Source organism: Lynx canadensis, chromosome B4, assembly GCF_007474595.2.
Source record: "Lynx canadensis isolate LIC74 chromosome B4, mLynCan4.pri.v2, whole genome shotgun sequence".
Taxonomy (NCBI): Eukaryota; Metazoa; Chordata; class Mammalia; order Carnivora; family Felidae; genus Lynx; species Lynx canadensis.
The window spans coordinates 80,758,995-80,831,083 of NC_044309.1; the positions used below are offsets into that span (position 1 = coordinate 80,758,995).

At 36.5% G+C, this 72,089-nt stretch overlaps 3 protein-coding genes and 1 pseudogene across 3 annotated transcripts; 2 read left to right on the plus strand and 2 right to left on the minus strand.

Annotated features, from left to right (window-relative positions):
* Nucleotides 1-7,355: 7,355 nt before the first annotated feature.
* On the minus strand, nt 7,356-8,299 carry LOC115519385 (annotated as a pseudogene).
* A 21,770-nt stretch (nt 8,300-30,069) lies between these two features.
* On the plus strand, nt 30,070-30,813 carry LOC115518714 (olfactory receptor 9K2-like). The gene has a single exon (XM_030322266.1). It carries the CDS (start codon nt 30,070-30,072, stop codon nt 30,811-30,813), a length of 744 nt encoding a protein of 247 aa, XP_030178126.1.
* A 10,482-nt stretch (nt 30,814-41,295) lies between these two features.
* On the minus strand, nt 41,296-42,279 carry LOC115518715 (olfactory receptor 9K2-like). The gene has a single exon (XM_030322267.1). The coding sequence runs from the start codon at nt 42,256-42,258 to the stop codon at nt 41,296-41,298; it is 963 nt and encodes a 320-aa protein (XP_030178127.1). The 5' UTR covers nt 42,259-42,279.
* A 20,725-nt stretch (nt 42,280-63,004) lies between these two features.
* LOC115519487 (olfactory receptor 9K2-like) lies at nt 63,005-64,000 on the plus strand. The gene has a single exon (XM_030323484.1). It carries the CDS (start codon nt 63,062-63,064, stop codon nt 63,998-64,000), a length of 939 nt encoding a protein of 312 aa, XP_030179344.1. The 5' UTR covers nt 63,005-63,061.
* The last annotated feature ends 8,089 nt before the right edge of the window (nt 64,001-72,089 follow it).

Here is a 72,089-nt window from a genome sequence, read left to right on the forward strand (position 1 = left end):
CATGAGCAGGGGAGGGGGAGAGAGAGAGAGAGATACAGAATCTGAAGCAGGCTCCAGGCTCTGAGCTGTTTGTTAACACAGAGCCCGATGCGGGGCTCGAATTCACAAACTGCAAGACTATGACCTGAGCTGAAGTCGGACTCTCACCGGACTGAGCCACCCAGGCGCCCCATGATAAGTGTACTCTTAATCCCTTTCACCTATTTCACCCACCCTCTTGTCTAAATCTTTATGTACATAAGGCACGTCTTCAAACTCATCTGATGACTTCCCATTAAATGTATAATTATACCTGACAGTCTGTCAATAACTAGTAAAATTTTCTTAATATAAATGATAGTGTTGATGGTAGTGAATCCTCACTCCACCCCTGCTATGCTAACAATTATAGTAAAAGATTTGAGCCTACTTTTATCACTGAGATTTTTTATATAATAAACATTTTCTATGTTCAGTAGTTTTCTGCTTTTGGCCAAAATTAAAACTTCAATCCACCCCCCCCCCCGCCAAAGAGAGAGAAAGAGAGAGAGAGAAAGAGAGAGAGCGAGCAACATCTCTGAGTCATTGCTCTAAAATGTAACTCCTTCAACCTAAAATACAAGATCTGACCAATTCTTTCTTCAACCACTGTATTGAGAAGCAGTTGGTATAAAATAAACTGTATTCCATCAGAGTATACAATTCTGAGTTTTGGCAGTTTTATACATCAGTGAAACCCTCACCAGACTAAGATCCCTAACTTTTATTTTAAAGTTTATAAACCTTTACTTAAGTAATATCTACACAGAACATGGGGTTTGAACTGATGACCCTGAGATCAAGAATCACCTGCTCTTCCTATTGGACCAGCCAGGAACCCCAAGATACAGAAGTTTTCTATCACCTCAGAAAGATTTGTCATGCCCCTATTTAAGTCATGCCTCCTTCCAATCCCATTCCCAGATAACCAGTGATCTGATTTATTTTTTTTTATTTTTTTATTTTTTGCACATCCATCTATTTATCTACCTATTTAACCTGCATGTGATATGCACTCTTTCCTGGAAGGCTTCTTTAAGTGAGTGAAATGAATTTGAATTTATTCCTTTTGTCCTGTGTAGAAGTAATTCACTCTTTTTATTGGTCAGTAGCATTCCATCTTTAGTTGCATGTATACACCAAATTTTGTTTATGCACTCTTTTTTTTTTTTTTTTTAACGTTTATTTATTTTTGAGACAGAGAGAGACAGAGCATGAATGGGGGAGGGGCAGAGAGAGAGGGAGACACAGAATCCGAAACAGGCACCAGGCTCTGAGCGGTCAGCCCAGAGCCCGACGTGGGGCTCGAACTCCCGGACCGCACGGACCGCGAGATCATGACCTGAGCCGAAGTCAGACGCTCAACCGACTGAGCCACCCAGGCGCCCCGTTTATGCACTCTTAAATTGATGGGCAATTGATTAGATATTGTGAATAAAATCAATATGAACATTCACATGACATGTATTTGAACAGGGCCTACTCTGTCTCCCCCGTCTCCCAGCCCAGCATGATAGGAAGCACACAGGCAAGTGCAGACTCCTCTTCCCCTAGATCCCAGTCAAGGGCTACTCTATCACCTTGAGAGTGGCAGTCTGAAAACATTTCTTACCCCTTCCAGCTCCATGCTGCAGAAGCTCCACTCAAGGCAATAGTAGCTAAAAGGTCTAGAGATCTCTACCTCTACCCAGCATCTATTCATAAGATAGGTCTACCCCAAGCATGATAGGCCAAGAATTATAGGACTCAACTTCAACTGAGTCAGTTCAAAGGATAGAGGTTTTTTGCCAAGAGAGATAAGCTTAGAAGACCATAGGTTACTGACCTCAGCGAAAACCTGCTCATAAACCAGGGTGTCACTGTGACAGAACTGGTCATGCTCCTGTTCCAGTTCCAGAACAGTTGAACACAGGTTTTACCTGGAATGAAAGGCAGGCAGTATTAACAGAGGCTCCAAACTCTCCTCAAGTGAACTGACTTTATTTTGAGCAAAGTGTGGGAAAATTCTAGCTCAAGTGACTCTCAAACACAATGCACATTTGGTGATAAGACATTAAGAGGAGGCTGGTAGCTCCATGAGACCAAAAATCTAAGTGTAGACCAACTAGATGTATATTAGAGAGAACCAGGGAAGGAGACAGCTAAGAAGGCCCTTCTGGGATTGGAGCAAACCTCAAAGACTGGCTTTAAAGACCATCCTTGCAGAGGGGGCAAAAAAATTGGATCAGACAATGGAGAAATAGATGTCCCACAATGTTTTCAAAACAACAGAACAAGAAAATTTGTGGAGTCTCTGTGCTCAGTGGGAAACCTACAGTGGCACATCACTCAACAAAATATTCACGGGAGGACACAGCAGAAGCTAGCCTCAATAAAACCACTGTCATCCAAGAGTATGCACAAGCCTAAGCTTGTGCCTCTGGGAAGGCACACAAAGGGTTTCTCAGAGCAAATAGATTTGAATAATACAGTCAAAAAAACCAAAACAGAAAAAAATGACAAAAATACAAAAATTATTTCAAAAACACATTCTGGAGTTTAAAGGTACAATGACTGAAAGATGTTGTATAGTGGGACTCATGCAGCATGTACCGTTTCAGATTGGCTTCTTTCAGTTGATACCATGCATTTACAGCCACATTTACATGTCCTTTCACAGCTTGAAAGAGTTAGCTCGTTTCTTGTCTTTTTTTTTTAACCTTATTTTATTTTATTTTTGAGAGAGAGAGAGAGGGCACGAGTGGGGGAGGAGCAGAGGGAGAGAGAGTGAATAAGCAGGCTTCCCACCCATCATGGAGCCTGAGGCAGTTTGTTCCCAGGACCCTGAGATCATGACCTGAGGCAAATCAAGAGTTGTATGCTTAAGGGAATGGGACAACCAGGGGTCCCTTAGCTCATTTCTTTTTACCTCTGAATATTATTCTATTGTCTAGATATATCACAGTTTAGTATTCACTACCTGCCAAAGGACATTTTCATTATTTCCATGTTTTTGCAATTATGAATAAAGCCACTAGACACATTCATGTGCAGGATCTTGTGTGGACATGAGAGTTTTCAACTTGTTTGAGTAAATATCATGGAGGACAATTGCTGGATTGTATAGTAAGAGTATGTATAGTAAGAGTAAGAGTATGTTTAGTTTTGTATGAAATTGAAAAACTTTATTCCAAATTAGCTGTACCATTTTGCATTCACCATAGCAATGACTGAGGATTACTGTTCCTCCGCATCCTTGCCAGCGTCTGGTGGCATCAGTAGTTTTTATTTTGGCCATTGTAATAGAGTGTAGTGGTAGTAGTTTACTGTTCTTTCTTTTTGTTTCTTTTTAATTAAGACTTCAATTTTTTAGAAAAGTTTAAGGTAGAGAGATTTACCTGATGTCTCCTGCCCCCACACATGCATACCTTCTACCATTGCCAACATTCCCCACCAGATTGGTATGTTTATGACAATTGATGAACCTATAATGACACCTATTATCCTCAAAAATCCAGTTTGCTTAAGGGTTCACCCTTGGTATCATATGGGTTTGGACGAATATAAATGACACGTATCCATAATGATGGAACCATACAATCTTTTGTCCTAAAAAATCTTTTCTGCTCTGGTGTTCATCCCTTCCCCAACCCACAGCCCTAGCAACCACTTATCTTCTTTCTCACTCTATAGTTTTGCCTTTTTCAGAATGCCATATTTGGACCACACGTAGGTATTCTTTTCAGAGTGGCTTCTTTCACCAGTAATAAGTATTTAAGATTCCTCCTGGTCTTTTCGCAGCTTGATAGTTCATTGTTTTTTTTGCACTAAATAATATTTTGTTCCCTGAATATACCATAGTTTATTTATCTAGTCACTTAGGAAGGAAATCTTGGTTGCTTGCATATTTTGACACTTATGAATAAACCTGCTGTAAACTCCCATGTGCTGGTTTTGGTACAGACCTAAATTTTCAGCTTGTTTGGATAAATACCAAGCAACATACTTGCTAGATCATAGATCAGTAAGAGTGTGTTTAGTTTTGTGAGAGACTGCCAAACTGTCTACCAAAGTGGCTGTAGTATTTTGCATTACCCACTAGTGATGCTTAAGTGTTCCTGTCGCTCCACATGCAATGATTTGATGTTGTCAATATTCTGCATTTTGGTTATTCTGATAGGTGCATAGTGGTATCCCATTGTTGTTTTACATGACATTCCCTCATTGTATATGGTATAGAACACGTTTTCATATGTTTATCTGCCACCTGCATATCTTCCTTGAGGGGTGTCTGTTAAGGTCAGTGTCTAGTTTTTAATAGGGTTGTTTGTTTTCTTATACTTGAGTATTAAGTGCTCCTTGCATTTTTGCATAACGTTTATTAAATATATCTTTTCTACATATTTTCCCTGAGACTATGTCTTTTCTTCTTAATTGCTAAACGTGTGTTTCACAGAGCAGAAGTTTTTAATTTTAGTGAATTTCAACTTATCAATTATGCTTTTCATGGACTGTGCCCTGGTCTTATATCTAAAAAGACATCACCAAACACAAAGTCATCTAGATTTCTCCCATGTTATCTTCTAAGGGTTTTGTAATTTTGTAATTTTGTGTTTTACACTTAAGTTTATGACTTCTTTGAGTTAATTTTTGTGAATGTTGTAATGTCTATGTCTATGCTCACAGTTTTGCATGTGGGTGTCCAGGTATTTCAGCACTCTATTGAACATCCTGTCTTTTCTTCATTGTATTACCTTTGCTTTCCTCCTTTTTTGAAGATCAGCTGATTCTATCGATGAGGATCTATTTTTAGTTTCTCTATTGGATTCAATTGATCTATTTGTTTATTCTTTCACCAATAATACCACACTGTCTGGATTAGTGTAGCTGTATTGTTTTGCAGAATTGAAATTGTTTAATATCAGTCCTCCCATGCTGCTCTTCTCTTTCAATATTGTGTTGGTTATTGTGGCTTTTTACCTTTTCATATAACTTCATGTTAATATCTGAAGTTTGTCAATAACAAAAAAAGTACTTGCTAGAGTTTTGATTGAGATTGGATTGAATGTATAGAGCAAGTTGGGAAGAAATGACATATTGACAATACTGTCTTCCTCTCCATGAACAATCAATGGTTCTCCATTTATATAGGTCTTCTTTGATTTCTTCCATTATAATTTTATATCTTTCATTCTAGAGATCTTATGCATATTTTGTGAGATTTATACCTAAGTATATTATTAGGAAAAGTGATAATATAAATAGTATTGTGTTTTAATTTTAAATTCTACTTTCTCATTGCTGGTATATGGAAAGCAATTAACTTTTGTATAGTAACCATATATCCTGCAACACTCTTATATTTCCTATTAGTTTTAGGAGGTTGTTTGGGCAATTCTTTCAGGTTTTCTACATAGACAACAATCACCTGTGAACAAAGATCGATTTATTCTTCCTTTTGTTGTGTATAATGCTTTATAGTATTTTGCTAGGGCTGCCATAACAAAATACCACACACGGGATGCCCTAAACACCAATTTTTTTTCTCCCAGTGGTGAAGATTGGAAGCCCAGAATCAAGGTGCCCTAAGTAAATATTCTTAAGCTTCTGTCCTTGACTTGCAGATGTCTGTCCTTTTGCTCCCTCTTCACATGGTTGTCTCTGAGTGCATATGCACCTCTAATGTCTCTTTGTGTCTCCTAATATTTCCTTATAAACACACCAGCCAGACTGTATTAGAACCCGGCTGTAATAGCCTTATTTAGATTATTTCTCTGAAGGCTCTATCTCCTAATATAGTCACATACTGAGATATTGGGGGTCAGGGCTTCAACATATGAATTTGGAGAGACATCATTCAGCCCTTTTAAGTCCTTTTTGTCTATTACATTATCTAAGACACCCAAAAAGGGTGCTGAAGAGATATGGTGAGCGGGGACATCTTTGCCTGATTCCTATCTTATTGAGAAAACTTTTATTTCATCAGCATTAAATATAATCTCAGCTGTAGGTTTTTATAGATGTTCTTTTTCAAGTTAAGGAAATGCCCTTCTATTCCTAGTTTTCTAAGAGTTCCTTTACTTTTTATCTATTGGTAACATCACCAAAAACATCATACAAGACCAACAATGGTGAGATACACTTCCTTGGTGTACTCCCCTCATACTAAGCAGGTAGTAGGTCTCTAACCCACAATTTTTCAAATCACCTTTTTTTTTCCCGATTACATTACTATATTTCAAGCCCACATCAATGACATGAACTGATATAGCAGTATACTGACTCCAATCTTATTCCCTTTAAACAGATCTTCAATACAGACTGAAGACTTTCCCTGATTGCCAGGACACACTCTCAGGCACCCCACTTTGTAATCTGTATGTTTATCTTTGGCATAAAAATCTGTGGATTTGGATTGCTTGTGAGTTCAAGGATATGATTCTCACACTGAATTGTAAGTTTCCTAAGGAATACTGTTATTTATACCTGAGCATACCACAAGACATATTACACTGTCAATGTATTAATCAAATATATAAATATTCAAAGCAAAGATGAGTAAGTTTTGGATAACACACTATGTTAATGCCAACTTGCTCTATACCTTTATTAAATATTCTTCACAATAATTAACATAGGAAAACAATGTACAAAAACCCCAATTGAGGCAATGATTGCTCAAAAATGTTTCCAGGTCACTATCTACCACTTTCTTTCTTTATATTAGGATTTAGCAACTAGTAGTGTCTCAGAACACTCTACAATGCCTGATCGTTTGATATAAAATTTTCCAAATTAATCTTTATAGCAAAGATTACTTATTATTTGTTTATTATTATTATTTCTTCTTGATATAATGCATATCAGATATTTGATTCAAAATGAATATTCAGTAACTATATAATGTGCTAAAACAAGGTAGTTATATAATTGGAAAACATTATTTTTTAAAATAAGTTGGACATCCTTGTCAATATTAGTGATTATGTTATGAAGGAAGGAGAAATTCCAAAACAAACTGCTCACAAAACATTGTTTATACACTATATTAAATATAAAATTTGTGCTCAGCAGCAAGTCATTAAATAAATACAAACCAATTCTGTGAACAGAATGTTACTTGAGATAGTGGGAAGGCTCATTGTGAAAAATGCCTCTCTAACATCCAGGACATCTCCGATATCTGAGACGTTCAAGATGAACAATGTTCCAGGTACCTCACTGAAAAACAGTTCCAATAATGTATTTATGATGTTTAATTGAATAACTTTCATTAATGGGTATAAGGAGTATGACAGAAATAGCCACAAAATCAATGGAGGAAAAAATCAATAACCAAAGAATAGGATTTTTCTTCTCTAGAAGTTTTTTAGAGCTTCTTTGACATCTTTGTTTCTCAGGGAGTAAATCAAAGGATTCAACATGGGAGTGACTAGGGTGTAACATAACGAGGCTACTTTACTCAGCTCAGGAAATCTGTCAGGAGTGAGATACATAAAAAACACAGCACTGTACAGCACACTCACGACTCCCAGGTGTGAGCTGCAAGTGGAGAACGCTTTCTTACGTCCCTCAGAGGAGCGTATCTTGAGAACTGTGGACACAATATACAAGTAAGAAATAATAATAACTATGATGGTAGGCAAGATGATGATGCTGGATGAGGAAAAGGAAATGATTCTAGAGATGAAGAGGTCAGAACAAGATATCCTCTGAAGTGGGCGAGTGTCACAGTAAAAGTGGTCAATGGCCCGAGAACCACAAAAGGACAGAGTAAATGTCATACTGGTCTGAAGAACTGAGCTGATGCAGCCACATAAATAGGAACCAGCCACCAACTGCGTGCAGAGACATGCTGACATCTGGACAGAGTAGAGGAGTGGGTTGCAGATGGCAATGAAGCGGTCATAGGCCATGGCTGCCAGGAGAAATCCCTCTGCCACGATGAAGAGGGCAAAGAGAAAGAGCTGGGTCACACAGCCTGCAAAAGAGATGGACTTGCTCTCAGACCAGAAGTTGATCATGGCCTTGGGTGCAATAACAGACGAATAGAAGAGATCAACGAAGGACAGGTTGCCCAGGAAGAAATACATCGGTGTGTTCAGCCGGGGATTGGTCATAATAATGGTCATCATCCCAACATTCCCTAGGAGGATCATGGCATACACAAGCAGAAAGATCAGGAAGAGGAGAATGTGGAGCTCTGGGTGGACTCTGAACCCTACAAGAATGAAGTTAGTTACTTCAGAGTCATTGTTCCTCTGTCACCCATGGCAGAAACCTGCTGAGAGGCCCAAGGAAAAACAAATGAACTCTGGTGCTTGAACATAGTTACAAATAACCAGTGCAGAATTAGGATTACAAAACTATTGTATAATCATTATTCTTGTTAACTTTATAAAATTACTGTGACTTCAATTTAAGCCTTTGCACCTGAGGATGAATCAAAATGTTAGTTTTATGTCCTTCTTTCTGCAATGGTGGATTAGATGTTTTCCCTTGAATCTAATGCAGTTTCCTTCCACCCAAGTGCCTCTCACATTTGCAAGTATCACTTCTGTGTATGTTTCTGACTCACAATTTATGCAATAAGTTCATTGTCATGAAGAGGTTATTGGAAGGGAACACAAATAATTTAATAGTTGACATTTGGGAAGGAATTACAGTGTCTGCATTTGGAGATATGAGCAGATTCAGTACCCTCACTTAGGAAATCTTAACTCCGAGGCCTTAACTTATATTACGTGTAAACACATCTAAAGAATCTGACTGACCTTAAATGAAAATTACTTAAGAGGTGCAAATACTTTTTGTAGGTAATGGAACCTTTGAATTCTGATGTAAGGATTTTACTCACTAAGATCAAAGTTGTGCACAAATAAATGCAAATGTTATCGGACTGATGTGCTGAGATGTCTCTCCCAGATGGGCGTCCATAGCCCTTTCATAAAGATAATTTCCCTGCATTACCTCAGCTCGCAGTCCAGAATTTTTTTAGGAAGAGGCCTCCTGATAGTCTAGATGGAAGTGTTACTTTAGAGAAAAATACTGAACAAAAGATACATATAAAGGGTTGTTGACCTCATTCTGATTCACCTTGGATACGACTTTCATAGGTGTCATGCCTCATTTACTACACAGCTCAGCTGAGGATTTGAACTGCTTGTAATAAAAATATGTTAACTTTTCTGTCCTCTCAAGGCTCCATGTGCTTGATTCTGCCTAATAATAATAATAACAAAAACAATAAAGTTGTACTTTTGATATGCCAGCCACTTTTCTAAATGCTTTTACAGTAGCTCATTTAATCCATACAACCTAATATGAGGTGAGTCCTATGATATTCCCTAGTTTACAGATGGGGAACTGAGATACAGAGAAATAAAGTCTGTTGATACCATCTACTAGGAATAGAATCAGAATTTGTAGTGTAAAACTTGACTCCAGAATCCATGCACTCTTTTTTAATTTTTTTTTAACATTTATTCATTTTCTGAGAGACAGAGACAGAGCAAGAGCAGGGGAGAGGCAGAGTGGAAGTCACAGAATTCGAAGCAGTTTCCAGGCTCTGAGCTGTCAGCACAGAGCCCGACCAGGGCCAAATTCACAAACCACTGAGATCATGACCTGAGCTGAAGTCGGGCACTTAACTGACTGAACCACCCAGGTGCCCCCAGAATCCGTGCATTCTTAGTCACAGCACAGTTCCACTTTGTTAAATAAGCCCTTCCAGTTCCTTTACCTGACTTATGTCTATTTGTGCTTCAGAATTCAGTTAAATTTTCTTCTTTCCAAATAAATTCTCCAATTTTCAATGTAAGTTAAAACATTTCTTCATAGGGGAGCCTGGGTGGCCTAGTTGGTTTAGCGTCCAACTTCAGCTCATGTTATGATCTCAAAGTCCATGAGTTTGAGCCCCGCCCTGGGCTCTGTGCTGACAGCTCAGAGTTTGGAGCCTGCTTCAGATTCTGTATCTGTCTTTCTCTCTCTCCCCTCCCCTGCTCATGCACTGTCTCTGTCTCTCAAATATAAATAAACATTTAAAAAAATCTTAAAAAAACCACGTCTGCATATATCCTGCTTTCAAGAATGGTAGCTATCATTATATTTTAATATTCATATTAAATATTAATAAGTCCTTCCTTAAGATCACACTGCAACTTGTCCTCCATAATAAATTCAGCACAATGTTCTGTATTTGGCAAATAGCAATTAATATTACTTATATAGATATATATTTCATGATATTTGAATATGCAAAATCAGGAAAACTTGAGGACTTTTAAATACTGAGGTGATTAGCATGGGTTTAGATTTAAGTAAAGGAACGTCCAATGTTGCTTCTCAAATTTACTAACTGGGACCTTGGACTAAGTGACTTCTGTAACTTATTTGTTTCCAGTACAACTTACTTGTGTTCCTTGTCCCTATATCAGTTCTAGCAGTTTTGTGGTGAAATCTTTTGGGTTTTCCACACAGAGTATCATGTTTCTGCGAAAAATGAAAGTTTGACTTCCTCCTTGCCGATTCCTTTGTGTTGTCTGATTGCTGAGACTAGGACTTCTAATACTATGTTGAATAACAGTGGCAAGAGTGGACATCCCTGTCATGTTCCTGACCTTAGGGGGAAAGCTCCCAGTTTCCCCCATTGAGGAGGATGTTAGCGGTGGGTCTTTCTATATGGCTTTTATGATCTTGAGGTATGATATTTCTATTCCTACTTTCTTGAGGGTTTTTAGCAAGAAAGGATGCTCTATCTTGTCAAATGCTTTCTCTGCACCTATTGAGAAGATCAGGTAGTTCCTGTCTTTTCTTTTATTGATGTGATGTATCACCTTGATTGTTTTGTGGATATTGAACTAGCCCTTCATCCCAGGTGTAAATCCCACTTGGTCGTGGTGAATAAATTTTTTAATGTATTGTTGGATCTGCTTGGCTCATATCATGCTGAGGATTTTTGCATCCACGTTCATCAGTGAAATTGGTTTGTATTTCTCCTTTTTAGTAGGGTCTTTGGTTTTGGAATCAAGGTAATGCTGGCTTCATGGAGTTTGGAAGTTTTTTTTTCCATTTCTATTTTTTTGAACAGCTTCAAGAGAATAGGTGTTAACTCTTCTTTAAATGTTTGGCAAAACTCCCCTGGAAAGCTATTCAGCCTTGGACTCTTGTTTTATGGAGATTTTTGATTACTAATTCGATTCCTTTATTGTTTATGGGTCTGTTCAAATTTTCTATTTTTCCCTGTTTCAGTTTGGTAGTTTATATGTTTGTAGGAATTTGTACATTTCTTCCAGATTGCGCATTTTATTGGCACATAATTGCTCATGATATTCTATTATTATTGTTTGAATTTCTGCTGTGTTGGGTGTGAGCTCTTCTCTTTCAATCTTGATTTTATTTGGGTACTTTCCTTTTTCTTTTTGGTCCATCTGGCTAGGGGCTTATCAATTTTGTTAATTCTTTCAAAGAACTAGCTCCTGGTTTCATTGATCTGTTCTACTGTTTGTTTGTTTTATTAATTTTGCTAGCATTGATTTCTGCTCTAATCTTTATTATTTCCAGTCTTTTGCTGGTTTGGAGTTTTATTTGCTGTTCTTTTTCCAGCTCTTTAAAGGGCAAGGTTAGGTTGTGTCTCTGAGACCTTTCTTCTTTCTTTAGGAAGGCCTGGATAACTATATACTTCCATCTTATGACTGGCTTTGCTGTGTCCCAGAGGTTTTGGGCTGTGGTGTTATCATTTTCATTGGCTTCCACGTACTTTTCAATTTCCTCTTTAACTTCTTAGTTAGCCCATTCATTCTTTACTAAGATGTTCTTTAGTCTCCAAGTATTTGTTATCTTTCCAAATTTTTTCTTGTGGTTGATTTCAAGTTTCATAGTGTTATGGTCTGAAAATATGCATGGTATGATCTTTGATCTTTTAGTACTTATTAAGGGCTAAGTTGTGTCCCAGTATGTGATCTATTCTGGAGAATGTTCCATGTGCACTTGAAGAGAATGTGTATTCTTCTGCTTTAGAATGAAATGTTCTGAATATATCTGTTAAGTCCATTTGGTCCAGTGTGTTATTCACAGCCATTGTTTCCTTGTTGATTTTCTGTTTAGATGATCTGTCCATTGCTATAAGTGGGGTGTTGAAGTCCCTTATTATTATGGTATTAAAATCAATGAGTTCCTATATGTTTGTGATTAATTGATTTATGTATCTGGGTGCTTCACATTTGCAACATAATTGTTTACAATTGTTAAGTCTTTTTGGTGGATAGACCCCTTAATTATGGTATAATGCACTTCTTCATCTCTTATTACAGTTTTTCTTTTAAAATCTAGATTGGCTACTCCAGCTTTCTTTTGGAGACCATTAGCATGAAAGATTGTTCTCCATCCCCTTACTTTCAATCTGAATGTGTCTTTAGGTCTAAAATAGGTCTCTTGTAAACAGCATAGAGGTGGATCTTGTTTTCTTATCCATTCTATTACCCTATGTCTTTTGACTGGAGTGTTTAGTTCATTGATGTTTAGAGTGAGTACTGAAAGATATGAATTTATTGCCATTATGTTGCCTGTAGAGCTGGAGTTTCTGGTCCTTTCTAGTCTTTGTTGCTTTTGGCCTTCTTTGTTTTGTTTCACTTTTTTTTTCGCCTCAGAGAGTCCCCCTTAACATTTCTTGCAGAACTGGTTTAGTGGTTAGGAACTCCTTTAGTTTTTGAGGGTTTTTTCCTGGGAAACTCTTTATCTCCTATTTTGAATGACAGCCTTGCTGGATAAAGAATTTTTGGCTGCATATTTTTCTGATTTGGCATGAAATATATCCTGCCACTCATTTCTTGCCTGTCAAGTTACCACGGATAGGTCTGCTGAGAACCTGATCTGTCTTCCCTTGTAGGTTAAGGACTTTTTTCCCTTGCTGCTTTCATGATTCTTTCCTTGTGTGTGTATTTTGTGAATTTGACTATGATATGCCTTGTTGATGGCTGGTTTTTGTTGAATCTAATGGGAATTCTCTATGTTTCCTGGATTTTTATGTCTGTTTCTTTCCCCAGGTTAGGAAAGTTTCTGCTAAGATTTGCTCACTTAACTCTTCTACCCCTTTTTCTCTCTCTTCATCTTCCGGGATCCCTACAGTTCAGATGTTATTCCTTATTAATGACTCACTGAGTTCACTAATTCTTATTTTGTGCTCTTTTGCCTCAGTCTCCCTCTTTTATTCTGCTTCATTATTCTCCATAAGTTTGTCCTCTATATAGCTGATTCGATGCTCTGCTTCATTGATTCTTGCCACCGTGACATCCATTCAGTATTGCATCTCAGTTATAGCATTTTTATTTCATCCTGACTAGATTTAACTTCTTTCATCTCTGAGAAAGAGTTTCAATGTTTTTTCAACCCCAGCTAATTTTCTTATTATCATGATTCTAAATTCTGGTTCAGACATTTTTGCTTGTATCTGTGTTTATTAAGTCTCTGTCATTTCTTCCTTTTCTTTCTTTTGGGGTGAATTTCTTCGTTTCATCATTTGGAGGAAGAAAAAGAATAAGATAAAAAATAAAAATTAAAAACAGAAAAAAGGCAAATAAAGGATGTTAGATCCTAGGTGTGTTTTGTTCTGGTTGTTGAAAAAGAATTGATAGAATAGAGGAAAAAGGGAAAGAAAAGAAAAAGGAAGAAAAGAAAATGGAAAAAAGGGGACAATGTTTGAAGACTTAATTACATGAATACAATAAAATAGAATAAAATGAAATGATGAAAGTAAAATAGAATAAAAAATTCAAAAAAGTTAACAATATAGTAGAAAAAATTTAAAGAAAAATCTTTTTATAAAAACAGAAAATAAAACTAAATTTATTCTCTTTATGTATTCAAGAATAAGAAAAGAAAAGAAATGAATAGATGGACCGATGAACATAATGGAATACCATTGAAATTATATCCAGTTTCACCTAGAAGTCAAACTATGAAACACTTTATAGTCTGTAAACTAAGCAGTTAGAAGAACTTGTGGTGATCCTCTAGAGCAGGATTGGTGCAGTTGGACAGTGCTTGGTGTAACAGCTATTCTCCACTATATGGCTCTGCTTAGCTTACTGGGGTTGATTGTTGGGTTATGTGTACATGTGTATGTGCATGTGTGAGAGAGGTGAAAATGGCATCACCCAGCTACCCAGTCTCTGGTATCAGAATTCTGTGCTCTCACCAACTGGCAATCAAGAACCCCTCCTTTGTCTCTGGCCTCCATCCATTTCTGCTTCTACCCTGTCTGTGACAAGTCATCACTTGCCAGTTGGCAACTCTCTCCCAAGTTTTATCTCAAATGGAGCTGTGTTTCCAAACCCTCCCTCTGTGGGCCCTGGGGCTTTGATTCAGACCCTTAGGGAGAGGGTCTCACCAGGCAATGGCTGGTGCCAGGCCACCCCTGGGAAAGATCATAGGACTGTGCTCCAGCAGATGCCCAGAGACTTAGACTGGGTGCAAGCCCACCTCAGAAAAAGTTTGTGTGATTGTGTAGCAGCAGTGTTTCAGGGATTATGGTAAATCACAACACACATTTGGCACCAGATTCACTGCTTCTTAACGTCCTTGTTCCAACACCAGCAAATGTGGCTGTTCTCAGGGGTCCACTGGGACCTTTGCTTGTGGGGAGGCTTCACAGTATCTATCAAATGTCCTCTCAGCATGGGTTCCACCTCTCCCCGTGTGGCCCTAAGGACATCTTGGACCTCACTATCTGTTCCTGGGGATTTTCCCTTCCCACCAGAGCTCTGCCAAGTATCAAGCTGCAGAGTTTCAGAGTCTGTGTTCCACTGTTCATAGGGGTTTTAATGGTATCCAAACCTTCTCCCTTCTCCTTTCTCCCCTACTTATTCCCTTATGGGCATTTGCACTCTTTTTCTTTCTCTCCAGCTGCTGTCATGGGGAGTGCCTTTCCAGTCCTCTTCTTCTTACCTCCGTCCTCTCTCTGTGAGTAAAAACAGCTCCTTACCCTCTGTGGCTTCTCTCTCCCCCAGTTCACTTCTTTGCACTGTGTACCTGCTGAAGTCTGTCATTCAAGGTATGCACATTGTTGAGTTAATCCTCAGATCAATTTTCTAGATCGGCAAGATGTTTTGGTGTTGATCTAGCTGCATTTCAGGGAGAGAAATGCAAAAAAATTCCATCCTGCTCCACCATCTTGACCCTTCTCCACCCTTCTAACTTTCTAAAAGTCTGGTGAGTTTCTAACTAATCATTTCTTCTCTCAGTTTTCTTTTGCATTCTGATACAAAAACATTACTGGTGAGAAAGACCTTAGTCCCCTGTTAATTCTTGGAGAGGGAATGCACACCCTCTGGTTTCCCTCCTCATGAAAGAACTTCTCTCAGGATCCATCCATTGTATGGCTGTTGACTTAATCAATGAAAAAGTACAGTAAACTTCAAAAAAAAAAAAAGGAAAGAGAGATGGGAAAACTATAATTGTTGTTGGTATTTGTTCATCTTAGCAGTTTGAGTCTGATCTGAACAGTGAAGAAATACAATCCATGTTGCAGAAAGACTTCCTGTTAAACAAAGGTGTGCTATTCATACTTTTGAAGAAAAAGTATGAATTGATTTCACGTATAGTACAGGGTTTACAAGGTAAGAAATGGATTCATTCTTAAGAATATACTTTATATTTAATTTGTTTGTTTTTAATACTTTAGTTTTAGATAACTTTAGTTATATCTTTATTTTTTTTACCTTTTTTTCTCTTGAAACGAGAAAAAATTTTTAATACAAAACATGAATTTAAGAACACCATGAATTTTTGTTGTTTATAGGCCCTCCTGGAGACTCTTTTGGCCATTCTACTGGCTCTTAAAATCAATCTGTCAATATTTCTATTAACATTTTATGTATTTTTTAATGCTTATTTATTTGTTTTGAGGGAGAGGGGGAGAAAGAGAGAGAGAGAGAGAAAGCACAAGCAAGGGATGGGTAGAGAGAGAGGGAAAGAGAGAATGCCAAGCAGGATCTGTGCTGTCAGCACAGAGCCCAATGTGCGGTTTGATCTCATGAACTGGGAGATTATGATCTGAGTCAAAATCAAGAATTGGACACTCAGCTGACTGAGACTCCACAGGCGCCCCTGTTAACATTTAATAATTTAAAGAAAGTGGACGTTGTAGACACTGGACCAAATTCCCTCTAGTATACTTCCATAGTCCCAACGAGTCTTAAAAGTATGTCAAAGTTAGTGAAACCATAGCAGTAACAACAACAGAAATTACATGAGACAAGATGAGACCTTGTATAATTTAATTCATATATAATTTAATTTATTGTGTTGATACTTGTATGTATATATATAGAATTATAAGCTTTTATAATTATAAAATTATAAAAGACATTTCCTTTGTATGTCAGTTTTTTGATTTACCATAAGCCAGTTTTCTTTCACATGTTATGTTAGTGTATTACTAACTTTTTAATTAAAAATTTTTTATTTGGGTATAGTTGACACACAATGTTACATTAGTTTCAGGTGATTGGACAAGTGTATACATTATGCTATGCTCACCACAAGGATAGCTATCAGTACCTGTTACACTGCTATTAAAAGATCATTGACTGTATTCCTTGTACTGTGCTTTTTAGTCCCATGACTTACCCATTCTGTACCTGAAGGCCTGTATCTCTCTCTCCCCTGCACCCATTTAGCCCAACTTTCTGTCCTCTTCCCCTCTGTCAACTATCAGTTTGTTTTCTGTATTTATAAATCTAATTCTAGTTTTTGTTTATTAATTTTTTTAAGTTTATTATTTTTTTTTAATTTTGAGACAGAAAGAGAGGGAAAGAGCAGGCACAAACAGAGGAGGGGCAAAGAGAGAGAGAGAGAATCCAAAGCAGGCTCCCCACCAGCAGCACGTGGAGCCCAACATGGGGCTAAAACCCATGAACCATGATATTATGACCTGAGCCAAAACCAAGAGTTGGATGCTCAACCAACTGAGCCACCAGGCTCTCCTGTTTATTCATTTTTTAAAAAGATTCCTTTAATGAGTGGAATCATATAGTATCTGTTTTATCAGTCTGATTTCACTTAGCATGATATCTTCTAGGGTGTTATGATAGTTATTGCATAGTAAACAACTGCACTGCTTAATTTCGTGACTCTAAATAAGACTTTTACATCTGTTTTTGTTTCAATCCACCCATTCGTACATTAGAATTAAATTTACTTTCTTTTTCTATTCTCTACTGTATTTCATTATAGGCATTTAATGATAATAGCATAAGCCTAAATAAATACAATGCAAGCCTGTTTCAATGCCCATTTCTTCCTTTTTTTCCATTTATACCCATATTTAAATTTCCCTGTGTTCTTCTACCCTTCATATGCACAGATGTTTCTATTTCTGATGAGATTTGTCTATTTCTGAAAAGGCAGAAAAATCTCTGCTCAGATAGAGTTCTCCACGTGCATTTCAATCTACAAACTCCAAATAGAACAACAACAACAGCAAAAAAGGCAAGAGGAAAGAAAGGGAAACAATGAAATATATTTTTTTTTGTATTTCAGAAATACAAGCAAGGCATCCAAATCAGCCAGGAGGAGGTCAAAGCTTCACTCTTCGCAGATGATGTGATACTCTATATGGAAAACCCAAAAGATTCCACCAAAAAACTGCTAGAACTGATTCATGAATTCAGCAAAGTTGCAGGATATAAAATCAATGCACAGAAATCGGTTGCATTCCTATACACCAACAACAAAGCGACAGAAAGAGAAATCAAGGAATCGATCCCATTTACAGTTGCACAAAGAACCATAAAATATCTACGAATAAATCTAACCAAAGAGGTGAAAAATCTATTCGTTGAAAACTATAGAAACCTTCTGGAAGAAATTGAAGAAGACACAAAGAAATGGAAAAAGATTCTATGCTTCTGGGTAGGAAGAACAAATATTGTTAAAATGTCGATACTACCCAAAGCAATCTACATATTCAATGCGATCCCTATCAAAGTAACACCAGCATTCTTCACAGAGCTAGAACAAATAATCCTAAAATTTGCATGGAACCAGAAAAGACCCCGAATAGCCAAAGCAATCCTGAAAAAGAAAACCAAACCAGGAGATATCACAATCCTGGACTTCAAGCTGTATTACAAAGCTTAATCATCAAGACTGTATGGTACTGGCACAAAAACAGACACTCAGATCAATGGAACAGAATAGAGAACCCAGAAATGGACCCACAAACATATGGGCAACTAATCTTTGACAAAGCAGGAAAGAATATCCAAGGGAATAAAGACAGTCTCTTCAGCAAGTGGTGCTGGGAAAACTGGACAGTGACATGCAGAAAAATGAACCTGGACCATTTTCTTATACCATACAAAAATAAACTCAAAATACATAAAAGACCTAAATGTAAGACAGGAGGCCATCAAAATCCTCAAGGAGAAAGCAGGCAAAAACCTCTTTGATCCTGCCCGCAGGAACTTCTTACTCAACATGTCTCTGGAGGCAAGGGAAACGAAAGCAAAAATAAACTACTGGGACCTTATCAAAATAAAAACCTTCTGCACAGCGAAGGAAACAATCAGCAAAACTAAAAGGCAACCCAGAGAATGGGAGAAGATATTTGCAAATGACATATCAGATAAAGGGTTAGTATCCAAAATCTATAAAGAACTTATTCAACTCAACATCCAAAAAACAATCCAGTGAAGTAATGGGCAAAAGACATGAATGGACATTTCTCCAAGGAAGACATCCAGATGGCCAACCAACACATGAAAAAATGCTCAACATCACTCATCACCAGGGAAATACAAATCAAAACCACAATGAGATACCACCTTACACCTGTCAGAATGGCTAACATTAACAACTCAGGCAAAAACAGATGTTGGCAATGATGCGGAGAAAGAGGATCTCTTTTGCATTGTTGGTGGGAATGCAAGCTCGTGCAGCCACTCTGGAAAACAGTATGGAGGTTCCTCAGAAAACTAAAAACAGTATGGGGGTTCCTCAAAAAACTAAAAATAGAACTACCCTACGACCCAGCAATTGCACTACTAGGCATTTATCCACGCGATACAGGTATGATGTTTCAAAGGGACACATGTACTCCAATGTTTATAGCAGCACTATCAACAATAGCCAAAGTATGGAAAGAGCCTAAATGTCCATCGATGGATGAATGGATAAAGAAGATGTGGTATATATATCCAATGGAGTATTACTCAGCAATCAAAAAGAATGAAATCTTGCCATTTGCCACTATGTGGATGGAACTGGAGGGTATTATGCGAAGTGAAATTAGTCCGAGAAAGACAAAACTCATATGACTTCACTCATATGAGTACTTTAAGAGACAAAACAGATGAACATAAGGGAAGGAGGACAAAAACAATATAAAAACAGGGAGGGGGACAAAACATAAGAGACTCATAAAAATGGAGAACAAACTGAGGGTTCTGGAGGGGTTGTGGGAGGGGGGATGGGCCAAATGGGTAAGGGGCATTAAGGAATCTACTTCTGAAATCATTGTTGCACTATATACTAACTAATGTAAATTTTAAAAAATAAATAAATAAATAAATAAATAAATAAATATAAAAAAAGAAAATCTTAAAAACAAAACAAAAAGAAATACAAACAAGAATCACTTCTATTTTTAGCAGTTGAAATGTGTCAATAAAAGTGTATGTCACCATAGGGACAAAAATAATAGAAGAAATAAGAATATGAGGTTAACATGTAATAGAATGATGCATTTGTCAGGATCTGAAATCTTTTTCCTGATAGAAGAAAGACAAATAGGGACGCCTGGGTGACTCAGTCAGTTAAGCATCCGACTTCGACTCAGGTCATGATCTCGTGGTCTGTGAGTTCAAGCCCTGCATCGGGGTCTGTGCTGACAGCTCAGAGCTTGGAGACTGTTTCATATTCTGTGTCTCCTTCTCTCTCTGACCCTCACCTGCTCATGCTCTGTCTCTCTCTTTCTCAAAAATAAATAAACGTTAAAAAAAATTTAGAAAGACAAATACAATTTTGGGGTAGATTAAGAAATGGAGTAATCATTAAAAAAAGAGAGAGAGAGAGAGAACATTAATGGAATGGAATTTCACTCCAAATGAAATCTTAGATAGATGATAATGTGTGTGGGAACTATCTTCCACGGAAGGAGGCAATTTTCAAAGACAGTGAACCAACAATCATTAAAAAAGAACAAACAAGCTCTTATTTCCAGACATTTTCCTAGTTTCCCATAGCCCCAAAGCACACTGAGGGGGCAAATCTGCTAAGTATATCTACAAAGCTTAACCACCCCAATTGAATTCTTCACTAGGAAGACTTTTTAAAATAGTAATCCATTCTTTATGTTTGTGGATGTTTTGTTAAGTATGAAATGGAAGGAAAACTTTCAAACTCATCCTATAAGGCCAGCATTAACCTAATTCCCAAACCAAACAAACACTCCACTAAAAGGACAGTTACAGGCCAATATCCCTGATGAACACAAATGCAAAAATTCTCAACAAGATACTAGCAAATCAAATCCAACAGCACATTAAAAGAATTATTCACATGATCAAGTGAAATTTATTCTTGGGATGCCAGAGTGGTTCAGAATTCTCAGGTCAATCAATGTCATACATCACATTAATCAAAGAAAGAACAAGAACTGTATGATCCTCTCAATAGGTTTAGAAAAAGCTTTTTTTTTTTTTTTTAAATTTTTTTTTAAAATTTTTTTTCAATGTTTTTTATTTATTTTTGGGACAGAGAGAGACAGAGCATGAACGGGGGAGGGGCAGAGAGAGAGGGAGACACAGAATCGGAAACAGGCTCCAGGCTCTGAGCCATCAGCCCAGAGCGCGACGTGGGGCTCGAACTCACGGACCGCGAGATCGTGACCTGGCCGAAGTCGGACGCGTAACCGACTGCGCCACCCAGGCGCCCCTAGAAAAAGCTTTTGACAAAATACAGCATCCATTCTTGATAAAAGCCCTCTACAAAGTCGGGACAGAGGGAACATACCTTAACATCATAAAAGTCAAATACAGAAGATCGACAGCTAATCTTATCTTCAATGGAGAAAAACAGAGCTTTCCCTCTAAGGTCAGGAACAAAACAGGGATGTCTACTCTCATAATTGTTATCTAACATAGTACTGGAAGTCCTAGCCTCATCAATCAGACCAGAAGAGAAATAAAATGCATCCAAATCAGCAAGAAATAAGTCAAATTTTCACAATTTGTAGATGACATGATACTTTATGTAGAAAATCTGCTAGACTGCACCAAAAAATCACTAGAACTGATATATGAATTCAGCACAGTCACAGGATATAAAATCAAGGTACAGATATCTATTGCATTTGTAATATCAATAATGAAGCAGTAGAAAGAGAAATCAAAGACTTGATTGCATTTACATTTGAACATAGGGTAAGAGGAGAAAAAAGAGAGAGGGAAGCAAACTGTAAGCGACTCTTGACTATGGAGAACAAGCTGAGGGTTGATGGAGGCTGGCGAGTGGGGGATGGGCTAAATGGATGTTGGGTTTTAAGGAGGACACTTCTGATGAGCTCTAGGTGTTACATGTAAGTGATGAATCACTAAATTCTCTACCTGAAACCAATTTTACCATATATGTTAACTAATTAGAATTTAAATAAAACCTTGAAACAACAAAAAATAAATAAACAAAAGAAGATGTATATAAACACAAGAAGATTGGAGTCAGCATAATCCTATATAGTTCATGTTATTGATGTGGGTTTGAAGTATACCAATGTAATTGAAAAAAAAAAAGGCTGATTTGAAAAATCGTAGGTGAGATACATAGAACTAATTAACTAATTATTATGAGGGGAGTACACCAAGGAGATGTGCCTCACCATTTTTGGTTTTGTATGATGTTTCTGGTGATGGTACCAACAGATAAAAAGTTAGGGAACTCTTAGAAAACTAGGAATAGAGGGGGAATTTCCTTAACTTGAAAATAACATCTACAAAAACCTACAGCTGAGATTATATTTAATGGTGTTGAAATAGAAGTTTTCCCACTAAGATAGGAATCAGGCAAAGATTGTCCCCTCTCACCACATCTCTTCAGCACCCTTTTGAAAATTTTAGGTAATGCAATAGACAAAAAAGGAAATAAAGGTATTATGGGCTGAATTATGTCTTCCCAATCTCATATGTTGAAGCCTTAACCCCCAGCACATTGGTATGTGACTATGTTTGGAGATAGAGCCTTCAAAGAAGTAAATAAAATAAGTCTGTTACAGTGGGTTGTAGTACAGTCTGGTTGGTGTCTTTACAGGAAGATATTAGGGCATACAGGGAGGCACTAGAGGTGCATATGCACTGAGGGGCAACCATGTGAAGAGGGAGCAAGAGGGCAGACATCTCCAATCCAAGAAGAGAAGCCTTATTTATGGCACTTCGGTCATGGACTTCTCTCTAGAATTGAGAGAAAAAAATTGGTGTTTAAGACACTCATTCTGTTGTATTTTGTAATGGCAGCCCTAGCAAATTACCATAAACATTATACAGAGTGAAAAGGAAGATTAATCTGTCTTTGTCCACAGGGGACATAGTTGTCTATGTAGAAAATCTGAAAGAGTTGCCCAAACACCCTCCTAAAATTAATGGGATATTTAGGAGTGTTACAGGATACATGGTTAATATACAAAAGTTAATTGCTTTCCATAGACCAGGAATGAGAAAGTAGAATCTAAAATTAAAAACAGAATACCATTTATATTATAACTACCCCCAATAAAATATTTAGATGTCAACCTCACAAAATATGTACAAGATCTCTAGGAGGAAACATATGGAATTCTAATGAAACAAATACAAAAAGACTTAAATAAATGGAAAATGATTGAATGTTCAAGGCAAGGAAGACTTAATATTGTCAAGATATCATCTCTTCCCAGCTTGTTCTATTTGTTCAATGAAATCTCAATCAAAACTCTAGCAAGTTATTTTTTGGTGTTTGACAAATTTTAGATATTGAATGAAGTTTATATGAAAAATGCAAGAGATCAGAATAACCACCACAATACTGATGGGGAGAACAGAATCAGAGGAAATTCAAATATACACAAATTCAACTATACACAACCATACAATTATATTAATCCAGACAGTGTGGTATTGGTGGAAGAATTAACAAATAGATCAATGGGAATAGAATAGAGAAACTGTTCTAGAGACTCTCATTGAAGAAGAAAAACATAATGTTCCCAACAGGTGAGGAAAAGTATTTGATACCATTCAACACACATATATATATGATACTTTAAAAAATCATAACTAATTGAAGGTAGACATAAGAATTAAAGAAAAACTTCTATACACATAATTTTAATGGGAAACTGTTACAAGCCTTCTATTTGAAGCCAAAAATTAGAGAAGTGACTACCAATGACTCATCTTCATTTACCAAAGATTATAGCCAATGAAGTAAGAAAACAAATTTAAAATGTAAGAGAGGAAAAACACTCATTATTTTAAGACATAACTATCTTCTCAATAGAAAATTTGTGTACACATTATGAGGGTAGAATGTTTTTAAATTTACTATTAATATTTAAGATGGCTACCAATGTGGGTTTAGAACTTCTTGTTTTTGTGTAATGAATATTATAACCATGAGTTATCCCCTTCATCAAGAAAGAATGAAATGTGGTGTATATTTATGACTTGTGTCTTTTTATGTATGTAATACTTTTATGGAAATTGGTAATGACTATGTCTCCACTGATCATAAGTATTATATAATCAATGAAATATATTTGTATCATATACATTTACCTGTATATAATTTTAGGAAGATTGAGCTTTTCTTTTTGATCTCAAAATTAACCATATTGTGAACTTGCAGACAAGGCCACTGAAATAACTGCGATAGGCTAATTAAACAGAGGAAGCACAACCATTGTAAATAATTATTTATATCATAATTTCTCACTGATTACTACCATGTCATCAAGGATTACAAGGGAATGGAGCAACCATCTTAAAATCTCAAAAAATATTTAAAGTACAAAACATCTTTTAAAAATTGTTTTCCTTCTGAATTTGGGATCTTAAATTAGGGAAAGCAATTCCAAAAATATTATCAAAGTTGTCTGGTCATTATGTGAATATTTAAGCATAGGTCGTGGATATTTTGAGATAAGATTGGAATCTTAGGGGGCACCTGGGTGGCTCAGGTGGTTGAGCTTCGACTCATGGTTTCAACTCAGGTCATGATCTCACAGTTTCATGGGTTCAAGACACGCATTGGTCTCTGCTCTGGCAGCATGGAGCCTGCTTGGGATTCTCTCTCCCTCTCTCTGCTCCTCCCCCACTCATGCTCTCTGTCTCTCTCAAAAGAAATAAATAAACTTAAAAAAATATTGGAATGTTACCATTATTAGTTTCTGAGAAAAAAAATAAATAGAGTCAGGTTGATAGGTGGTGCTTCATGTGATTATGATAGCCAGCTGGAAATGGACTATTACTGCAGCATTCTAGTCCAATTCAAAGTTACTTCCTATGATACTTGTAAGGAAAATATTCTTAATAGACATAACTTTAAGCTGCATAGTTGTTCTCTTGTCTGGAATATAGTCTCAGACACATATTTGCACTGACTTAGGGTCAGTAGGCTAGTGGTTTATGCAGATAACTAGGAATTTGTCTCTTTGGTTTTTTTATTTTTATTTTTATTTTTTTAATATATGAAATGTATTGTCAGATTGGTTTCCATACAACACCCAGTGTTCATCCCAAAGGGTGCCCTCTTCAATACCCATCACCTACCCTTCCCTCCCTCCCACCCCCCATCAACTCTCAGTTTGTTCTCAGTTTTTAAGAGTCTCTTATGCTTTGGCTCTCTCCCATTCTAACCTCTTTTTTTTTCCTTCCCCTCCCCCATGGGTTTCTGTTAAGTTTCTCAGGATCCACATAAGAGTGAAAACATATGGTATCTGTCTTTCTCTGTATGGCTTATTTCACTTAGCATCACACTCTCCAGTTCCATCCAAGTTGCTACAAAGGACGATATTTCATTCTTTCTCATTGCCATGTAGTACTCCATTGTGTATATAAACCACAATTTCTTTATCTATTCATCAGTTGATGGACATTTAGGCTTTTTCCACAATTTGGCTATTGTTGAGAGTGCTTCTATAAACATTGGGGTATAAGTGCCCCTATGCATCAGTACTCCTGTATCCCTTGGGTAAATTCCTGTGGATAACTGGGAATTTGAAAACAACAATATTGAAGGAATACAGAACAGTGTTCTGTTTGTAGAGAGAGCTCCCTGAATGGTAAGAAGAACTGAGAATACCAATTTCCCATATGAATGATCAGTAATTCATATCAGATATGGGGTAACTTATCCAAAATCTGGTGAAGGCACTGATTCATTACCTTCCAGATTCTTTGCCATCCCTATCATTGCTCATTCAGTAGGTTCTTATCAATAATATAACCATGGTAGAAGAGATAGAAGTCACAACACAGATGGCTCAACATTGGCTAACCTGGAAATGAACCATGCTAATTGCACAATTTTCTGATGATGATTATCAAAAATATAGGGAGAAAACCAAGATGTGATGGATGAATGGATAATGTTGAATATACATACAATGGAAACTTATTTGGCATTAAAAAGGAAGTAAATTCTGCCTTTTGACAACATAGATGACCATGGAAGACACAATGCTAAGAGAAAACGCCAATCACAAACAAATACTCTATAATTCATATTATATAAGGTACCTGAAAAAGTCAAGCTCATAGAAGCAGAGAGTAGAATAATGATTGCCTGGGGTTTGAGGGGAGGTGAAAATGAGAAATTGCCATTCAATGGGTTTCAACTTATTTAAATTATGCATGGTGAATGAGTTCTAGAGAACTGTTGTATAACATTGTTCCTATAGTTACAATACTGTGTGTTGCACACTTAAAACTTCTTTAAAGGGGAAGATCTCATGGTAAATATTCTTACTACAACAAAAAATTTTCCTGATAAATATAGTATAACCTGGGGCTATCAGCCAGTCATCATGCTTCAGTTTGATTACATTGATTTTTCCATGAAGGAGAAGTAGTGATTTGTCCAGGCTCTGCTCTAATTATAATTTTGCCCTTCCTGCTCAAATTACTTATATCAATACCACTATATGAGATGCAACAAATGCCTTATTTGTTACCATGTCTATTGCACTAGGGCTTTGGTGTAAGACACTCACTTTACAAGAAGAGAAGTGAGGGGATACACTCCTATCCATGGGATTCAAAGGAATTATCATCACCTCGTCAGACAGAATCAGGTGAACTCATGGAATGGTAAAATCACTTATTGAAGACTCCGTTTTCAGATATAACTGTCAGCACTTTACACAGTTGGGTTATTGTCTCTAGGATATTGTATATATACTGTGTTAGCAAATAATACATGCGGTTATTTATTTCATAATGTGACTATTGGCCCAAGTACCGTGGGTCAATGTTGGAATGTCAACTACCACTCTAAAACCTGTTAACCCACTTTTTTTTCCTTGCTGGCCCTATGACATTGGATTTTGTGAGTTATTATACTTACTACTCAACAGAGGGCTAATTTTACTGGGGGTCACAGCAATTGTTCCTGTCTCCTGGGTATTCATTTCACTGAACCGACAGGTAAACAAAATGCTTTGTATACTTTTGGGTACTGATAGTGATTAGCGAACGATATTAATAGAAAAGAGAGGAGGAGGTATAGCAGTAATTAAGGAATTTTCCAGGATGCCTTCTAGCACCACCATGCCTGATGGTAAATATTAATGAACAAGTATGGTATGCTTTTGTACTTCTAATTGTCAATTATCAATGACAGAATATAGCTAAAGAATAAATATGGAGAGTTTTAAGTGAAAAGGAAATTAACTTTATGATTAGGAATACAAGTATCTCTAAATACTATTTCATAATACAATATTTACTTTGGTATATATGTCAGTTTGCCTATGACAAGTTTTGCTGTAATGATAAATTGAAATGCTTCTTTTTCAGTGAAGTTACACAGATTGAGAGATCATTTTGGTCCCTCCCAAAGGATTCACACCACAAAAAAGGAAAAGAGAAAAAACAAATGCTTTATGTATTTTGACTCCTACTAAGTTTAGGCTCTTCTTTTTCCTCTCCTTTTTTCTTTCTTTTCTTTCTCTGTCTTTCTTCTCTTCCCTACCCCCAAATCTAGAGCATCTGTGTTCCTCATGGAGCTTGACTCTGGCACCTAGGTACTTTAATAACGTACTTATACTTCCTTCTCTCCCAGGAGAACTATCTCTCAGAGGATTAGAGAAACCTCAATGGTGTAATTATTTGAAAAAGTTATACTGTTAGGCCAAAACAAAAGGCAGGATGGATAACTGGTGCTGATATTCTGGTAGATTATCGGAGATTCTAGATGGCTCAGGGCCTCTTACATATCCAAGACAATCCACTTCACTTCTTTAAAAGGACTCAACATCCAAGAATGAAGGACAGAATATCCTGTGGATTGATCCCTTGGGTTCACTTTGCAAAACCATAGACTGTAATTTATGAATCTGTTTCAGTCTTAGCAAAGCATCATTTAGAAAATTCACCTTGTGTCTCTTCTACAAAGGACCACAGCATTTTCCAAGAAGTCAACTGCTTAAGGAAAGTACAGTTGTTAAATAGAGAAATAAGGGGAATTAGTCCGATTTCTCTATGGGAAGAACTAAATCTGGATACTAAGCATGCATTTGGAATTTCTTTGCGGGGGGAGGATTCATTTTATCCTCACATACTGACTATTTAGTACTTGTAGCACAGTCATTAATTAACTTCATGCTTCTAAAATTAAAACAATAACAAGAGGAAAACATTGGAATTCTGCTGCTTCATTTTCAGGATCTGAAAAATTACCCAACCATATAAGGTAAGGGTACATCTTAAAACATGAGAGTTTTAAGTCTCAAACTGACTACTTTTTATTGTCTACTCCCTTTTCCAGATATAAATGTCTTTAGGCATAACCTTATTAACATTAGAATAAGTTCAATAGGAATAAATCTGGATGATTAAAATGACATACCTTCTTACCACTAGTAAAGATTAGAGGAAATAATAAAATATATGATTAAAAAATATTTCATGATGACTTCAGGCTTTCTTCTCACTATTTAAGTAAGTATCTTATGTCTCCTCAGAACCTAAGTGTTATCTATTTAAAATTTTGCTCTTTTATAATACAATTACTTGCATATTTAAGTTTTGGTGGAGGTGGTGAATAATGAAAATATAACAGGGAGACACCATACCACTTTTCTTCAGTGATCTCTTTCTGGGGCAAAATATTATACTTCTATCAGATTTCTTTATTCTTTTAAAACTTTTAACAGTTTCTCTGATTCTTTCCCTCAACATAGAATGGTTTATTCCAAAAAAGCCCATATACATATTATTTATTTTCAATCTAATTAGTGCCTATTATTTGGTGTGTATTGTTGGATTGAACACAGAAAGATAAGATAAATGATAATGGTTAATATCTGTCAAGTGTTTATTCTGTGATAAATGATGTTCAGTTATTTATATGCATTATCCTGTTTTTAAGTTTATTTATATATTTTGGGCACCTGGGTGGCTCAGTTTGTTAAGCAACTGACATTTGATCTCAGCTGAGGTCATGATCTCGTGGTTTGTGAATCTGAGCCCCCTTCAGGCTCTATGCTGACAGCATGAAGTCTGCTTGGGATTTTCTCTTTCTCCCTCTCTCTTTATGCCTCTCCTCCCTTGCTTTCTTTCTCCCTATAAAATATAAGTAAACATTTAAAATGAGGTTTATTTATTTATTTTGAGAGTGAGGGAGAGAGAGAACCCCAAGTATGCTGCATGCTGTCAGCGCAGAGACTGAAGCAGAGCTCGAACTCATAATCCATGAGATCATGACCTGAGCTGAGATCAAGGGTCAGTCGCTTAACCAGCTGAGCCACCCAGGTGCCTCTTATGTGCATGGTCTAAGTATATACCCCCAAGAAAACTGGGTAGTTATGTTGTTTTATCCCTGCTCTATGTTGAGGATACACTGGTATAGTAACTTGCCATATAATTACATCAGTAACTTAAAGAACATAAGGAGGTTGTACAGGAAACAAATAAGTTACATAAGTCACTTAGTCCAAGGTCCCAGTTAGTAAATGTGAGAAGCAGCAGTGGCTGTTCCCTTACTTAAATCTAAACCCATGCTAACCACCTCAGTATTTCAAAGTCCTCAAGTTTTTCTGATTCTGAATGTTCAAATATCATGCAGTATATACCTATATAAGAAATATTGACTGCTATTTGCCAGACACAGAACACTGTACTGAATTTATGGAGGACAGCTTGAGGTTTGATCTTAAGGAAGAACTTATGAATATTTAATATGCATATTAAAATGTGGTGATCATAGCCAGCATCCTTGGGAGCATGATCTATGCAGAAGTGTCTTAACCTAGGTTGACAATTGGAGAATTTATTTTGGAGATAAGAAACTTTAACTGAATTCTGAGGTACAAATAGAAGTAAGTCACCTAAAGGAACCAGAAGGGCTTATTATAAAAGGTGGTATCCTGCAGTGAATGAGAATGGAGGGATTCTGGAGCCAAGTTTTTACTCTACAAATTTGGATTCTGAGCCTAGTAGGTGGTATCAACAGACTTAATTTCTCTGTATTTCAATTTCCCCTTCTGGAATATAATAGTACTCACCTCATATTATTGTTGTGTGGATTAAATGAGCTACTAAAAAGCATTTAGAAAAGTGTCTGGCACACTCTGGAAAACAGTATGGAGGTTCCTCAAAAAATTAAAAATAGAATTACCCTATTACCCAGCAATTGCACTACTAGGTATTTATCCAAAGGATACTGGTGTGCTGTTTCGAAGGCACACATGCACCCCAATGTTTATAGCAGCGCTGTCGACAATAGTCAAAGTGTGGAAAGAGCCCAAATGTCCATCAATAGATGAATGGATAAAGAAGATGTCGTATACACACACACACACACACACACACACACACACACACAATGGAGTATAACTTCGTTGATCTCTTCTATTCGTCTGTTATTGCACCCAAGGCCATGATCAACTTCTGGTCTGAGAGCAAGTCCATCTCTTTAGCAGGCTGTGTGACCCAGCTCTTTCTCTTTGCCCTCTTCATCGTGGCAGAGGGATTTCTCCTGGCAGCCATGGCCTATGACCGCTTCATTGCCATCTGCAACCCACTCCTCTACTCTGTCCAGATGTCAGCATGTCTCTGCACTCAGTTGGTGGCTGGTTCCTATTTATGTGGCTGCATCAGCTCGGTTCTTCAGACAAGCATAACATTTACTCTGTCCTTTTGTGGTTCTCGGGCCATTGACCACTTTTACTGTGACACTCGCCCACTTCAGAGGATATCTTGTTCTGACCTCTTCATCTCTAGAATGATTTCCATTTCTTTATCCAGCATCATCATCTTGCCTACCATCATAGTTATTATTATTTCTTACTTGTATATTGTGTCCACAGTTCTCAAGATACGCTCCTCTGAGGGACGTAAGAAAGCGTTCTCCACTTGCAGCTCACACCTGGGAGTCGTGAGTGTGCTGTACGGTGCTGTGTTTTTTATGTACCTCACTCCTGACAGATTTCCTGAGCTGAGTAAAGTGGCCTCGTTATGTTACACCCTAGTCACTCCCATGTTGAATCCTTTGATTTACTCCCTGAGAAACAAAGATGTCAAAGAAGCTCTAAAAAAACTTCTAGAGAAGAAAAATCCTAAAATTTGATTATTATTTTTTTCCTCCATTGATTTTGTGGTTATTTCTTTCATACTCCTTGTATCCATTAATGAAAGTTATTCCCTTAAACATCATAAATATATTATCAGAAGCTTTTTTCTGGTGAGGTACCTGGAACATTGTTCATCTTGAACGTCTCAGATATTGGAGATGTCCTGGATATTAGAGAAGCATTTTTCATGATAAACCTTCCCACTATCTCAAATAACATTCTGTTTCACAGAATTGATTTGTATTTGCTTAATGGCTTGCTGCTGAGCACAAATTTTATAGTTAATATAGTGTATAAACAATGTTTTGTGACCTCTTTGTTTTGGAAGGTCTCCTTGCTACATGACATAATCACTAGTATTGACAAGAATGTTCAACTTATTTTAAAAAAATAATGTTTTCCATTTATATAACTACTTTGTTTTAGCATGTTATGTAGTTATTGAATTTTCATTTTGAATCAAATATCTGATATGTGTTATATCAAGAGGAAGTAATAATAATAAAAACAGATAATGAGTAATCCTTGCTATAATGATTAATTTGGAAATTTTTATATCAAATGATCTGACATTGTAGAGTGTTCTGAGACATTGCTAGTTGTTAAATCCTAAAATAAAGAACCAAAATTATAGATAGAGACCTGCAAATATTTTTGAGCAATCATTGCCTCAATTTGGGTTATCATGCATTGTTTTCCTGCGTTAATTATTGTGAAGAATATTTAATAAAGGTATAGAGCAAGTTTAGCATTAACATAGCTTGTTGTCCAAAATTTACTCATCTATGCCTATGAATATTTATATATTTGATTAGTTTATTGACAGTGTAATATGTCTTGTGGTAGGCTCAGGTATAAATAACGTTATTCTTTAGGGAGCTTACAATTCAGTGTGAGAATCACATCCTTGCGTGCACAAGAAATCCAAATCCACAGATTTCTATGCCAAAGATAAACATACAGATTTCAAAGTGGGGTGCCTGACAGTGTGTCCCAGCAATCAGAGAAAGTCTTTATGTTGTATTGAAGATCTATTTAAAGGGAATAAGATTGGAGTCAGTATACTACTGTATCAATCATGTTGTTGATGTGGGCTTGAAGTATACCAACGTAATTGAAAGAAAGGTGATTTGAAAAATTGTAGGTTAGACACACGGAACTAATTACCTGCTTAGTGTGAGGGGAGTACAACAAGGAGGTGTGTCTCACCATTTTTGGTCTTGTATGATGTGTCTGGTGATGGTACCAACAGATAAAAAGTTAAGGAACTCTTAGCAAACTAGGAGTAGAGGGGCATTTCTTTAACTTGAAAAGGAACATCTATAAAAGCCTACAGGTGAGATTATATCTAACGGTGATGAAGTAGAAGCTTTCGCACTAAGATAGGCATTAGGCAAGAACGTCCTCCCTCAGCACATCTCTTCAGCATCCTTTTGGATGTCTTAGGTAATGTCATAGAAAAAGAAGAAATGAAAGTATAATGGGATGAATGATGTCTCTCCAAACTCACATGTTGAAACCCTAACCCCATAGTACCTCGGTATGTGAGTATGTTTGAAGACTGAGCCTTCAAGGAAGTAATCTAAATAAGGCTGTTACAGCTGGGTTCTAATACAGTGTGGCTGGTGTGTTAATAAGGAAATATTAGGACACACAGAGAGATGCTAGAGGTGCATATGCACTCAGAGATGACCGTGTGAAGAGGGAGCAAGAGGGCAGACATCTGCAAGTCAAGGACAGGAGCCTCAGATGTTTACTTACGGCACCCTGATTCTGAGCTTCCAGTCTTCAGAACTGGGAGAAAAAAATTTGGCAGTTAGGGCACCCCGTCTGTGGTATTTTATTATGGCAGCCCTAGCAAAATACTATAAAGCATTATACACAATGAAAGGAAGAATAAATCGATCTTTGTTCACAGGTGACTGTAGAAAATCTGAAAGAATTGCCCAAACACCCTCCTAAAACTAATAGGAAATAAAGAAGTGTTGCAGGATACATGGTTACTATTCAAAAGTTAATTGCTTTCTATATGAGCAATTAGAATTTATGCAATGAGCAGGTAGAATTTAGAATTAAAAACACAATGCTATTTATGTTATCACTTTCCCTGATAAAATACTTAGGTATAAATCTCACAAAATAAGTATAAGATCTCTAGGAGGAAAGGTATAAAATTCAAATGGAAAAAACCAAAGAAGACCTATATAAATGGAAAAGCATTGAATGTTCATGGAGAGGAAGACGATATTGTCAAGATATCATTTCTTCCCAACTTGCTCTATACATTCAATGCAATCCCAATCAAAACTTTAGCAAGTAATTTTTTGTTATTGACAAATAACATATTAAAATGAAGTTATATGAAAAAGTAACAAGCCAGAATAGCCAACACGATATTGAAAGAGAAGAGCAGAATGGGAGGAATGATACTACACAACATCAGTTATACACAACAATACAGCTACAGTAATCCAGACACTGTGGTATTGGTGAAAGAATAAACAAATAGATCAATTGCGTAGAATAGAGAAACTAGAAATAGAGACACATCGATAGGAGCAAAGCAAAGATAATACAATGACGAAAAGACAGGATGTTCAATAAAGAGTGCTGGAATACTTGAACATCCACATGCAAAAATGTGAGCATAGGCATAGAGTTTACAACATTCACAAAACTTAACTCAAAGGAGTGATAAACTTAAGTGTAAAACACATAGTTACAAAACCCTTAGAAGATAACATGGAGATAACATGGGAGAAATCTAGATGACTTTGTGTTTGGTGATGCATTTTTATATACAACACCAGGGCATAATCCATGAAAAGCATAACTGATAAGTTGAACTTCACTAAAATTAAAAACGTCTGCTCTCTGAAGCACACTTTTAACAATTAAGAAGAAAAGACATAGCCTCAGGGAAATTATGTACAAAAGATATATCTAGTAGAAGATATCCAATATATGCAAAGAACACTTAATACTCAAGTGTAGGAAAAAACCTTACTAAAAATGGACCAATGACCTTAATAGACACCTCATCAAGGAAGATATGCAGGTGGCAGATAAACATATGAAAACATGTTCCATTCCATATACAGTGAGGGAATGTCATGTAAAACAACAATGGGATACCACTATGCACCTATCAGAATAACCAAAATGCAGAATACTGACAACATCAAATCATTGCATGTGGAGCGACAGGAACACATAAGCATCACTAGTGGGTAATGCAAAATAGTACAACCACTTTGGAAGACAGTTTGGCAGTTTCTCACAAAACTAAACACACTCTTACTGATCTATGATCTACCAAGAATGCTGCTTGGTATTTACCCAAAGGAGGTGAAAATGTATGTCCATAAAAACACCAGCATATGGAAATTTATGGCAGGTTTATTCATAGTTGCCAAAATTTGGAAACAACAAAGATTTCCTTCAGCAAGTGACTGGACAAATAAACCGTGGTGTATTCAGGCAATAAAACATTATTTAGTGCAAAAAACCCCCACATTGAACTATCAAGCTGTGAAAAGACCAGGAGGAATCTTAAATACGTATTACTGAATGAAAGAAGCCACTCTGAAAAGAATACCTATGTATGAGTCCAAATATGGCATTCTGGAAAAGCCAGAACTATAGAGTGAGGAAAAAGATAAGTGGTTGCTAGGGCCGTGGGTGGAGGACGGGATGAACAGCGGGGTAGAAAAGATTTTTAGGGCAAAAGATTGTATGGCTCCATCATTATGGATACATGTCATTTATATTTGTACAAACCATAAAATATCCGATACCTAGGGTGAAACCTTAGGTAAACTGGATTTTGGATGATGATAGGTGTGACCATAGGTTCATCACGTAACAATCTGGTGGGGAATGTTGGCAATGGAGGAAGGTATGCATCTGTGGGGGCAAGGGATATCAGGTAAATATCTCTGTACCTTAAACTTCTCTAAAATGTAAAGTCTTACATAAAAAAGAAACAAAAAGAAAGAACAGTATACTACTACTACTACACCCCTATTAGAATGGCCACAATAGAAACCACAGACTCTACCAAATGCTGGCAAGGATATGGAGGAACAGTAATCCTCAGTCATTGCTATGCTGAATGCAAAATGGTATAGCCACTTTGGAAGACAGTTTTTCGATTTCATGCAAAACTAAAAATCCTCTTACTATACAATCCAGTAGTTGTGCTCCTTGATATTTACCCAATCAAGTTGAAAACTCTCACGTCCACACAAGATCCTGCACACGAATGTGTCTAGCAGCTTTATTCATAATTGCAAAAACATGGAAATAACCAAAATATCCTTCGGCAGGTGAATGAATAATAGACTGTGATACATCCAGACAATGGAACAATATTCAGCACTAAAAGGAAATGAGCTAAGGGACGCCTGGGTGGCTCACTTGGTTTAAGCATCCAACTCCTGATTTTGACTCAGGTCATGAATCCAGGGTCCTGGGATTGAGCCTGGTGTCAGGCTCCAAGCTGGGTTGGGATCTACACTGGGTTGTTTACGTTTCTCTCTCTCTCTCTCTCTCTCTCTCTCTCTCTCTCTCTCCCTCTGTCCCTCTCTCCAGTTGTTCTTTCTCTCTGTATCTCCCTCTGAAAAATAAAACAAAATAAAGTAAAAAAAAAATTAAAAAATGAGCTAACTCTCATGTTGTGGAAGGATATGAAGCAGCTGTAAATGCATGTGATTAAGTGTAAGAAGCTAATCTGAAAACAGTACACTATATAACATTTTTCAGTTATTGTACCTTTTTGGAAATAATTTTTGTATTTTTGTTATTTTGTTTTTTTGACTGTATTATTCAAACCTGTTTGCTCTGAGAAACCCTTTGTGTCCCTTTCCAGAGGCACAAGCTTAGGCTTGTGTGTCCTCTTGGATGACAGTGGATTTATAAGGTAAGCTTTGGCTGTGTCCTCCCATGAATATTTTGTTGAGTGATGTGCCACTGTAGGTTTCCCACTGAGCACAGAGACTCCACAAATTTTCTTGTTCTGTTGTTTTGAAAACATTGTGGGACATCTATTTCTCCATTGTCTGATCCAATTTTTTTGCCCCCTCTGCAAGGATGGTCTTTAAAGCCAGTCTTTGAGGTTTGCTCCAATCCCAGAAGGGCCTTCTTAGCTGTCTCCTTCCCTGGTTCTCTCTAATATACATCTAGTTGGTCTACACTTAGATTTTTGGTCTCATGGAGCTACCAGCCTCCTCTTAATGTCTTATCACCAAATGTGCATTGTGTTTGAGAGTCACTTGAGCTAGAATTTTCCCACACTTTGCTCAAAATAAAGTCAGTTCACTTGAGGAGAGTTTGGAGCCTCTGTTAATACTGCCTGCCTTTCATTCCAGGTAAAACCTGTGTTCAACTGTTCTGGAACTGGAACAGGAGCATGACCAGTTCTGTCACAGTGACACCCTGGTTTATGAGCAGGTTTTCGCTGAGGTCAGTAACCTATGGTCTTCTAAGCTTATCTCTCTTGGCAAAAAACCTCTATCCTTTGAACTGACTCAGTTGAAGTTGAGTCCTATAATTCTTGGCCTATCATGCTTGGGGTAGACCTATCTTATGAATAGATGCTGGGTAGAGGTAGAGATCTCTAGACCTTTTAGCTACTATTGCCTTGAGTGGAGCTTCTGCAGCATGGAGCTGGAAGGGGTAAGAAATGTTTTCAGACTGCCACTCTCAAGGTGATAGAGTAGCCCTTGACTGGGATCTAGGGGAAGAGGAGTCTGCACTTGCCTGTGTGCTTCCTATCATGCTGGGCTGGGAGACGGGGGAGACAGAGTAGGCCCTGTTCAAATACATGTCATGTGAATGTTCATATTGATTTTATTCACAATATCTAATCAATTGCCCATCAATTTAAGAGTGCATAAACGGGGCGCCTGGGTGGCTCAGTCGGTTGAGCGTCTGACTTCGGCTCAGGTCATGATCTCGCGGTCCGTGCGGTCCGGGAGTTCGAGCCCCACGTCGGGCTCTGGGCTGACCGCTCAGAGCCTGGTGCCTGTTTCGGATTCTGTGTCTCCCTCTCTCTCTGCCCCTCCCCCATTCATGCTCTGTCTCTCTCTGTCTCAAAAATAAATAAACGTTAAAAAAAAAAAAAAGAGTGCATAAACAAAATTTGGTGTATACATGCAACTAAAGATGGAATGCTACTGACCAATAAAAAGAGTGAATTACTTCTACACAGGACAAAAGGAATAAATTCAAATTCATTTCACTCACTTAAAGAAGCCTTCCAGGAAAGAGTGCATATCACATGCAGGTTAAATAGGTAGATAAATAGATGGATGTGCAAAAAAAAACAAAAACAAAAACAAAAACAAATCAGATCACTGGTTATCTGGGAATGGGATTGGAAGGAGGCATGACTTAAATAGGGGCATGACAAATCTTTCTGAGGTGATAGAAAACTTCTGTATCTTGGGGTTCCTGGTTGGTCCCGTTGGATGAGCAGGTGATTTCTGATTCCAGGTCATCAGTTTGAACCCTATACGGGGTGTAGAGATTATTTAAATAAATAAATAAATAAAAAACCTTTGAAATAACAGTTTGGAATCTTAATCTAGTGAGGGTTTCACTGATGCATAAAACTGCCAAAATTCAGAATTGTATACTTTGAATGAATACAGTTTATTTTACAACTATTTCTCAATACAGTGGTTGAAGAAAGAATTGGGCAGATCTTATTTTTTAGATTGAAGGAGTTGCATTTTAGAGCAATGGTTCAGAGATGTTTCTCTCTTTCTCACTCTCTCTCTCTCTCTCTCTTTTTTCTTTTGGATTGAAGTTTTAATGTTGGCCTAAAAACAGGAAACTACTGAAGGCATAGAATATATTTATTATATAAAAAATCTCAGTGATAAAAGTAGGCTCAAACCTTTTACTATGATCGTTAGTATAGCAGCTGTGGAATGAGGTTTCACTATCATTAACACTATTATTTAAATTAAGAAAGCTTTATTAGTTACTGGCAATGCAGTCAGCTATATGACACATTTAATGGGAAGTCATTAGATGAGTTTGAAGATGTTCCTTATGTGCATAAAGTTTTAGATAACAAGGTGGGTGAAACAGGTGAAAGGGCTTAAGAGTACACTTATCATGATGAGCACTGATAATGATGTATGGAAGTGTTGAATCACCATATTGTACACCTGAAACTAATATAACACTGTATGTTAACTCTACTGGAATTAAAATAAAAGCCTTAATAAAAAATCATGTAATCTCAAAATTAAAATATTAGTTGTATGTTATTAAATGGTTTTGTATATGACTTGTACTACAATGATACGTTTATAAGTGGTCCTGTAATGCATATATCATATTCAAAGAATTACATATACATATATGTTTATGCATTTCTGCATCTATTTTGATACATTTATATTAATATGCTAGCTATTATTATCATTATTGTTCAATATATCCCTGCTTTAAGAACTTAAATTGTACGGTACATGCATCCTTTTTGAATCAAAAAAAGGAGAGGAGTAATTTCCTAATAGGAGTGAGAACAGAATATACCTGACTGCAGGTGTATGCAATTCCTATAGCAACACAGAAATTTCTTGACATCAGGAAAAGGGAAAAGGTCAGAATTGAAGAATTATTGTGCATGTCTTGTCATGGTGAGGTCTGTTAGCTTCTACATCAGCCTGTGGATTCTTTTCTGAGTCAGCTGCATGACATTGGACATATATTGTTCTAGGTTCAGTGATTGGTATTCCTTTCAAAGATAACCTGGTGTGAGTGTGTGTGTGTGTGTGTGTGTTTGTGTGTGTGATTGTGTGTATGTGTGTGTGAGAGAGAGAGAGAGGGAGAGGCAGAAACAGTGACAGACAAAGACCGAGAGAAAGAGACAGAAAGACCACGTTAATGTTTGTATATATGTGCATGTGTGTGTCCAATGGTGGTTGTGGCAGTGTAGCACATAGTGAATATAGAGGAACATTGTTCTGCCATGGCAGTTAGCACTATGATTAGGGTCTTTTTTTCTCAGTTTGATAAAGGATTACTAATATCAATTGATGAAGATTTAAAAAGTTAGGAGCCTCTCTCATTTCAGGTTTATCTGGAGTACTGCCTGAGGGCATCTGCATTTTATTCCCTAAGGAGGCTTAGTAAACTATGCCTCTTTCTTTTTTTTTTTTTTTTTTTAATTTTTTTTAACGTTTATTTATTTTTGAGACAGAGAGAGACAGAGCATGAACGGGGGAGCGTCAGAGAGAGGGAGACACAGAATCTGAAACAGGCTCCAGGCTCTGAGCTGTCAGCACAGAGCCCGACGCGGGGCTCGAACTCACAGACCACGAGATCATGACCTGAGCCGAAGTCGGCCGCCCAACCGACTGAGCCACCCAGGCGCCCCTTGATGAAAATATCTTTCAACCTAAACATGTTTCTGCTTCATCTCAGGAGAGACAAGACACAACCTTAGCACAGTGACCACTTATTTGAAAATCGTAAAGTTTTTCTACCCAGTGAATCCCGTATTTTCCCTAGTAATCTGCAGTTTTTAAAATGTGGGTGAAAGAGATGACATTTGTTAAAGTATAAGAGAGGATTCTTAGAGAAAGACATGGGTAGAGAGATGACTAGATAAAACATTTGATGATGAGATACTATTTTGCATTTAATTGGGTGATGGGCTAGATGGGTGATGGGTATTAAGGAGGGCACTTGTGATGAGCACTGGGTGTTGTATGTAAATGATGAGTCACTGAATTCTACTCCTGAAACCAATATTGCCCTATATGTTGGCTAGCTAAAATGTACATAAGAAAAATAGTACTAAATAGAAAAAAAATAATTTGGACCTCTGTTGCCTTTTTGATCATTTTACAATCTTTTCCATTAGTTTCCTGCAGAGAGAAAGGTAAAGAAAGGTTATTCTGAAATGACGAAGTAGTAAGCGTTTCTCAAGCTCTGTCTATGGAAATGGAAGCAGATACACTTGGAGAGCTGGGGACACTTCATGGCACAGAGTGTAGAGAAAGGGGCAGAGAAAGTTAGTGTCTTCCTCTCTCAGATGTAACATGAATAGTGTTGAGAGCAGGAAGAAAGGACAAATCTGATGTGGATTTAACAAACATGCGAAATTTACATAATTCAATCATTCAAGTGACTCTATGGTGGAGATTCTCTTATACACCCCATTTTTCAGGAGGAAATAACAATGCGGAGATACTATGTAACTTACCTGAAGCTACAGGGGCAAAAACAGAATTTGAAAGCTCTGTCTGACACCTGAGCTTATTTTCTTAACTCTTACTGATGAACTATTCTTACCCTTATATTTCCTTCCTCATTATGAGGTAGCATTTTCTCCAGCACAGATGCTCAAACATTAGAGTCATTATTCACTTCTAGGTCATTCTCATGAATGGAGAAGAAGGTTCTCATGAACCTCATGAAGAAGGTCAGCTTCCTTAGCATGAAAAATATGGTCTGCATGATTTCCACGAATTTCCTTTGAAGTGTCATCCCTCACTTTGTCTTGTGCCTTACAAATCACTTACAAACTTCATGAAGCTCACCATATACTTAACTCTCCTTTTGCACAGAAAGCTATTTCATTTGGCTTAGTGCTATTTGTTTTAAAATGTGCTTAGGAAGTGTTCTGTGACCATAGGACCACTCACCTTTAGAGACTGCACTTTCTTTGTATTTTCCATAAATGCCTTTTTTCACCGGACTAACATATAGCAGCTTAGTTCTCTATAGCTATTTCCCCCTGATTTCACAGTGAGCTAAGCACTGAAGTTATTTATACATGGAAATTTCACAGGACAAGGGTGCATCAAAATTCAAAATTACCAATGAGATGAATTAATTTTCACTAAGCCATATATAACAAAAATGCATTATCTTTATTTTTGGTTCAATTGCATTACAGTAGTTTTGTGAAAGGGAGGATTTGCAAAAACAACTGATCTAAGCCAGAGAAACCATTAACTAAGAGTGTGAATCATTCAGTCCCTGGACAATTGAGCGACTCACATGTCACCCTTAGGACACTGTACACTCTATAGAGTATCCGTTTTTCTCATTCAGCACTGAAAAAGGTTTCTTCAGTAAAGCTGATACTTTGATCTGTCTTATTATATCATATTTTGTTACATCTACCAATTATGTACGTTAAATAACATTTGTTACTGACTCAAGATAGACAATACATCCCTTAGAGAGCCAGCGGCAAACTTGGAATATATTTTCCCTAAATTCAAATTACTTGGCAACCATTGTCTTTACTCAAATGAAGATGAAGTATGGAGAAAGCCATTCCACCCCAAAATTAACAGCTAGACAAAATATAGACCAAATGTATTCTTCAGCTATAGGTACGTGGGATTCAAATAAATAAACTTTCTAAAATTAAATATTTCAACCTCATTGGTTGCATTCTTCGCTTCAATGCCTCCCCAGATTGTCATAATATCGGTGCCTTTCAGTTATGTCACTGTTAAGATAGAATTAAACAAAAATATTTTTTTCCCCAGACTCTTTCTCAAAGCTTCTTTGACATCTTTGTTTCTCAGAGAGTAAATCAAAGGATTCAGCATGGGAGTGACTAGGGTGTAACACAACGAGGCCACTTTACTCAGCTCAGGAAATCTGTCAGGAGTGAGATACATAAAAAACACAGCACCGTACAGCACACTCACGACTCCCAGGTGTGAGCTGCAAGTGGAGAACGCTTTCTTACGTCCCTCAGAGGAGCGTATCTTGAGAACTGTGGACACAATATACAAGTAAGAAATAATAATAACTATCATGGTAGGCAAGATGATGATGCTGCATAAGGAAAAGGAAATGATTCTAGAGATGAAGAGGTCAGAACAAGATATCCTCTCAAGTGGGCGAGTGTCACAGTAAAAGTGGTCAATGGCCCGAGAACCACAAAAGGACAGAGTAAATGTCATACTGGTCTGAAGAACCGAGCTGATGCAGCCACATAAATAGGAACCAGCCACCAACTGAGTGCAGAGACGTGCTGACATCTGGACAGAGTAGAGGAGTGGGTTGCAGATGGCAATGAAGCGGTCATAGGCCATGGCTGCCAGGAGAAATCCCTCTGCCACGATGAAGAGGGTAAAGAGACAGAATTGGGTCACACAGCCTGCAAAAGAGATGGACTTGCTCTCAGACCAGAAGTTGATCATGGCCTTGGGTGCAATAACAGATGAATAGAAGAGATCAATGAAGGACAGGTTGCCTAGGAAGAAATACATCGGTGTGTTCAGCCGGAGATCGGTCATAATAATGGTCATCATCCCAACATTACCCACAAGGATCATGGCATACACAAGCAGAAAGATCAGGAAGAGGAGAATGTGGAGCTCGGAGCTGACCCTGAAGCCTACCAGGATGAAGTCAGTCACTTCAGAGTGATTGTTTGTTCCTCTGTCACTCATGGCAGAAACATGCTGAGAGGCACAAGGAAAAGCAAAGAAATGAAACCCGTGCTTGGTTTCTAGTGACACAAATAATTTCTTACGTGTAGAAGAAATTAGTTATATCTTAATTAAATATTGCATATAAAGCCATGTTAATGTCATGAAGAATCAGGAATTTGAACTAGATAATACGAAGTCCGTAAAACTGTTATTTTATTAAGCAGTGAAAGAAGTTAATGGGTTATTGCATTTTAGATCATTTTTTTGCTGAGTATTCACCAAGAAAGTAACATAACATATTGTCTAATGTTAGTGACATTTTGAATTTCTATTCCCAATATATTTATCATTAAATAGTTGTCTTTAACTAAAGTAAGAATATAACCTAAAATGCAGGGAATACATATAATCTGTATGATAGTGCCATAGCCATCATGATTGCCCATCACTTCCTGAATTATTAAAAGACAGTGATATATTTAGATACATTTTTACCTTCTTTCACCACTACTATTTGGTTTCCATTGTTACTGTGCCATCTCCAAAAATAGAATAAAAGGCGATAAGTTGTTGGTAATTAAAATTAATAACATCAAAACAATCACTAAACCTAGATATCATTTTCTAACGCTCTTTCCAAACCTGTGTTCATTTTCTCAGGTCAAGGATATTCCTCCCAAATAGATGCATTTTTATTGCCTCATTATATATATTTTCTTTCCATTACTAGTTGTGTAATTTAATATATTACATATTAACCTAACCATTTTCTTTGAAGCAGAGAAATAAGCTGATAACCATTCCAGTCCTTACATGACAATGAATAACTTTTTATCAAACCTGCATCAATTCAAGAGCTCTCACTTTTTAGTCAAGGTAAGTATACTTAAGGAATACCTGCCTTATATTCTATTATGCCTTATATATCTTAAAATAAGGACAATGGGATAACCATGGATATTTGAGGACCATAACAACCTTCGGTCTCCAGAGTCCATGATCACTTGGTAGAATATCAACAGTGCTTACTTTACTTCTGATACCTTTCTGCAGGAGTTTTCCACATTGAGGTTTTGTTCATCCTCTGTGATGGATTCCATTGGGAGAGGAGCAATCATAAAGTCAATTATGGAGACAGAAGTGCAGGCTCAAGGGCTGTTGTCCATGAGGACTGCAGTAACCTCAGACATAAGCAAATTATCTAGTAATAGTCCATATATGAGGAGGTTTTCTTCTCTGGTTGTGTGTATCCTTTGGGAAATTTCTCTGGACTTTATTTTCTTCATTGACAAGGAAAGACGTTCTGGTAATTATCATAGCATAGATATTGGTAAGCATAAGGAAACAGATTTAAAGTTTGTGCTATTTAAGTTTAAAACGAATGAATATATTAAATCATCATAAATTACATTTGCTATGCTTTAAAAAAAGATAGAAGTTAACTCCAAATTATGATTTACCTGTACTTCCTGATGTCATGCCATGACAAATGCCCTCTAAGTCACAAAGTCAGATAATGTTTTGCTAATTCTAAGCTTTCTTATGTTTAAGTACGAAATTTTTTGAAAATATAGTGGAAGAAATGATAATTTAAAAAATATTCTAAGAATTCTTAGCATGAAATTGTATAAGAGACCATGACCTGTATTTAAAAATCCTCAATAATTATGTGTGACTAAAAGACTACAGTAAAACCAAAGACATAATACTCTATTTAATGAAACAGTGTATTATAATTGTGCAGATGCCATTTTCCCCTGAAGATTTCCATAAGTTAATTATAATTCCACTTTTAGAAAATCTTTTTTATTTAAAAATTATTTCTAGAATTATCTGGATTTTTTTTTAGTGTGTACATAGCAAAACATATGGGCCCGGCGCGTTCCTTTATTATAATGCAGCATTAGTAAAAGTTTGGTAAGTGTAGGAAGAGTAAATAGTTAAGTATCTTAAACTGGAAATTATTAATGAAGGTGAATTGAGGCCTGTGAAGTCTGGAAAGGCTGGAGGAATTTCTGGGTGACACTCTAATAATGACCCTTAGAGCAATATAATAAGATTCACAAAGATAGGCTACCATCGGAGATACAATTTAAAAACACAGAACCTTAACTGTGGTCCAGAGATCAGATACATGGAAAAAAAAGATGTCACTGCTTCCTCATCCATCAAAATAGCCTGTCTAGGAAGTTGGGGACTCAACAATGCTGCAGAAAATAGCCCATATGTACCCACAACCTTCCTAAGGTGACATTTCCATGGTAGAAAATGTTGAAATTTTCTACCAAATTCTGAGTTTGTGTGGGTCTCATTGGTAGAACAAAATCTGTGCCAGGAACCATAGTATTAGGAGACATTTGAACTTTCCAACACCTCCAAGGGGAAAGCACATGTGGTAGAGTTTTGCTATCCAATTGATCAAATGTACCAGAATCCAATTCCTGAAACTGCCCACGATGGCATTAGCAATGAAAACATGCTAGTGCTCAAAATACATAAGAACACTTACTGCCATTCACTAGTCTGATGGGACATAAAGAAACCCTCCACAGATTCAACGATTGAAATCATTCAGTGTGTGTTCTTTGATGATGGTCAGCTTAATACAGAAATCAGTTAACAGATAATTAGTTGAGAAGGGTCTAATGGCATGGACATTAAAGATACTCCCTAAAACTCAATAGATCGAAAAGAACTCAAATTAAATTTTGACTAACTTTGAACTAAGTGGTGCATTATGTTATGTCTAAACTTTTGCAATTCAGTGAATGAAGTACTTAGAGGGATATATACAAAGCAATATAGGTAAAGACTATAAACAAGAAAAACATGAACAACTGGATTAATCTTCTATTTTAATATAGTGAAAGAGAACATAGCAAGTCAAACAAAAAAAATGAGAGTAAATTTTACAGATAAAAAATCATGAAATAGAAACGTGGATAATATAGGATATTCACATGGCTTAACATTTTTTTTTCTACTGGCTATTTTAGTATGTCTTATTAAGTTTTAATTTTAATTCCAGTATAGTTAACATACATGTCATATTAGTCTCAGGCGTACAATATAGTGACTCTTCAATCGTGTACCTTATTCAATGCTTATCATGATAAGTATACTCTCTAATCCCCTTCCTTTATTTCCAGGATCTCTCCAGTCACCTCCCCTCCTCCCCTCTGGTAACCATCAGTTTGTTCTCTGTAATTAAGAGTTTGCTTCTTGGTTTCTCTCTCTCTGTGTCTCTCTCCTTTTTCCTTTGCTATTTATTTTTGTTTCCTTAATTTCACCTATAAGTGAAATCATATGGTATTTGTCTTTCTCTGACTGAGTTATCTTGCTATCTCCATTATCCTCTCTAGCTCCGTTGATGTCATTGCAAATGGCAAGATCTCATTCTTTTTTATGGCTGGATAATATTCCATTGTATATTTAGACCACATCTTGTTAATCCATTCATCTATCGATGGACACTTGGGCCACTCCATAGTTTGGCTGTTGTAAATAATGCTGCAATACACATAGTGTGTGTGTCTTTGAATTAATGTTTTTGTATTTTTGAGTAAATACCCAGTAGTGTGACTGCCAGATCAGAGTGTAGTTCTATTTTTAACTCTTTGAGGGAACTCCATACTCTTTTCCATAGAGGCCGCACCAGTTTGCATTCCCACCGACAGTGCATGAAGTTCCCTTCATGGAGAACTGCATCTTCACCCACATTTAGCCATTCTGACAGGTGTGAGGTGATCACATGGCTTAACATTGATTCTCAGAAAGACTAGTAAGATGTATAAAACCCTAACCAAGATAACAGTGGAAAAACAGCAACATTAAGTCACAAGTATCAGGAAAGAAAACGGGATAGCACTACAGACAGATACTCCTGATATTAAAAAATATATACAGTTGACCCTTGAATAACATGGACTTGAGCTGCATGGGTCCACTTCCATGCACATTTTTTTTCAACAAATACAGTACAGTGCTGTAGATGTACTGTCCCTTCCTTATGATTTTCTTAATAACATTTTCTTTTCTCTAGCTTACTTAATTGTAAGAAAACAGCATATAATACATATAACACAGAAAATGTATGTTAATCAACTGTTTAGGTTATTAGTAAGTCTCTGGTTGTCAGTAAGCTATTAGCAGTTTCATTTTTAGGGAGTCATGAGTTATATGCAGATTTTCGGCTACATAAGAGTTCTATGTTCCCGACTCCCGGTCAAGGGTTCAACTGCATAATAAACAATATTTTCACCAAAAATTAAGGATTTGTTAAAATAAAAAAAAATTGAAGAGATCAGGGTGATGTATGAAGGAGAAATATACATTTTTAAATATCTACTAAAACAATTAAATTTTTAATAACAATTTTCCCATGAACAAAGATTCTCTTGTAATTGGCTCCACTAGTGTTTACTACTAAACATTTAAGAAAGAAACAAGACCATTGTTAGAAACCCAAGAACGATCATAAAGACAATATTTGCTAGCTGTATTTATGAGTCTCTCATAGTTATAATTTAGAAATTAAAATACAAATTATAGGTGTGTCTATCTCATAAATTTCACTCCAAAACCCTTAAACAAAAATAAACAAATAAAATATATCAATATATAAAGTATAGTGAACTCTCACTGAAATGTCTATTGACACTACAAATATAAATGTCTTTTAGTATTTCAAAAATAATGAATTTAAGGTATTTACACATCTAGTAATTTTTTGTGAATTTTTATACAGTAAAATTATTAAACACCTGCTATGGAACATATTAATTAAGTGAATATTGCATTGGTTAAATGAAAAAGAAATATATCAAGGGACAAAATAACCTGTCCAAAAATAAACATATATATATTGATATATATGTGTAAATAAGCCTATCTGTCTATCTATGTTCAAATAACTTTTGATTCTGTGTTTTTTACATTTGTTTATTTATTTTGAGAGAGGGAAAGAGAGAATGTCAGCAGAGGAGGAGCAGAGAGAGAGGTAGAGAGAATCCCAAGCAGGCTCTGCGTTATCTGTGCAGAGCCCGACGTGGGGCTCGAACTCACAAACTCATGACCTGAGCCCAGGTCAGGAGTTGGACACTTAAGTGAGTCACCTAGATGCCCCTGTTGAATCCACTTTTGAAATAGGTGCCAAGGGAATTCAATGACAACACATTAGTTTGCTACAATTGGTCCTAGAAAAATGGGCTTCTCTAAGCAAAAGTCTGAAGCCTACATGTTTCACGAAGTACAAAAGACAACTCAAAACAACTTCTTCCTAAACATGAAACCTGAAGTTTTATAATTTCCATCAACTGGTGAATCTGTATATCTGGGCAGTGACCTACTACTCCAGCAAACAAGGAATAAAACAATGATATATACAAGTACATGGATGAATCTTAAAAGTATTACTCAAGGTGAAAAAAGGGACACTCAAAAGCTACCAACTATATGATTCTTGTTCTGTGACAATAGCAAATAAACAAAACCATAGGACAATGTGGGTTTTTCAAGGGCTGTGGGTGAGGAGTAGGGATTGACTACAAAAGTACATAAGGAAATGTTTTGGAGTCCTGAAGATATTATTTATTTTGACTTGTCAAATTTATAAAAGCATGCAGCTGAAATTTACTGTTCGCAATTTAAAACCCTAAACCTGACCAAAAACCCCCCAGGAAACAAAACAAAACCATAGTGTAATTTGGGTGGTGTGAAAAGTCAGTATAGTTGATGTGTCTTTTGAGATCTATATTTTTGGGGACAGAAAAACTGGGAGTTTCTGTTTTAGTCTGGTGATTGCTGTGTTAGCCTGGGAAATGGATGGATGTAAATAGTTTTTAGTTATTTTAATTAATTAATTAATTAATTAGTTATTTAAATTAATTTATTTTTTTAATTTATATTTTATTTTTTAAAATTTATATCCAAATTAATTAGCATATAGTGCCACAATGATTTCAGGAGTAGATTCCTTAATGCCCCTTACCCATTTAGCCCATCCCCCCTCCCACAACACCTCCAGTAACCCTCTGTTTGTTCTCCATATTTATGAGTCTTTTCTGTTTTGTCCCCTCCCTGTTTTTATATTATTTTTGTTTCCCTTCCCTTATGTTCATCTGTTTTGTCTCTTTGAGTCCTCATATGAGTGAGGCCAGATGATATTTGTCTTTCTCCGGCTAATTTCACTTAGCATAATACCCTCCAGTTCCATCCACGTAGTTGCAAATGGCAAGATTTCATTCTTTTTGATTGCTAAGTAATACTCCATTGTATATATATACCATATCTTCTTTATCCATTCATCCATCAATGGACATTTGGGCTCTTTCCATACTTTGGCTATTGTTGATAGTGCTACTATAAACATTGGGGTGCATGTGCCCTTTCAAAACAGCATACCTGTATCCCTCGGATAAACACTTAGTAGTGCAATTGCTGGGTCATAGGGTAGTTCTATTTTCAATTTTTGAGGAACTTCCATACTGGGTTCCAGATTGGCTGCACCAGTTTTCATTTCCACCAGTAGTGCAAAAGTGTTCTTCTCTGCATTGTTGCCAACATCTGTTGTTGCCTGAGTTGTTAATGTTAGTCATTCAGACAGGTGTGAGGTGATGTCTCATTGTGGTTTTGATTTGTATTTCCCTGATGATGAGTGATGTTGAACATTTGGAAAAATTATTACAGTGTGAACATTAAATACAGGCATAAATTCTTTTTGAAAGCCTCTAAAAACATGACCACCGACATATATCTGATACATTTCTCACCAAAATTACATTTGCAATGAAAAGTTCATTATTTTATAATACTTCTAAATAATATTTCAATTTAAAGCATTTAATATTTGTTTTGGAAAGATTTATAGGGATTTTATCTTACTGACAATGTGAATGTTGGAATCAACTTCTTTGGAGAGGTTTTTGTCAATAAAGGTTTTATCCTCTTATTTCCCTTCTTCTCTCTGCTGTCTTCCTACTTAGCTTCTATTATACTTACCACACATATAATATATATTTGTTTAGTTAACATTTGCATGTTGTTTTTCCACATTCCTGTGTTTCACTTTTGCATTTCTGCTTACTTGGTATAGTCTTACAAGGGCAAACTTGTATAGCTTCATTTCTTTACAAATTGATCTAATAAATAATTCGTAATAAAATAAAATCAGTTAAATTTCACTTCATGACAGTATTGTGTTAAGTCTGTTTGAAAAAACAATGTAACTCATTCCATGAAAGTACAGTGGTAAGAAATAGATGACTGCTCGCGGAGAGTCTCTTCAATGAGCAATCAGGAAGGAAAAGTCTCTACTTAGAGACTATGTATGGTAGAAGTCTTTACATTAACCTATATATCAGACCAAGCCGGAAATCAAGAAACTAAAGTCAAATCCACTTACCCAGTATGTAGTTAGACTCATAACTATTGTTCCAAGACAGACATTCTTGTTAGTGATATATTGGAGCTGAGGAGATCATTGAGTGCAGGAACCAGGCTTGGACACATTTTTTACAGTTATCTGCCAGAGCCTTTTTTTTTTTTTTTTGGACATGGATGTGGGAGGGAGAGTCTGCTGTGAAAGAGGCAATGGACAGATAAATATAGTATGTAGATATGCTAATAAAGGAAAGCTAAGGCATAAATAAGTCATATGTCATAATTTCCAAGACAGTTTCTGAAGTCTACAGCTCACAGTGTTCAAGTTGCTAAGTTTCCTGTTTTCTTCATGTCAGTAGAAAAGGCCATTTTTTGTATCAATTGAAAAAATATGATTATAAAAATGAATTTTTAAATTTGCCTTTATAGACGATGGTTTTCGTTTTTAAATATGATTGGAAGAAATAGGGAAACCTTCAGTGAAAGATATTCTTCTCTTGGTGAAAAGAAGAAGAAATTTTTGGGATACTAATTAAGATTCACATTTTTACTTATTTAACATAAAATAAATTTTGTATATGTATATATATTTCGTAAGCTTTCTATTGTATAGCCATTTGCATTTTATTTTATTTTTTATTTTTTAATTTTTTTTTTAACGTTTATTTATTTTTGAGACAGGGAGAGACAGAGTATGAACTGGGGAGGGTCAGAGAGAGGGAGACACAGAATCCAAAGCAGGCTCCAGGCTCTGAGCTGTCAGCACAGAGACTGACGCGGGGCTAGAACTCACAGACTGCGAGATCATGACCTGAGCTGAAGTCGGCCGCTTAACTGACTGAGCCACCCAGGTGCCTCGCCATTTGCATTTTAGTACATGTTCTTAGTTATTTCTAAAATAACTTAGCAGTCCCTGCACAGATTATTCTTTTCTTGAAGGGTGAGAAAAGGGAATAGTCCAACGTTCAGGCTAAGTTTTGGGAAGCTTAGTTTATTATTAATTTTTCTTTTATTTTTGGTTCTAATACAACTCTGGGTGTTATTCAGGATTTGTCTGCTTTTCCTGTTTAAAGTTATTATTTTCCATAAAAGCTTTAGATGTGCTGTCACCTAAGATCATTTTTAAAAAATATTTAACTGTTCAGACAGCCTGTCTATGCCTGTATTGCCTTATTCGTTTTCTATGTTTCAGAGGTTTAAGAGTTTTCAAAAGAAATGATGTTTTCTGAGGGTTTGCCAATTAATTTAATATGTTAATGAGCTTACTAAAATCTTTTACCTGCATAATTGCTGGGTGGTAATAATTCCTACTTTCCATCATATGTCCTTTTTGTTGTCATAAGATATGCATTTTTTTTGGCTTCTGCCTTTACTTGACAGATGCTAACTTTTAGTATGTATAAATTCACATTGTGTAAAACTAAAACATAAGGTATATCTGCTCAGTGTTAAGATACATGAATTAAACTGTTTTGAATCTTGCAGAAAAAGAATACATTTTGTGTCCTGAAACTGATTATATTAAAATGATATTTGGGGCATCTGGCTGGTTCAGTCGGTACAGCATGTGACTCTTGATCTTGGGGCTGTCAGTTTGAGCCCCATGTTGGATGTAGAGATTATTTAAAGAATAAAATCTTGAGAAGGGGCAGGATGGTGGAATAGCATCAACACCAAACCATCTTGCACACCTAGAAAACTGATCTGAGGGTTACCTCAATGATCTGCACAACGATCTGAACCACAGAACTTGCCAGGTATATGGTGGGGAGAGGTGAACTGGGGAAGAGAGAAGCCATGAAGGGTAGGGAGCTGTTTTTGCTTGCAGAGAGAGGATGGAGAAAGAGGGGAGAGTACAGGAAAGGCACTCCCCCTGAAAGCAACTGGAGAAAAAGAGAAAGAGTGGAAAACACATAAAAGAATTAACAAGAAAGAAAGAAAGAAAGGGAAAAGGAGAGGATTTGGATACCATTAAGACTCTTATGAACAGGGGAGCACAGAGTATGAAACTCTGCAGCTCGATAACCTGGTAGAGCTCTGGTGGGAAAGTGAGTCTCCGGCAGCAAACAGTGAGGTCCAAGGGGTCCTTGTGCCACACAGGGAGAAGTGGTTCCCATGATGTGAAAGCATTTGGTAGAGGCTGTGCGGCTCCCCAAAGGCCAAAGACCCAGCAGACCAAGGATATTATGAGGTGGTGAAGCCTGGCACCAGATGTTGATGTGATGTACCATAAGCCCTGAAATGCTGCTGCTACACAATCCCACAAAGTTTTCTGGGGGGGGGGGGCTGGCACTGGTCTCAGTCTCTGGGCATCTGCAATGGTGTGGTTCCATGAGCATTCCTGGGGGTGGCCCAGCACTAGTCATTGCTCGGTGAGACCCTCCCCAAGAGGGTCTGAGTGGGTCGAAGATGCAGGGCCCTCAGAAGTGAGGGGTTTGGAAATGCAGCCCCATCTGAGATAAACTTGGGAGGGAGGTGCTGCCTGGAAGGTGATGACTGGTCCCTGACAGGGTAGAAGCAGAGAGTGGATAGAGGTGGGAGACAAAGGAGGGGTGCTTGATTGCCAGTTGGTGAGAGCACAGAGTTCTGAAACCAGAGACTGGGTAGTTGTATGATGAGATTTTCACCTTTTCTGTGTATGTGCATACACATGTACTAGTGCCACAGTGATCCACCTTAGTGGGCTAAGCAGCACCCTCTAGTGAAGAATGGAGCTGTTACACCAAGCCCCATACAAGGGTGTAAACAGTGCTCTAGAGAAACCCCACAAGTCTCACTGAACGCCTAGCTTATGGATTATAAAGTGCTTCAGAATTTGACTTCTAGGGGGAGTGATGTAATTTCAGTGGTATTCCATTTTGTTTTCTGGTCCATCTATTCAATTTTTTCTTTTTCTTTTCTTTTCTTATTCTTGAATACAGAAAGAGAAAAAAATTCTATTTTCCATTTTTATAAAACATATTTACCTTTCATTTTTCTCCACTCTATTTTTTACTTTTTTTGAAACATTTTTCCATTTTATTTGACTTTCATCATTTCATTTTGTTCTATTTTATTATTTATTTAAATTTTCAGCATTTTCATTTTTCCATGTTTTCCCTTTTTTCCTCTATTCTATCAAGTTTCTTTCAACAACCAGACCAAAAAACACCTAGTATCTAGCATCCATTATTTATTTATTTTTGTATTGTTTTTTATTTTTGTTTTTTATTTTATTAATTCTTTTTCTTCCTCCAAAATGATGGAACAAAGGAATTCACCCAAAAGAAAGGACAGGAAGAAATGACAGCCAGGGACTTGACCAACACAGATACAAGAAGATGCCTGAACCAGAATTTAGAATCACGATAATATGAATACTAGCTGGGGTTGAAGAAAGCATAGCATCCCTTTCTGTGGAAATAAAAGATGTAGAATCTAGTCAGGACAAAATTAAAAATGTTATACCAGAGATGCAATCTCAAATGGGTGCCAGGGCAGCAAGGATGGATGAAGCAGAGCTGTGAATCAGTGATATAGAGTACAAATTGTGGCGAATACTGAAGCAGAAGAAAATGAAGGAAACTAAGGCAAATGATATAAGAATTAGAGAACTCAGTGACTCATTCAGAAGGAATAACATCTGAATCATTGGGTTCCCAAAAGATGAAGAGAGAGAAAAAGGGGTAGAAGGTTTATTTGAGCAAATCACAGTGGAAAACTTTCCTAACCTGGGTAAAGACACAGATATCAAAATCCAGGAAGCACAGAGAACTCCCATTAGATCCAACAAAAACTGACCATCAATAAGGCATCTCATAGTTAAATTCACAAAACACACAGACAAGGAAAGAATCATGAAAGCAGCAAGGGGAAAAAAGTCCTTAACCTAAAGAGAAGACAGATCAGGTTCACAGCATACCTATCCACAGAAACCTGGCTGGCCAGAAAGGAGTGGCAGGATGTATTCAATGTGCTGAATCAGAAAAATATGTAGCCAAAAACTGTTTATCCAGCAAGACTGTCATTCAAAATGGAGATGAAAAGCTTCCCAGACAAATAAAAACTAAAGGAGTTCATGACCACTAAACTAGCCCTGCAAAAAAATCTTAAGGGGGACTCTCTGAGGGGATAAAAGATGAAACAAACAAACAAAAAAAGACTGAAAGCAACAAAGACTAGAAAGGACCAGAGAACACCACCAGAAACTCTACAGGTAACACAAGGGCAATACATTCATACCTTTCAGTACTCACTCTAAATGTCAATGGACTAAACGCTCCAATCAAAAGCTAAAGGGAAACAGAATGGGTAAGAAAACAAAATCCATTTATATGCTGTTTACAAGAGATGTATTTTAGACCTAAGGACACCTTCAGATTGAAAGTAAGGGGATGGAGAACCATCTATCATGCTAATGGTCAACAAAAGAAAACCAGAGTAGCCATACTTAAATCAGACAATCCAGATTTTAAAATAAAGGCTGTAACAAGAGATGAAGAAGTGCATTATATCATAATTAAGGAGTCTATCCACCAAGAAGATATAACAGTTGTAAACATCTATGCCTCCAACAGGAAAACACCCAAGTATTTAAATCAACTAATCACAAACATACAGAAACTCGTTGATAATCATACCATATAGTAGGGGACTTTAACACTCCACTTGCAGCAATGGACCCATCATCTAAACAGAAAATCAACAAGGAAACAATGGCTTTGGGGGGATACACTAGACAGATGGACTTAACAGATATATTCAGAACATTTCACCCTAAAGCAGCAGAATATACATTCTTCTCTAGTGCACATGGAACATTCTCCAGAATAGATTTTTTTCTGGGACACAAATTAGCCCTCAACAAGTACAAAAAGATTGAAATCATACCAGGCATATTTTCAGACCACAACGCTATGAAACTTGAAGTCAACCACAAGAAAAAATTTAGAAAGACAACAAATACTTGGAGACTAAAGAACATCCTACTAAAAAAATGAATGGGCTAACTGAGAAATTAAAGAGAAAATTAAAAAGTACATGGAATCCAATTAAAATGATAAAAGCACAGCCTGAACCATCTGGGACTCAGTCATAAGAAGAAAGTATATAGCAATCCAGGCCTTCCTAAAAAAAGAAGAAAGTACTCAGATACACAACCTAACCTTATGCCTTAAAGAGCTGGAGAAAAGAACAGCAAGTAAAAGCCAAAAACAGCAGAAGATGGGAAATAATAAAGATTAGAGTAGAAATCAATGCTATCAAAAAAAACCCAAACAAACAGTAGAACAGATCAATGCAATCAGGAGCCGGTTCTTTGAGAGAATTAACAAAATTGATAAGCCCCTAGCCAGCTTGATCAAAAAGAAAAAGGAAAGGACCCAACTAAATAAAATCAAGAATGAAAGGGAGAGATCACAACCAACAAAGCAGAAATAAAAACAATAATAAGAGAATATCATGAGCAATTATATATCAGTAAAGTGGACACTCTGGAAGAAATGGACAAATTCCTAGAAACATATAAACTACCAAAACTGAAACAGAGAGAAATACAATATTTGAACAGACCCATAACCAGTAAAGGAATTGAATTAGCAATCAAAAATCTCCCAAAAAACAAGAGTCCATGGCCAGATGGCTTTCCAGGGGAATTCTACCAAACATTTAAAGTAGAGTTAACACCTATTTTCTTGAAGCTGTTCCAAAAAATAGAAATGGAAGGAAAACTTCCAAACTCTTTCTGTGAAGCCAGCATTACCTTGATTCCAAAACCAGACAAAGACCCCACTAAAAAGGAAAACTACAGACCAATATCCCTGATGAACATGGATGCAAAAATCCTCAAAAAGAACTAGCCAACCGGATGCAACAATACCTTAAAAGAATTATTCACCACGACCGAGTGGGATTTATACCTGGGATGCAGGGCTGGTTCAATATCTGCAAAACAATTAACGTGATTCATCACATCAATAAAAGAAAGGACAAGAACCACATGATCCTCTCAATAGATGTAGACAAAGCATTTGAAAAATACGGCATCCTTTCTTGCTAAAAACCCTCAAGAAAGTAGGGATAGAAGGATTATACCTCAAGATTGTAAAGCCATATAGAAAGACCCATCGCTAATACCCTCCTCAATGGGGAAAAACTGAGAGCTGTCCCCCTAAGGTCAGGAACATGACAGGGATGTCCACTCTTGCCACTGTTATTCAACATAATATTGGAAGTCCTAGCCTCAGCAATCAGACAACACAAAGGAATAAAATGCATGAAATCAGCTAAGAGGAAGTCAAACTTTCACTCTTCACAGATGACAGTATACTCTATATGGAAAACCCAAAAGATTCCACCAAAGTATTGCAAGAACTGATACAGCAATTCAGCAAGGTTGCAGGATATAAAATCAATGCCCAGAAATCCTTTGCATGTCTATACACCTATAATGAAACAACAGAAAGTGAAATCAAAGAATCAATCCCATTTACAATTGCACCAAAACCCATAAAATACCTAGAAATAAATCTAACCAAAGAGGTGAAAAATCTGTACACTGAAAACTATAGAAAGGCATTAAGGAAGACATTTGCTGGGATGAGTACTGGATATTATCCATAGGGGATGAATCACTGAAATCTACTCCTGAAAACATTATTGAGGTATATGCAAACTAATTTGGATGTAAATTAAAAATAAATAAATAAATAAGAAAGAAAGAAAGAAAGAAAGAAAGAAAGGAAGGAAGATTAAGATTGAAGAAGTAAAAAAATAGAAAGGTAGAAAGTCTTTCTAGAGGACATAAGTCTAGCCTTCGACTTACTGAACAAAATAATTTTGAAAATACCTTTGGATAAGAAGTACTTGATTCTTTTTTTAATATCATAATTTTCATAATTTGCACAGAGGAATATTCACTATTTCTCATTTGAGTATACAGAAAACCTTACTTTTAGAAACTCATTTTCTTATCTCTACTGTTAATACATCATGCTGATATTAGAAGAAAATATTATACAGAGAATAATCTAAACAGTTGAAGCATTGGGGAAAAAGGGGGAATTTTGAAGAAACACAGAGATTGGCAAGAGCAGGCACTCATACCTCCATCTATGATTTCAAGACAACAGAAGAGGTGGCTTAAAAGATCCCAGAAGCCTGGGAATTGCTTCAAAAGTGAGCACCAGGGTGGGGTGTGCCCAACTGTGCCAGAACCAACAGAGAAAAACCCGAGGAGCACACTGAAAGAGAGAGAAATTTCCCCTCCTCACACATCCTCAGTTCTGCTGTTAGTGTGAAAGCAGCATCTCTAGGATCCTAGAGATCCTTCCCACTTTTTCCTGGTAAGGTTTCCTTTAGTGAGGACACCCTTCTTTGGTATTTCTTATGGTGCAAATTTGGCATGACACATTCTCTTAGTTTTCCTTGTACTTGTGGTTTGGTCTCCCCTCCTCCTAGGTGGCTTTTTTTTTTTGTTTTGTTTTGTTTTTTTGAAACACAATTTTTATTTATCTGTAATAAAAATGTTGAAAAGTACTAAAACATCATAGTTGAGGATATTACCTAACCTTGAGTTAAAAAAAAAAAAAAGAAACACAAGCAAATAGTTTTAGTGAGGTATAATTTTGCACAATCTAATATCATCCATTCTAAGTGTGTGATAGCATAGTTTTTAGTCAATTTATACTTTTTAAACCAATATTACATTACAATATAATTGTAGAGCAATTTTATTATCCAATTTTTTTTTAATTTACATTTAATCCCTGCTCTCCCCTCCTCCTAGTTTTAAGTGCTTTAAAGACGTTGTTTCATTGTCTCTGGTTTGAATTGTTTCTGATGAAAAGTGTACGCTTTAACTTTTATATGCTTGTGTGTAATGTCTCTCTTTTACCCTCTTGCTACTTGACACTGTCTATTTTTCACTCATCTTCGGATTTTTATTCTGATATGCTTTATTTGGTTTTCTCTCTGTTTATCCTGCTTGGGATTTTGTTCATTTTCTTGTATCTGTGTGTTTAAATTTGTCATCAACTTTGAAAAAATTTTTCCTTACCATAGTTTCTGTTATGTCTCTGGCCCCTCTTCTGATTACATGGATAATATTTTCTAAGTTGTCATTGAGCGTCTGTTCTTTTCTTTTTTCCTTTTTAACTCAATCTTAAGTTTGGTTTGTTTCAATTGCTATGTATTCAAGTTTAAAATCTTTTCCTTCTGATTGTTTCCTGTTTCTTAGGAATTACAGTCATTCATTGCTTATTGTACAATCTCTGAAAATAGATGGGTCATATGGTTTCTCCAGAAATTAGTTTTTTTGTCACAGAAGGCAAACCTTGTATGAGTTGTTCTTTCATGTCTAGAAGTGGAAACATCTTAAATTCATTATTTTTTAAAAAATTAAATGACATTTCATTTGTAGTGTAAAGACACATTTCAGTGAGAGTTTGACATTCTTTATAAATTGACATATTGTATTTGTTTATATTCTGTTTAAAGCTTTTGAAGTGAAATTTATGAGTCAGACTTACCTATATTTGTATTTTAGTTTCTAAATGAGACTTAAGACAGACTCATAACTATGGTAAGAAATATTGTCTTTATGATGATTCTTGGTTTTGTAAGAATGGTCTTGTTTCTTTCTTAAATGCTTAGTAGTAACCAGTAGTGGACCCATTTAAAAAAGAATCATTTTTCATGGGAACATTATTAAAGTTTAATTTATTTAGTAGATATTGTAAAATTTATATTTCTCTTTTATACGTCATCTTGACCTATTTAAAAATTTTTTATTTTAAAAATCATCAATTTTTGGTAAAAGTATTATTTATTATACAGTTGAAACCCTGAGCAGGGGTTGGGAACATAGAACTCCCATGTAGCCAAAAATCTGCATGTAACTCTTGACTCCCTAAAGTTGAAACTGCTAATAGCTTACTAACAACCAGAAGACTTACTGATAACAGAAACAGTTGACTAACATATATTTTGTGTGTTATATGTATTTTATGCTGTTTTCTTACAATTAAGTAAGCTAGAGAATAGAAAATTATTAAGAAAATCAAAAGGAAGGACAATACATTTACAGCACTGTACTGTATTTATTGAAAAAAATGTGCATGGAAGTGGACCCATGCAGTTCAAGTCCATGTTCTTCAAGGGTCAACTATATATATTTTTTAATATCAGGAGTATCTGTCTGTAGTGCTATCCCATTTTCTTTCCTGATACTTGTGATTTAATGTTGCTGTTTTTCCACTGTTATATTGGTTAGAGTTTTATACATCTTACTAGTCTTTCTGAGAATCAATGTTAAGCCATGTAATCACCTCACACCTGACAGAATGGCTAAAATCAAAAACAAAAACAAAAAACAACCAGTGTGGGTGAGGTTGTAGTTCTCCATGAAAGAACCTTCATGCGCTGTTGGTGGGAATGCCAACTGGTGCAGCCACTATGTAAAAGAGTATGGAGTTTCCTCAAAAAGTTAAAAATAGATCTACCCTATGATCTAGCAATTACACCACTGCATATTTTCCCCCAGAAAATACAAAAACACTAATTCAAAGGGACAAACACACCCCTATGTCTATTGCAGCATTGTTTACAATAGCCAAATTAAAGAAGTGACCCAAGTTTCCATTGATAAACGAATGGATAAAGAAGATGTGGTCTACATATACAATGGAATATTATTCAGCCATAAAAAGAGTGAAATCTTGCCATTTGCAATGACATAGATGGAGCTAGAGAGTATAATGCTAAGTGAGATACTCAGTCAGAGGAAAACAAATACCATATGATTTCACATATATGTGGAATTTAAGAAACGAAACTAAGTAGCAAAGAGACAGAAAGAGAGAAACCAAGAAATAAACTCTTAACTGTAGAGAACAAACTGATGGTTACTAGAGGGGAGGTTGGGAGGTGACTGGGGGCATGGGGGAAATGAAGGAAGGGGATCAGAGCAGATACTTATCATGATAAGCATTGAATGAGGTATACAATTGAAGAATCACTATATTGTACACCTGAGACTAATATGACATGTATGTCAACTATACTGGAATTAAAAATAAAAACTTAATAAAAAATACTAAAATGGCCAGTAGAAAAAAAGTGTTAAGCCATGTGAATATCCTATATTCATATTTGTCTATTTCATGAATTTTTATCTGTACTATTTACTTTCATTTTTTTTCTGTTTTGACTTGCTGTTTTTTCTTTCACTATATTAAAATAGAAGATTAGTCTAGTTGTTCCTGTTTTTCTTGTGTATAGCATTTACCTATAGTGCTTTGTATATATCCCTCTAAGTACTTCTTCTTCTGTATTGCAGAAGATTAGACATAACAAACTGTACTATTTAGTTCAAAGTTAGCCAAAATTTAATTTGATTTCTTTTTGATCCGTTGAGTTTTAGGAAGTATCTTTAATGTCCATGGCAATAGACTCTTCTTAGCTAATTATCTAATTGGTTATTGACTTCTATACTAAGCTGACCTTCATCAAAACATACACACTGAATGATTTCAACCGTTGAATCCATGGAGGGTTTCTTTATGCCCAACTATGGCACATGACAGTAAGTGTTCTTACGTATTTTGAGCCCTAGCATATTTTTATTGCTAATGCCATTGTGGGCAGTTTAAGGAATTGGATTCTGGTACATTGTATAGACTGGATAGCCAAGCCCTATTCCATGTGCTTTCTAATTGGAGATGTTGGAAAGTTCAAATGTCTCCTACTACTATGGTTCTTGGCACAGAATTTGTTCTACCAATGAGATCCCCACAAACTCAGAATTGGAAAGGGCGAAGTGAGCTGGGGATCAACTTTCTGGTCCTTTTGACATTTTCTATCAAGGAAATGTCACCTTTGGAAGCTTGTGAATACATGTTGGTTATTTTCTGAAGCATTGTTGAGTCCCCAACGTCCTAGAGAAGCCGTTTTGATGGATGAGGAAACAGTGACATCTTTTTGCTTCCATGTATCTGATCCATAGACCACAGTTAAGGTTCTTTATTTTTAAATTGAATCACCAATGGTGGCCTATCTCTGTGAATTTTTCTATATTTCTCTAAGAGTCCTTATAAGAGTGTCACCCAAAAGTTCCTCCAGCCTTTCCAAATTTCACAGGCCTCAATTCACCTTAATTAATCATTTCCTGTTCAAAATACTTAAACTGTTTGCTCTTTTTACACTTACCAAACTTCTACTAATACTGCATTATAATAAGGAAAAGCTCTTGTCCCATATGATTTGCTATCTACACACTAAAAAAAGTCCAGATAATTCTAGACATAATTTTTAAATACAAAAGATTTTTCTAAAAATAGAACTATAATTAGGTTATGGAAATATTCAGGGGAAAATGACATTCATATAATATTAGTTTCATTAGATAGAGTATTATGTCTGGTTTTACTGTAGTCTTTAGTCACACATAATTATTGAGGATTTTTAAATACAAATCATGATCTTTTATACAATTTCTTACTAAGAATTTTAAAAATATTTTTAAAACTATCATTTCTTCCATTATATTTTCTAACTACTTACTATTTACACATAAGAAAGCTTAGAATTAGTGAAACTTTATCTGGCTTTGTGACTTAGAGTACATTTGTCATATCATGAAATACATCGACATCAGGAAGTACAGGCAAATCATAATTTGGAGTTAACTTCTATCTTTTTTTTATTTTTTTAAAAAAAAATTTTTTTTTCAACGTTTATTTATTTTTGGGACAGAGAGAGACAGAGCATGAACGGGGGAGGGGCAGAGAGAGGGAGACACAGAATCGGAAACAGGCTCCAGGCTCTGAGCCATCAGCCCAGAGCCCGACGCGGGGCTTGAACTCACGGACCGCGAGATCGTGACCTGGCTGAAGACGGACGCTTAACCGACTGCGCCACCCAGGCGCCCTTCTATCTTTTTTTTAAAGCATGGTAAATGTAATTTATGACAATTTGATATATTCATTCATCTTAAACATATATATATATAGCACAAACGTTTAAATCTGTTTCCTTATGCTTACCAATATGTATGTTATGATAATTACCAGAAAGTTTTTCTTATCAACAAAGAAAATAAAATATAGAGAAGTTTCCCAAAGGAAACACACAACCAGAGAAGGACAGCTCCTTATATTTGGACTATTATTAGATACTTTGCTTATGTCTGAGGTTACTGCAGTCCTCATGGACAACAGCCCTTGAGCCTGCACTTCTGTCTCCATAATTGACTTTATGATTGCTCCTGTCCCAATGGAATCCGTCACAGAGGATGAACAAAACCTCAATGTGGAAAACTCCTGCAGATAAGAAGAAAGTAAGTACTGTTGATATTCTACCAAGTGATCATGGACTCTGGAGATCCAAGGTTGCTATGGTCCTCAAATATCCATGGTTATCCTATTATCCTTATATTAAGATATATAAGGCATAATAGAATACAAGAAAGGAACTCTCCTTCCTTAAGGAGATCAGAACAGAAGTCTGTTCTTCTGTTAAGTCTGTATTTATGACTTAAGTCTATATTTATATATATATGTCTATATATATATATATATATATGTATATATTCCTTACATCTGTTTTCTCTGACGAAAGAGTGAAAGCCCTTGAATTGATGCATCTTTGAAAAAAAGTTATTCATTGTAATTTAAGGACTGGAATGGTTATCAGCTTATTTGTCTGCTTCAAAGAAAATAGTTAAGTTAATATGTAATATATTAAATCACACAACTAGCAATGGAAAGAAAATATATGTAATGAGGCAATAAAAATGCATTTATTTGGGAGGGATATCCTTGAACTGAAAAAATGAACATAGGTTTGGAAAGAGCTTTAGAAAATGATATCTAGGTTTAGGGATTGTTTTGATGTTATTAATTTTAACATACCAATAACATCACTTTTTATTCCATTTTTAGAGATGGCACAGTAATAATGGAAATCAAATAGATGGAGGTAAAAGAAGGTAAAAATATTTCTAACTATATTTGTTACTGTCTTTTAATGATTCAGACACTGACAGGCAAGGATGATGGCTATAGCACTATCATACAGATCATATGTATTCCTTGTATTTTAGGTTATATTCTTACTTTAGGTAAAGACAACTATTAAATGATAAATATATTGGGAATAGAAATTCAAAATGTGACTAACATTAGACAATATATTATGTTACTTTCTTGGTGAATGCTCAGCAAAATAATGATCTAAAATAAAATAACCTCTTAACTTCTCTCACTGCGTAACAGAATAACAGTCTCATGGACCTGGTATTATGTAATTCAAACTCCTAATTCTTCATGACATTAACATGGCTTTGTATGCAACATTTAATTAAGATATAACTAATTTATTTTACACTTAAGAAAGTGTTTGTGTCATTAGAAACAAAGCACAGATTTCATTTATTTTTCCTTGTGCCTCTCAGCAGGTTAATGCCATGGGTGACAGGGGAACAGACAATCACTCGGAAGTGACTGACTTCATCCTTGTAGGCTTCAGGGTCCGCTCTGAGCTCCACATTCTCCTTTTCCTGCTCTTTCTGCTTGTGTATGCCATGATCCTTCTGGGTAATGTTGGGATGATGACCATTATTATGACTGATCCCCGGCTGAACACACCGATGTATTTCTTCCTAGGCAACCTGTCCTTCATTGATCTCTTCTATTCGTCTGTTATTGCACCCAAGGCCATGATCAACTTCTGGTCTGAGAGCAAGTCCATCTCTTTTGCAGGCTGTGTGACACAGCTCTTTCTCTTTGCCCTCTTCATCGTGGCGGAGGCATTTCTCCTGGCAGCCATGGCCTATGACCGCTTCATTGCCATCTGCAACCCACTCCTCTACTCTGTCCAGATGACAGCACGTCTCTGCATGCAATTGGTGGCTGGTTCCTATTTATGTGGCAGCGTTAGCTCAATTCTTTTGACCAGCGTGACATTTACTTTGTCCTTTTGTGCTTCCCGAGCCATTGACCACTTTTACTGTGATTACCGTCCACTTCAAAGGATTTCTTGTTCTGATCTCTACTTTCTTAAGGTGGTTTCTTTTTTCTTATGCACCATTATTATTTTGCCTACCATAATTGTCATTATTGTTTCCTATATGTATATTGTGTCCACGGTTTTAAAGATAAGATCCACTGAGGGACGTAAGAAAGCGTTTTCCACTTGCAGCTCTCACCTGGGAGTCGTGAGTGTGCTGTATGGTGCTGTGATTTTTATGTATGTCATCCCTGACAGATTTCCTGAGCTGAGTAAAGTGGCCTCGTTATGTTACACCCTAGTCACTCCCATGCTGAATCCTTTGATTTACTCCCTGAGAAACAAAGATGTCAAAGAAGCTCTAAAAAAACTTCTAAAGAAAAATCCTATTCTTTGATTATTATCTCTTTTTCTCCATGGATACATGGATTTTGTATTTCTTTCATACTCCTTTTGACCATTAATAACATTTATTCTATTAAACATCATAAATATATTAGCAGAACCTTTTCCTGGTGAGGTACCTGGGACATTGTTCATCCTGATATTGGAGATGTCCTGGATATCAGAGAAGCATTTTTCAAGATTTCCCTTCCCATTATCTCAAATAACATTCTATTTCACAGTATTGATTTGTATTTACTTAATGGCTTGCTGCTGGGCACGACTTTTATATGTTAATATAGTGTATAAACTGTTTTGTGAGCTGTTTGTTTTGGGCTTTCTCCTTGCTTTATAACATAATATCCAACATTGACAAGAATGTCCAACTTTTTTTTTTTTTTTTGAGCAGCAGGTAAAAATTTATTAGAATATAAGATTAGAAAGGTAGAATAGTAAGAAAGCTCTCTTTACAGAGAGGGAACACTCAGAAGTGAATGCCCCTCCAACTTGTTTTTTAAAATATTATGTTTTCTGGGGCGCCTGGGTGGCGCAGTCGGTTAAGCGTCCGACTTCAGCCAGGTCACGGTCTCGCGGTCCGTGAGTTCGAGCCCCGCGTCGGGCTCTGGGCTGATGGCTCAGAGCCTGGAGCCTGTTTCCAATTCTGTGTCTCCCTCTCTCTCTGCCCCTCCCCCGTTCATGCTCTGTCTCTCTCTGTCCCAAAAATAAATAAACGTTGAAAAAAAAATTAAAATATTATGTTTTCTAATTATATAACTACTTTGTTTTAGCATGTTATATAGTTATTGAATTTTCATTTTGAATCAAGTATCTGAAATGTATTATATTAGGAGGAAGTAATAATAATAAAATACATATAATAATAAATAATATAATAAATAATCTTAGCTATAAAGATTAATTTGGGAAATTTTATATCAAATTAACAGGCATTGTAGCGTGTTCTGAGACATTGCTAGTTGCTAAATCCTAATGTAAAGAACCAAATGGTAGAGAGAGAACTACAAACATTTTTGAGCAACCAGTGACTCAGTTTGGGTTTTCATACATTGTTTTCCTGGGTTAATTATTGTGAAGAATATTTAATAAAGGTATAGAGCAAGTTAGCCATTAACATTGTGTGTTGTCCAAAATTTACTCATCTATACCTGTGAATATTCACTTATTTGATTAATTTATTGGGTGTGTAATATGTCTTGTGTAGGCTCATGTATAAATAATCTTATTCTTTAGGGAGCTTATAGTCCAGTGTGAGAATCACATCCTGCATGCAAAACCAATCCAAATCCACAGAATTTTATGCCAAAGATAAACATACAGATTACGAAGTAGGGTTCTTGAGAGGGTGTCCTGACAATTAGGGAAAGTCTTTAGACTGTATTGAAGATCTATTTAAAGGGCTAAGTTTGGAGGCAGTACACTACTATATCAGTTCATGTTATTGATGTGGGCTTGAAGTATACCAATGTAATTGAAAAATAAAAGTTTATTTGGAAAAAATTGTGGGTTAAGTACACAAAACAAAGTAACTGCTTAGTATGAGAAGAGTACACCAAGGAGGTGTGTCTCATAATTTTTGGTCTTGTATGATGTTTCTGGTGATAGTGCCAATGGATAAAAAGTAAAGGAACTCTTAGCAAAGTAGGAATAAGGGAGCATTTCCTTAACTTGAAAAAGAACATCTATAAAAACCATTATATTTAATGGTGATGAAGTAGAAGCTTTCCCACTAACATAGGAATAAGGCAAAGATGTCCCTCCTCACCACATCTCTTCAGCACCCTTTTGGATGTCTTAGGTAATGTAATAGACAAAAAGGACGTAAAAGTATTATGGGCTGAATGATGTCTTCCTAAACTCATGTTGAAGCCCTAACCTCCAGTACCTTGGTATGTGACTATATTTGGAGATACAGCCTTCAAAGAAGTAATCTAAATAAGGCTGTTACAGCTGGGTACTAATATAGTTTGGCTGGTGTGTTTATAAGAAAATATTAGGACACACAAAGAGACATAGAGGTGCATATGGACTCAGAGATGACCATATGAAGAGGGAACAAGAGGGCAGACGCCTGCAAGTCAAGGACAGGAGCCTTAGAATATTTACTTACGGCACCCTGATTCTGTACTTCCAGTCTTCAAAACTGGGAGAAAAATATTTGGCGGTTAGGGAACCAAGTCTTTGGTATGTTGTTTGGCAGCCCTAGCAAATTACTATAAAGCATTATACAGAAATGAAGAATACATCAATCTTTGTTCACAGGTGACATTTGTCTATGTAGAAAATCTGAAAGAATTTCCCAAATACCCTCCTAAAACTAGTAGGAAATATAGGAGTGTTTCAGGATACATGGTTACTATACAAATGTTCATTGCTTTCTATATACTAGCAATGAGCAAGTAGAATTTAAAATAAAAAACACAATGCTATTCATATTGTCACTTTTGCTAATAAAATACTTAGGTATAAATTTCACAAAATATGTATAAGATCTCTAGGAAGAAAAGTATAAAATTCTACTGGAAGAAATCAAAGAAGACCTATATAAATGGAGAACCACTGAATGTTCATAGAGAGGAAGGCAATACTGACAAGATGTAATCTCTTCTCAACTTGCTCTACATATTCAATGCAATCCCAATAAAAACTCTAGCAAGTAACTTTTTTGTTATTGACAAACTATTTATTTATTTATTTTTCTTTTTCCTTTTTTTTGTTTTTGTTTTTTTTGGCAAACTATATATTAAAAATGAAGTTATATGAAAAGGTAATAAGCCAGAATAGCCAACACAATATTGAAGGAGAAGAACAGAATTGGAGGACCGATGATACTACACAACTTCAATTATACACAACTACACATCTACACTAATCCAGATAGTGTGGTATTGATGAAAGAATAAACAAATAGATAACTGAATAGAACAGAGAAACTAGAAATAAAGCCACATCGATAGACTCAACTGACCTTTGCCAAAGGAGGAAAGCAAAGAGGATACAATGGAGGAAAGACAGGATGTTCAATAAAGAGTGCTAGAACACCTGGACAGCCACATGCAAAACTGTGAGCATAGACATAGACTTTACAGCATTCACAAAAATTAACTCAAAGGAGCCATAAATTTAAGTGTAAAACACAAAATTACAAAACCCATAGAAGATAATTTAGGAGAAATCTGGATGACTTTGTGTTTGGTGATGCCTTTTTAGATACAATACCAGGGCATGATCCATGAAAAGCATAACTGATAAATTGAACTTCACCAAAATTATAAAATTATGCTGTGAAAGACATTTTTAGCAATTAAAAAGAAAAGACATGGTCTCAGGGAAAATATGTAGAAAAGATATATTTAATAAAGGTTATGCAAAAATGCAATGAGCACTTCAATACTCAAGTATAAGAAAACAAACAACCCTATTAAAAACTAGGCAATGACCTTAACAGACACTGCTCAAGGAAGATATGCTGGTGGCAGATAAACATATGAAAACATGTTCCATACCATATACAGTGAGGGAATGTCATGTAAAACAACAATGGGATACCACTATGCACCTATCAGAATAACCAAAATGCAGAATATTGACAACATCAAATCATTGCATGTGGAGCGACAGGAACACTTAAGCATCACTAGTGGGTAATGCAAAATAGTACAGCCACTTTGGAAGACAGTTTGGCAGTTTCTCACAAAACTAAACACATTCTTACTGATCTATGATCTACCAAGTATGCTGCTTGGTATTTATCCAAAAGAGCTGAAAATGTATGTCCATACCAAAACTAGCACATGGAAATTTACAGCAGCTTTATTTATAATTGCCAAAATTTGGAAACAACCAAGATTTCCTTCAGCAAGTGACTGGATAAATAAACCATGGTATATTCAGGCAATAAAATATTATTTAGTGCAAAAAAAACTCCACATTGAACTATCAAGCTGTGAAAAGACCAGGAGGAATCTTAAATACTTATTACTGAGTGAAAGAAGCCACTCTGAAAAGAATACCTATGTATGAGTCCAAATATGGCCTTCTGGAAAAGCCAGAACTATAGAGTGAGGAAAAAGATAAGTGGTTGCTAGGGCCATGGGTCGAGGAAGGGATGAACAGCGGGGTGGAAAAGATTTTTAGGGCAAGAGATTGTATGGTTCCACCATTATGGATGCATGTCATTTATATTTGTCCAAACCCATAAAATATATGACACCTAGGGTGAAACCTTAAATAAACTGGATTTTGGATGATGATAGGTGTCACTATAGGTTCATCACATAACAATCTGGTGGGGAATGTTGGCAATGGAGGAAGGTATGCATCTGTGGGGGCAAAGGATATCAGGTAAATGTCTCTGTACCTTAAACTTCTCTAAAATGTAAAGTCTTAAATAAAAAAGAAACAAAAAGAAAGAACAGTATACTACTACTACTACACCCCTATTAGAATGGCCACAATAGAAACCACAGACTCTACCAAATGCTGGCAAGGATATGGAGGAACAGTAATCCTCAGTCATTGCTATGGTGAATGCAAAATGATATAGCCACTTTGGATGACAGTTTTTCGATTTCATGCAAAACTAAAAATCCTCTTACTATACAATCCAGTAGTTGTGCTCCTTGATATTTACCCAATCAAGTTGAAAACTCTCACGTCCACACAAGATCCTGCACACGAATGTGTCTAGCAGCTTTATTCATAATTGCAAAAACATGGAAATAACCAAAATATCCTTTGGCAGGTGAATGAATAATGGACCGTGATGGAATAACATTCAACCCTAAAAAGAAATAAGCTAAGGGGCACCTGGGTGGCTCACTCGGGTAAGCATCAGTCTCTTGATTTCAATTCAGATCATGATCCCAGGGTCCTGGGGGTGAGCCCCATGTCAGGCTCTGTGCAGGGTGGAGAGTCAGCTTAAGATTCTCTTTTTCTCTCTCTCTCTATCTCTCTCCCTCTGCCCCTCCCCCGCTTATTCTCTCCCTCTCTCTCTCTCTCTCTCAAAAGTAAAATAAAGTAAAAAAATTAAAAAAATGAGCTAACTCTCAAGTTGTGAAAGGACATGAGGTGGCTGTAAATGCATGTGATTAAGTGAAAGAAGCCAATCTGAAAAGGATACATACTGCATGATTCCGACTATATAACATTTTTCAGTTATTGTACCTTTAAGCTCCCGAATATGTGTTTGAAATAACTTTTGTATTTTTTTGTGTTTTGGTTTGTTTAGTTTTTTACCTGTATCATTCAATCTGTTTGCTCTGAGAAATGCTTCGTGTCCCTTTCCAGAGGCACAAGCTTAGGCTTGTGTGTACTCTTGGATGACAGTGGATTTATTGGGTAAGCTTTGGCTGTGTCCTCCCCTGATGGTTTTCTTGAGTGATGTGCCACTGTAGGTTTCCCACTGAGCATAGAGACTCCACAAATTTTCTTGTTCTAGTGTTTTAAAAAAATTGTGTGACATCTATTTCTCTATTGTCTCATCCAATTGTTTTGGCCTCCTCTGCAAGGATGATCTTTAAGGCCCGTCTTTGAGGTTTGCTCTAATCCCAGAAGGGCCTTCTTAGCTGTCTTCTTACCTGGTTCTCTCTAGTAAAAATCTAGTTGGTCTGCAGTTTGTTTTTTTCTCTCATGAAGCTATCAGCCTCCTCTTAATTTCTTATCACCAAACGTGCATTGTGTTTGAAAGTCACTTATGCTAGAATTTTCCCACACTTTGTTCCAAATAAAGTCAGTTCACCTGAGGAGAGTTTGGAGCCTCTGTTATTATTGCCTACCTTTCATTCCAGGGAAAGCCTGTTCAACTGTTCTCGAACTGGAAAAGAAGCAGTGGCCCATTTCTCTCAGAGAGACACCCTGGTTTTATGAGCAGATTTCTGCTGAGGTCAGTAACCTATGGTCTTCTAAGCTTATCTCTCCTGGCAAAAAACCTCTATCCTTTGAACCAATGCAATTGAAGTTGGAGCCTTATAATTCTTGGCCTATCATGCTTGGGGTAGACCTTCTATATTATGAATGGTTCCTGAGTAGAGGTAGAGATCTCTAGACATTTTAGTTACTCTTGCCTGGAGTAGGGCTTCTGCAGCATGGAGCTAGAGGGGATAAGAAATGTTTCCAGCCTGCCACTCTCAAGGTGATAGGGTAGCCCTTGACTGGGATCTAGGGGAAAAGGAGTCTGCACTTGCCTGTGTGCTTCCTATCATGCTGGACTGGGAGAGGGGAGAGACAGAGTAGGCCCTGGTTCAAATACATGTCATGTGAATGTTCATATTGCTGTTATTCACAATATCTAAAAGGTGATAGCACCTCAATTGCCCATCAGTTGTGGGAGGGGAGATGTTCTAAATGGGTAAGGGGCATTAAGGAATCTACTCCTGAAATCATTGTTGCACCATATGCTAACTAACTTGGATGCAAATTAAACAATAAATAATTTTTTAAAAAAGCCCATCAATTGAAGAGTGCATAAACAGAATTTGGTGTTTGTGTACAACAGAAAATGGAATGCTACTGAACAATGAAAAGAATGAGTTACTTATACACATGACAAAATGGCTAAATTCAAATTCATTTTACTCAGTTAAAGAAGCCTGCCAGGAGAGAGTGCATATCATATGCAGATTAAATAGGTAGATAAATAGATGGATGTGCAAAAAAAAAAACCAAAAAAACAAAAAAACAAAAACAAACAAACAAACAAAAAAAACAACAGATCACTGGTTATCTGGGAATGGGATTGGAAGGAGACATGATTTAAATAGGCGCATGACAAATCTTTCTGAGGTGATAGAAAACTTCTGTATCTTGGAGTTCCTGGCTGGTCCAGTAGGAGGAGTAGGCAATTCTTGATCTTAGGGTCATCAGTTCAAACCCCATGTTGACTGTAGAGATTACTTAAATAAATTTTTAAAAACTTTAAAATAACAGTCTGGTATCTTGGTCTGGAGAGGGTTTCATGATGTATAAAATTGCCAAAAGTCAGAATTGTATACTCTGAATGAATACAGTTGATTTCACACCAACTATTTCTCAATAAAGTGATTGAAGAAAGAATTGGGCAGATCCTTTTTAGGTTGAAGGAGTTGCATTTTAGAGCAATGACTCAGAGGTCTCTCTCTCTCTCTCTCTCTTGTTTCTGGATTGAAGTTTTAATTTTGGCCTAAAAACAGGAAACTACTGAAGGCATAGAAAATATTTATGATATAAAAAATCTCAATGATAAAGTAGGCACAAACCTTTTACTGTAATTGTTAGCATAGCAGGTGTGGAGTGAGGATTCACTACCATTAATACTATCATTTAAATTAAGAAAACTTGGGGCGCCTGGGTGGCGCAGTCGGTTAAGCGTCCGACTTCGGCCAGGTCACGATCTCGCGGTCCGTGAGTTCGAGCCCCGCTTCAGGCTCTGGGCTGATGGCTCGGAGCCTGGAGCCTGTTTCCAATTCTGTGTCTCCCTCTGTCTCTGCCCCTCCCCCGTTCATGCTCTGTCTCTCTCTGTCCCAAAAATAAATAAAAACGTTGAAAAAAAATTAAAAAAAAAATAAATAAATTAAGAAAACTTTACTAGTTATTGACAGTGCAGTCATCTGTAATGATACTTTAATGGGAAGTCGTCAGATGAGTTTGAAGAAGTTCCTTTTGTGCATTATGTTTTAGACAAGAGGGTGGGTGAAATAGGTGAAAGGGATTAAGAGTACACTTATTATGATGAGCACTGATAACAATGTATGGAAGTGCTGAATCACTATATTGTACACCTGAAACTAATATAACACTGTATGTTATAAACTCTACTGGAATTAAAATAAAAACTTAATAAAAAATCATATAATCTCAAAATTAAAATATTAGCTATATATTATTTTTTTTATTTATTTATTTATTTTTTTTTTCAACGTTTATTTATTTTTGGGACAGAGAGAGACAGAGCATGAACGGGGGAGGGGCAGAGACAGAGGGAGACACAGCATCGGAAACAGGCTCCAGGCTCTGAGCCATCAGCCCAGAGCCCGAAGCGGGGCTCGAACTCACGGACTGCGAGATCGTGACCTGGCTGAAGTCGGACGCTCAACCGACTGCGCCAC

Coding starts and splice junctions, on each gene's coding strand:
- LOC115518714 (XM_030322266.1), top strand. CDS start 30,070: ATGGAGTATAACTTCGTTGATCTCTTCTATTCGTCTGTTATTGCACCC.
- LOC115518715 (XM_030322267.1), bottom strand. CDS start 42,258: ATGAGTGACAGAGGAACAAACAATCACTCTGAAGTGACTGACTTCATC.
- LOC115519487 (XM_030323484.1), top strand. CDS start 63,062: ATGGGTGACAGGGGAACAGACAATCACTCGGAAGTGACTGACTTCATC.